The sequence below is a fragment of the Salvia splendens genome, chromosome 4 (assembly GCF_004379255.2).
Source record: "Salvia splendens isolate huo1 chromosome 4, SspV2, whole genome shotgun sequence".
In the NCBI taxonomy this organism is placed as follows: domain Eukaryota; kingdom Viridiplantae; phylum Streptophyta; class Magnoliopsida; order Lamiales; family Lamiaceae; genus Salvia; species Salvia splendens.
This window is the reverse complement of record NC_056035.1, coordinates 4,028,794-4,084,662: the sequence shown is the minus strand read 5'-3', so window position 1 is coordinate 4,084,662 and position 55,869 is coordinate 4,028,794. Positions and strand designations below refer to the sequence as shown.

The following is a 55,869-nucleotide window of genomic DNA, read 5'->3' as shown; positions in this document are numbered from 1 at the left end:
AATTAGTTAAGTTGAATCTTTTATGGGGTAATAAATAAGTCTCTAACTATTGAAGTCACATTATGTGGTGATGAATACGATTAGCTAAGTTGAATCTTTTATGGAGTAATAAGAATAAAAAACAGCAGCTAGCATCTAATTCAGAAATGCAAATGCATACTAATAGAGAAAGAAAACAACAAAGCAAACAAAAAAAACTTAGACAAATAGGAGCATGCATTACTTCAATGAAAAAAAAAACAGATTCAAGCAACAAAGTCATCAGTTGAAGACTCCATTGGGAATTTGGGATGGTGAAATTCAGACATCAAAGGCGTTAAATTTTTATTTTATTTTTCTCAAACTCACAATTCAATTCAAATCAAATCCTTGGAAAATGGATTTATTCCGAATATCCGAAAACGATCAAACAAAGAAAAGTTTAACATTATTTAATCCAATCAATATCTTCAAGGTACGGACGAACGAAGATTGATCAAAATTTCAAAGTGACCAAAAACAACGCATCCACACATGTCAGATTTAATTTGAAACAGTTCGCATATGAAAAGACGAGTATGGTCATATGATCTCGTTGTTGCAACGTAAACGTCTTACCTGAACGAGGGGCAATTCAGGAAATACGAATAGAGATAGAGAGTGACAGCCCACATGTTCACGCCTTCCCACCTGCGAGAAGAGCTACTAACATCGACAGGCTATCCGTATGACTAATGCACAATTATCGTACGATTTTTCCCTATTTTTCTCTAATTCCATTTCAATGTGGACCATTTTCATTTTTTATTTTAATTTTCTTTTTCTAATTTGTACTCTACTAGCTCACATGGCATCATATGACCCTTGTATAATCATCATAATTTTATAAATTGTTACAAAATTTTCCACTTTGATGATATTAGGGAAGCTTCTAAATTATTCTATCATCCACATGTAACACCGAACCTAATTTATGCGAGACCATTGATCAAACGTCACTATCAATTCACCAAAAATATTTCCCATTATCTTTTATTGGCTTTGTTATGGTATTTGAGATTGACATTATCTAATTTCAGGGCCTTTTAATCGTATAATTGTTGATTTATTTATCAATAAAAATTTTCAAATGAACCGATTAATTAGTATCATGTTGTATTAAAACGTAAGTATGTTATGTTTTTAATTCGATAAAATTTGAGGATTTTTTTTATTTTAGAGTTTTTTAAAATTTTACATGCTTTAAAGTGTATGTTTGGTATGACAGATAATTCATCTATGGATACAATTTATGAACAAAAATGACATTTTTTATTCATAATCATCCCTGGATGAGTTATTTACCCTACCAAACATTTGATCTATCAATTTCGAATCTATTTCACGGTTGAATCTATTTCAGACATTTTTTGTAATTTTATTAATTCTATATTAAAAAGTAGACTAATATTTATCAATTTTATCTTCAATCTATAGTAATTTTATTAGTTCTATCTTAAATTCGAAGGTTATCAGTTTTATGTTTTCTTGTATCAATTCTATCTCAATTTTTTCAACTCACAAATTTTATTCCCATTTTTATCCAACTGGCATCAATTTAATTAATTATTTTCAAGTAATTATTTATAAAAGAATAAATTAAAATTTAATATTCTCATATACTCCATAATTTAAATTTAAAGAAATAATACTATGTCCTGTCATAATTCCAAATTTCGGTAATAAAAATCATTTCAAGTTGAAAAGATTTGACAGAATTAGTAAATAAAAATAAGTATAGTACATACTACCAATATAAAACTCACTCTATACTCGTTTGCTAATGGGATACTCGGTCTCGTCGATAATCACAACCAATAATCTTGTTTTTTTATCTATCTAAAAGTTTTGAAATTTTCAGTTTTGGTAAGTTTACTTCTTTAATTAGTCACTCATTTTTCATTAGTAATCATTTAACTATTTATATATTTTTTATTTAATTAGTTTTATATTAAAATTTGTATCGTCCATTTCTTAAAATTAGTAATAGTGGATATAGTGGATATATCTATAAAGCATTATAATTTTAAAACAATATTTCAATGTAAAAGGTGGTCGCATTGTGCAATATCTAAAGTGCATTTATAGCAATGCCAAATTAATATCATTATTCTAAATTAGTTGAATTTTTGACTATATATTATTGTGGAGGTTGCTCCATGATGGGGGCAAAGAAAAACTCAAATTATTGAATGCTAATAAATCTTTAAATTGGCTTATTACAGCTGGCAAACCAAGTGGGCCCATTAGAAGATAGGACTACTATCCGTACATAAATCCAATAGTCATAATATTGTTAATCTTTCAATTCATCCACAGTATAGAGAAGAAATGTTTAGTTAGAAATTTTCTACTAAATCAATCACTCACCAAAAACATGAAACATAAATTTATGGATTTAAATTAAATTTTAGAGACAATAGTGGAAAGTAATTCGATGTCAGATAGTAATATCGACGTGGATGGAAGAGTTTTGGTGATCCATGCCTCAATACAGTGGCCCATGCACTCCCCCATCCTATAGTGGGAGATTGTTACTTCAATTTCTCACTTTTTTTACATGAATAATTTTCAATCTTATCTGATGCTGATACTTCATCTAAATCTGCTCATTTATTTGTTGTCTGCTTTTATTGCACCCAATACTGCTCCAGATAAACATGCCCCCACATCCACACTCTCTCTCTTGCTACTCTTTTCCCAGTTCTTCATGGGAAAAATATTTTAATTTTTTTATTTAGCCCATTTCTAATAAATTTTGTATATGGGTCATGCATTATTGTTATATGTATAAAAGCGCATGCAGTGTGTAAAAGTCATTACAAATATGTAAATGCCCGCAGTGATCTATGTATGCAACAAAAGTGATTCCATTTTACATTTATAATAGTAACATATAATCAAATGTTCTAATAAACTAGTTTGAACTACAATAATATATAGCTCTATTAACATATTGACACATAAAATGATAAAAATGGTGATGAGAATGGGAGGATAAGAGTTTGGGCAATAAAAAAAATGTCAATTTGTTATGTATATAGGCATAGAATGGGATGGCCATGTTGATAGTCAGCTGGCTCAGGGGGGATGAACTTACTCATACACGGTCCACACTCATGTGAATCCCATCAACCTCTCTGCCCCACAACACCCACATACTTTACTATACATTTTTCTATTATTATTATTTATTCATTAAATAAACTTTTGTTTTTCTTTTATATAATAGTAAACCTGTATGGCTGTACTTCATTGCATTACGTTACAAATACATAAACAAGTTACAATTTCGTTTTTCTAGATTAAAATAACAGTTCTAAACATGTTATAAATAGGGTACCCACCTACCCATCATGAATCTTCCTATTCCTTACTATCTTAAGGGTTGACCCACATTACCCACATCTAAAATTTCTTCGCCCTTTTTTCTATTTTAAAAAAAATTAATCTTAAATTATACTCCACTTTTATCATACGGTAATTTTTAATCCAAATTTACAAATACCAAAAATTTTGACTAATACATAAAGCTGATTTGACAACACTGCATTGTTTGTGATACATACTCAAACTTTAAGATAATATTTGATGTGTTAATACCAAATCAACATAATTTAATACTAAGAGCATCCACATCGGCGAGCACGGAGCCGCTGTCCACCGCTGGTACGGCGCTGCTTGATGCATCGAGCACGTCCGTGCCAACGAGCAGGCGACGTGGCGCATTCTGATTGGCCAATAGCATATCCATTGGAAAAGCATTTTTTAAAAAATCGAAAATAATACCAAAAAAAAAAATTCACAATCCCCAAAAAAATGGTCGTTTTTTGCCAGCTTTTCTGTATTTTTTTGAATTTTTTTTATTTTTTCCCCAAAATCATCTATAAATACACACATTCATCATCCATTTTTCACATCAAATCATCTCTCATTCATATTTTTCATACAACTTATCTACACCTTCATCTCTCACTCAAAACCTCAAATGGATTTCACCCATCTCATTGCGGAAGCGGAGCGCGAAGAACAAGAATACTACGAACAACATCGTGCCGCTTATTAAGCATATGTCGCAGCGAATCCCCCCGCCCCTCCTCCTCAACCAACTAGATCAACTCGCCGCTACATCCATCGTGACCGGGAGGGAGCCCACGAAAGGCTCGTTGCCGACTATTTTTCCGAACAGCCGCTGTTTCTGGAAGATTACTTTAGGCACCGTTTTCGCATGTCAAAGCGCTTGTTCATGCATATTGTCAACACATTGTCCGCCCGTGTTGAATACTTCCAAACAAGTTCAGATGCAGCCGGTCAGCAAAGTCTCTCGGCGTTGCAGAAGTGTACGTGTGCCATCCGACAACTCGCTACTGGGCAAACGGCTGACCTCTTCGACGAGTATTTGCATGTCGGTGAGTCCACTGGAATCCTTTGTCTTAAAATTTTTTGCGAGGGCGTTCGTTCAGCTATCGGTGATGAATTCCTTCGGGCACCCACCACCGATGATTGCCAACTGTTGCTTCATCTTCACAAAACAGTCCATGGCTTTCCCGGTATGCTTGGCAGCATTGACTGCATGCATTGGAGTTGGAAGAATTGGCCAACTGTTTGGAGGGGGCAACACTTAAGCGGTCACAAAGGCGGCGGCCCAACACTTATCCTTGAAGTGGTCGCCGACTATCGCCTATGAATTTCGGTGTTGCCGGATCCAACTACGACTTGAACGTGCTCTATTCTTCATCCCTCTTCAATGATGTGTTGAATGGTGTAGCACCGGCGATCGACTTCACCGTCAACGGAAATGTATACCACATGGGTTACTATCTCGCCGATGGTATCTACCCAAGGTGGTTGACTTTCGTGAAGACGCTCAGCAACCCGCAAGACCCGAGACGGGTTCTTTTTGCGCAGTGTCAAGAGTCCAAGCAGAAAGACGTCGAAAGAGCCTTTGGGGTCCTTCAAGCCCGATTCAACATTGTGAAGGCCCCTTCTCGGCTGTGGTACGTGAAAAATATCGCTGACATCATGTAAACGTGTATTATCTTACACAACATGATTATAGCCGACGAAGGACCGAGGTCGGCTAACTTTTACGACGAGGATGGAACCGGAAGCTCAAGCGCGAGGTCTCCCCCACGCTGAGGTGTGCATACGATGGTGGGTGAGAGGATCGAAACAAGTCACACAATGCATGATACCCTAACCCACGTTGAGCTACAAGAAGACCTAATCAAACACATGTGGGCGAAATTCGGCCACGAGTAGTGAGTTTTTTAATTTTATGAATTTAATTATGTAATTTTAATTTTTAGGAGTTTAATTATGTAATTTTTAATTTTTAGGATTTTAATTATGTACTCCCTCCGTCCAGTAATAAGAGTCCCGTTTTTCCATTTTGGGACGTCCGGGAATAGGAGTCCCGGTTCTACTTACCATATTTGGACAATCTAATTACCCTACTTATTCACTTCAATTTCAAAAATGCGATTAAAAAACCCCAAATTGATTCCCTAATTTCCACCCCAACCCCCATTCTCTACCCTCATTTGCGAGAATTCCCATTCTCTCTCTTTCTCACTCTCCCATTCTCTCTCGGGAAGCCTAATCCCTCGCCGCCTCCATCGCCTCCACCGCGCCGCGGCCATCGCCTCCTTATCTTCTGTTGCCTGCACCACGCTGTCTCTACCACGCCACCTCCACCGTCTCCTTATCACCCACCGCCTCCACCGCGCCGCCTCCACCATCCCATATCAAACCCGAATCGGTCGTCTCCTTCTCTCTCTGAAAGGGAATACAGTCCAAAACATTGTCCATTATCTCTCTCTCTCAGCGAACCCTAATCCTCTTTCTCTTCTTGAAATTAATTGTTGTGTTAAGTGTAAATTGTGTAATTAGAGTTTTTCGACTAGTTGTGTGTCTGATTTGGACTATGGTCCAAAACATTGTTGTATTGGAGTATTAAGTTCATAAAATTTCGATTCACATCGGGTTTGAATTAAAGTTTGGATTTTGCAGTGTGTATTGACTTGAGCTGGTTCTGTTCTTGGTGTTTAAATCTTCATATTGTGATTGTGACTGCAATTAGCGTGGTTTGTTTACTTTAAATCTTTGATGGTTGGATATATAATTTGAAATAAAAAATAGTGATAAAAAAACTAAAATCAGAAAATTATAAATTAAACATTTTAAGTGGACTCAAAATTCCACTATTATACACCATTTATTACACACTCCAATGCTTTCTTAAAACCCGTGCCTTTTAGAAATGGGACTGCTATTGCTGGACGGAGGGAGTAATTTTTAATATATTTTTTAATATTATTTCGGGTATTTTTAATGCATTTTAATTTTATAGAAATGTTTTTATTTAAATTGAATAATGGAATGGTGGGACCCTTGTGCTCGTCCTTATGAAAGTGCACGGATGTGGGTGTTGTGCTCTTGCCTAAGAGCAGGTAGAAAAAGTGGGGCCGGGCCCATATCCGTGCTCGTTGGCAAGAGCATGAATGTGGATGCTCTAAGCACTTTTAAAAAATGAAATGTAGTGGTGTTTTTTGAAACATATGCAAGTATACAAAAAATATTGATTTCCACAAACGTAAAACCTTGGGCTACTCCTCTATATATACTAGATAGTCGCTCATCTCAATAACTCATTTCATTTCTTATCATAAACCATATTTCGCCCCTCTCTCTCTCTAGAATTGTTCCACTTAACCGGAAAAATGGACGTAAGCAGCATAGATGAAAGCACAACTAGTGAATCCATTTCGATGACCCCGCCAGCGACGGAGACGAATCCTCCGGCGGAGAAGCTCTGCCGCGTGGGAAGCGGCGCGAGCGTGATCATCGACGCGGCTGAGAACGGCGTGGAGGCGGAGTCGCGGAAGCTCCCGTCGTCGAGGTTCAAGGGCGTGGTGCCGCAGCCAAACGGGCGGTGGGGCGCCCAAATCTACGAGAAGCACCAGCGCGTGTGGCTCGGCACCTTCAACGAGGAGGAGGAAGCCGCCCGAGCCTACGACACCGCCGCCCAGCGCTTCCGCGGCCGCGACGCCGTCACCAACTTCAAGCCCTTATCCGAGCGCCACCACGACGACGGCGGCATCGAGGCCACCTTCCTCAACTCCCACTCCAAAGCCGAGATCGTCGACATGCTGCGCAAGCACACCTACGCCGACGAGCTCGACCAGAGCCGCCGCCACTTCGGCGACAGGAGGGGCCGCAGCGGCCCCTCCTGCTCGCGCGCGGATAAAGCTCCCGAGCAGCTCTTCGAGAAGGCCGTGACGCCCAGCGATGTAGGGAAGCTGAACCGCCTCGTTATCCCCAAACAGCACGCGGAGAAGCATTTCCCATTGCAGAGCGGGAACAGCTCCAAGGGAGTATTGCTCAACTTCGAAGATTCTGGCGGTAGTGTTTGGAGATTTCGGTATTCTTATTGGAACAGCAGCCAGAGCTACGTGCTCACCAAGGGCTGGAGCCGTTTCGTCAAGGAGAAGAATTTGCAGGCCGGCGACATTGTCACTTTCAGTCGATCCACCGGCCCGGATAAGCAGCTTTACATAGATTTTAAGGCCAGGAATAGCGACGCCCCGGCCCAGGATAAGCCCACGGTAGTGAGGCTGTTTGGTGTGAACATATCGGGCGGCGGCGATGAGAGCTGCGGTGGGAAGAGGATGATGGAGATGGAGATATTCGGATTGAAAAATGCTAACAAGAAACAAAGGATTATTGATGCTTTGTGACATCTGATTTCAAGATTTACTATTTTTTAGTAGTTAATTTCTAGGTATTTTGTTGTTTGATTTTTGTAATCACTATTGTAGATTGATAATTATGTTGGTGCAAGTGGCAGGGAAAAAATGTTTGTAAATGTACAGTAGTCAGACACGAGAAAAAAGGACTGGTAGATGAAGAGAACTTAGGTGGATATGAAATTTTAAATTTTAGTAGAGTATAATATTAGTATGAAAGAGATCTGTTCTTTTCACATGCATTTTTTTAATTGTTGTTTTAATTTAATTTAAAATGTTTTATTTTTCTTAAAATTATCATATCTTTTTCGCTGCCATGCTTTAATTTTGGAATATCTTTTTTGCCTTTGTTGAAATATCAATTGGGTGTGGCGTGCTGTACTAATTCTTCTTATCCCATATGCATGCATGATAATGAAATGGCATCACAATTTCAAATTTTAAATGGACTTTTTCATGATGGGGAACTCAGAGATTATTTCTTAAAATATGAGTTTATTTTTTAAAATTGTATTATATCCGCAAATCAATGGGAAATTTAATCATCTACATAGTAACATATTTGAAGGATAAAGAAAACATATATACATATATAGATTATAAATGATCTGTTTGTAGATATTATGCGTAGATATAAAAAAAATAGATGCACACCTGTCTATTTTTATATGCATATGCTAACAGCACATTCAATTAATCAAGTCGTACAAATGGAATCAATCATTCATGCCAAAAATACAGAGAATAAATACAATTAAAAAACATGCTTGTTCAATTAAAGTACTAATTTTTTATTGTAGATATATTGCGGCAAGTCACGTGTTTCAGGTTGAGGGTTGGGCTTTCTTGTATTTGAAACCCAATAAAACTATTTGCTAAATCCAATAAATTTGGGCCTAATCTATTAAGTATCTTATTTAATGTTCAACCAATATCTCTCCTACGTGTCCCTTTGTTTCTTTGTAAAATGAAAGATAAATCTGTATTTTTTAATCAGTCAGTCTTAACATGACCATTTCCAAAAAAAATCAATGTTAGCAATAGACCTATTGGCTTTAGAAGAATCTTCGAACAATATTTTCTTTTCTTTTCATACTTGTTCAAGTACTGTGGCCTTAAGGATGTTTTCTCTCTCGTTTAAAAATGTTTTAAGCTTATTACTTTATTACAACGAAGCTCGATCAACATGCTAGAAATGCGCTTCAATTAAGAAAATTAGCTAAACGGAAACTGTTAGCCTAAATTCAAACCACATAATTATTTGTTTAATATTTTAGCGTTTTTTACCACATGACTCTATCAAAATTTGCTGCATTAATATTCATGTACTACTATTAAATTTCATTACAAATAATAGAAATAATGGAGTATAAAAGTTGAATTGTACGCGTTCAAACTTATATTCATTTGAGGTATAATTAATGGTTTATTTCTTTCAGTTGTACCCAATGTTAACATCAAAATGGAGCACAAAGTCATTCATCAGAATCAGAAACTCTATTTTAAATCCAATTTAATCAGTACCAATTACACAGAAATAAATCAAGCTATGAGAGATTGATTTCAGTCGGCCAACATCTAGACTGATCCAAAATCATGTACACCTGTACAATTGTATATATTGTTCGATTTAAAAAGGAAATGATAGAAGTTAGTAGATTTTTTTCAGCCATAAAATCTCATATAAAAATGGGATGGCTCAGAAAATTCTGAGAGTTGTCTGGTTGTTCATTCAAGAACCCTCTGAAGACTGACAAACTATAAACTTTGTAATTAGGTAAAAGACTATAAATTATTCACCCATATAAATTCTATGTATATATACATATCTTATCCCGCAATAATATATTTCTTGTCTTCATTATTTATCTCTAATTTGCAGATTCCCATCACATCTGATGGGACTTTGATTTTTTAATTTGACTTTAAATTTTTAATTTGTTTGGTTTTGTTTTGTCCAAATTTAGGTGGGATAGAAAGAATTCACAGGTAGTCTAAAATCTAGACCTCATCTGCAATCACATTTTTTTCAAGATGAATTTTTGAATTGTAATTCAACATGGATGTGTCGTATGTGGGGGTATAGAACTTAAAGAAAATTCTAAAATCTAGGTCTAATCTACTTAAAATTATAATCGGTGTATTGACTTGGAATATTCTTGATCGAAAAGTGTCGTGAATTTCCCATCTCAATAGTTTTCTTTTGAAGTTAAACTCCAAAATGAAGACTTTAAAAAAAATGGGTGGAAGAACTATGGTATTTTTGAACTCTCATCAATCCATAATAAAGTTGCCTTTATGATCAAACGGAAATGTTGTAAACGTCCTTCTTATCTCCATAATTATTGATTGAATCGTGTTGAGAATTATATTACAATGTACTATTATAAACTTAAAAAAACAAAAAAAAAACTTAACAATTTTATCCTTTAATAGAGTACTTAAAAATCATTCTCCATAATCATTCGTCCACTTCAAACTGCATAAAATTTCCGACCGATAAAACCACACTAGAAAAATATGTTATGTATCCATCACATTCAGTACATTTAATAGTAATCGACTTCACATATATTAATAATTAATACATCAACAGAAATGCGTGCATTAATATGCGAATAATCATCACAGCATCTGTAAAATCTGTGTTGCAATTAAATTATTCTCATCAATATACGGTTGCATTTACTTCCATTTTGCAAAGAGTTTGAAAAATGGCGACAAATTCTTGACCAAATTCACCTTAACTTGCCTCGATTTCTTGTTCATCATCTTTAGTTTCTGTGCAGAGTTTTGTTTGTCTATGTTTTCTTTCATAAAACAATATTGCCAGTTTTACTATCACAAAAAAAGTTGTCTTGTACACATAATTAGGTACTCCCTCCGTCCCAAGTTACTTGAGTCGTATTCCTTTTTGGGTTGTCCCGAGTTACTTGAGTCATTTCTCTTTTTGGCTAAAAACAAAACATCTAATCACACCTACTTTATTCTTTTTTTACTTTACTCTCTCTTATTTCTCTTACTTTATTCCCTCATCTACTTTATTTAACTCACTAAACACAACTTTCTTAAATCCCGTGCCGAAAAGAAACGCCTCAAGTAACATGGGACGGAGGGAGTACTAACGATAATACTAAAATTTTAGAATGTGAGAAACATTATTAAAAAAAGTAAGAGTATAAAACTTAGATGTAAATACGTAAAAATTTGATGGTAGGGGAATCTAGGTAGGTATAGAAATATGTAGAGGTGCAGTGAAACTATGAGATCGTTGATTCGTGGGGAGCAATTGACGCTATGCATACGTCATTCATCTGATTAATTACTTAACAAACAGCAATTTCTGATTTGTCAGACTTTATTTTAGAGTAATTGACTGTCATTTTCCATATTTGTTTTTTTAGTAAATTCTAACTATGGTTTACCAACTGACTTAATTGTTGCCATAATAGAAAAGTAAAAAACGGCTCTTTAATTTAAAGGAGGCAAGATGGGGATGGGTAGCCACAGCCTTGGTTTGGCTTGCTCGAGCCACTTTAATAAATCTCAACATATATCTCAATAAAGAAGGTAGATATCAAAAGATTATCAAAACTTTACCATTTTTATTGAAGGGAAAATCTAATAAATTTTGTTTACAAAGATACAAAATGAGACAAGCATGGTCATATATTTCATTTGCTTGTTCAAATTTAGAGAGAACTTTGTCTATTCGCATTGTTAAAGTACTCCACTACTAATAGTAGTTTTATGCATCTATTTGTTTACAACCTATAGATATCGTGGTCTACAACTTTAACAACTTGTTATCTTTCTTTCGTGCTTGGGCCACTTTTTCTTATTCCTTCTCATACTTTAACAATTGAGCATTAAAATCTATTTGTCCACTGTCATGACTATTTTTTTTACATGGATAATATATATTTCTTTCAAAATAGTAGTAGTAAATAATTAGAAAAACCTTCCACCCAAAAAACGAAGCAAAATGACTAATTTTCCTAAACATGAAAAGGTTCAAATATTGATTTGCATAATTCCAAGTTAAACCCTATGATACCAAATCCCACTAAATTCCTCTATTGCTTGTAAAAATAAGCCACCAACATAAGTTACCCAAATGAAGAAATCTGATAACGCCACAGATTTGGAGATATCTCCCCACCCATATTGGTATCATAAATCAAGAAAATATTGGAAGCAAGACCATGGGTTGATGTGAGCGATAAATCAAGGAAGAAGGCAATGAAAAAGAGAGTGTTCCAAAAAAAGAGATGGATGCATGCATGCCCAAATCAATCAATTTGGTGCACAGATAATAGACAATTTACAAAGAGACATGAGCAAGAGAAAAATGATGACAAAAAAGCAAGCCAAAAAGAGGGGTTTGATAGGATGTTGACACTGTAGAATGTGTAAGCCATGCACAATGTGTATGTATAATGTTATTGTTGTTATTAAGGTTAAAGATGGTAAGAACAGTGTTTCTGCAACATGTTATGTACTAGTATCTGTTTGTTGTTGGTCTGAAAAGGCAAAAGGTAATCCTTTGGGTGAAACCCCAAAAACAGAAACTTCCAGTGGTCCATTGTTACCCACTGACATTTAGCCCCATCAAAGTGTTAGTAGTTTCTCTCCTCTCTCCCCCTCCCTCCCCTGTCTTCTAGTGTGTGTTTTCCAGTGAAGGAAATCTATGGAGCATGTGTTTCAAGGTGATCAACAGTAGATCCTCAGACCTCTACTCATTTTTCTTTTTTTCTTTGGAACACAATTATGTACTCCTATTAAGTTTCATGTAACTGCCACTACCAACATTATTAAGTGTAGAAGCATGGCTTTCACTCTACTATTTGTCTTTTCTTTCTCTCTCTCCATTCTTTCCACTAAATGCCAAAGCGTCACTAATCAATAATCTGATCAGGATGAATAGGAAAAGAAAAAGAAGAAATTGGCACTGCCAGCAGCAAAGATTCACATGTTCGATCGAGTACAATTCACATATCTAATTAAAAAAACCTAGTAAGTAATAAAATTCAACTAAACCCTAGGTTAATTAATTAAGGTCGTCCTCGTCCTCATCCTCGTCGTCGTCGGGCTGGTCGAAGGCGTAGAGGCTCTCGTTGTGTGGGGCGTGGCCGTGGCCGAAGGCGCGGACGTGGTCCTTGAGGGAGCGCTTGTGCTTGAAGTCGGAGCCGCAGATGCAGAACCAGAGCTTCCCGCAGTTCTTCTCATGCGTGCGCCAGTCGCCGCGCACGGCGAAGGGCTTCCCGCACTTGCGACACCCGAAGGGCTTGCTGCCGTGCTTCCGCTTGTAGTGCGTCTGCAGCGTGCGGAAGTCCTTGAGCGGCTTCGACCGCGGGTGCGAGATGTTGTTCTTGCACCCCTCCGCGCAGCAGTAGCACGGCACCCGCAGGATCGATGACGCCGCCTTCGTCCCCCGCAGCGACTCCGGCCCCTTCCGGTACTCCGATCCGTGCCCCCACATATGCATCTGCCACAAATTCAATTACAGTTGGGAAATTGAAGATGATTTGATACGAATTTTAATTAATAAATTAAGGAATTGAAGATGATTTGCTACGGAATTTTGATGATATATAGAAATTGGTACCTGCATGTTGTTGTATCTGTTGAAGGTTTTGCTGCAGACGGAGCAGGAGAATTGGGTGGGGCCGACGAGGATTTGGGCCGGTGTGGGGATCCAGTACTGCCCTTCCGCAGCTGCCATGTCGCTAGGGTTTACGGATGAGGAAGGAATTGGGGGCGGGCCGATGTGGAGGGCCACGGTGACGCCGCCGCTCTCTGCAGGATTACTAGGGTTTTGGATGTGCTGGTGCTGCTTGTACGCCGCGAAGCTGGAGTGGTACTTTTGGGGGTTCGGCTGGCCGGGGGGACCGAGGGAGAGGAGGGTGGAGCAGTCGTCGTCCAAATTGTACAAGCAAGACATGTGTGGGAAGAAATGTGTTTGCATGGTTTATAATTTATTGTGTGGAGTTTTGGGGATAGGAGAAAAGGTTAGGGTTTTGAAGGAGTAAGGAGACAGGGGTACAAACATATGTTCTATGGAGTTTTAATTGGTGAGTTATGCATATATATTGTAGAGTGTTGTGTTGTGTTGTGTTGTGTTGTGTATATATATTGGGATAGAGAGGGGTTAGAGACAGTGTGTGTGGTGTGTGTTTTGGACTGATTAGAAGAGGGGAGACAAGGGATAGGCAAAGGGGAGAAAAATGCATAGAATGGTGCACCAAACACTAATACTAGATGGCTTGCCTCATAAATCACAATGCTCATTTTCCCAAACTTGGCTTTTCACAGCCCTTGTCATTTCAAATTCTGATCTCTCTCTCTCTGTCTCCCTTTCTCTCCAACCCCATTTATACACTATAGTCTATACATACACATACTCTCTCTCTCTCTAGATAAGAAGAAAAAGGTGGATTGGATGAGAAATGTGAACACTGTAGAACATAATGCCTTAAAATCTCTAATTTTCCACTTTTGTTCATGAAAAAGGGGTAGTGATGGAGATGTGGTGATAGCCAGAGGTTAATTATTGCAAACCATGAAGTCATCTCCATCACATGAAAGTTGAAACCCGGTCATTTTCTTTTTAATTAGAGCTGCACTATTACCACTAATGTACATTTTTCATGTCACATTTTACACTATATATGTGCACTTATAAATATGTTGAATTCCCATATATGTGTGCATATGCATAAATTTTAATCTTTATGAATCAAAACCAAAATACGAACTCAATCAACAAAGTGATATATTTCATTTGATTCTTCATAATTTTATCACTCAAAATACATTAGCCAATGCCTGTGTTGGAGTAGTAATATTTATAGTTGGACATACTTTGTGAGTAATTGTGGATAAATTGGCCCGTAGTTTGTTTATATCTATGGGCATTACTTTTAATGCATATACATGAAAAGGAATCATGATATATAGAAGACGCAACACCTTATTTTAGCTACACCTAAATATAAGTAAAAGTTTCTATGGTGTTAAAAATATTTGAATACCCTTACATGCACAATTTACACAAAATCTAACAAATTATACATAATCGTGTAACATTGTAATTATATTAGTAGTACAAAAATTGATAATTTCACATAATTCGTGTAAATATTGTAATTGTAGTAAGATTCGTTTATTCATTAATGAAGGCAAAAAAGACAATAGGGGCTATAATATTACCATTTAATGTAATATTTTTCCTTTTTGCTACTTGAGATAAGCTAGTTTAACTCATTAACTATATATATATATATAGGGTCCTGTTAGGTTGAGATTATTTAGCTAAATTGAGAAATGAGATGCAATATCAGCCACTAATCCACAAGATTAACTAAATGTCAACAGCTATCACATTATGTCAACACGGGGGTATAAGTGTCATTTCGTGTTTTAATGTGTCGGATTGTTGACATGGCTTGTATGTCTAGTTGACATGACTTATAATTGTTGTTGACATGGTTTCTATGTGCAGTTGACATGGTTGTACGTGTAATTGACATAGCTTGTAACACAGTTGACATGGCTTGTATGTGTAGTTGACACGATATGTACCGTAGTTGACATGACATGTATGTGCCATTGACACGATATGCACCATAGTTGTCATAGTGTCACCGGATTATATATCAAATGTCAACAACTTATAGTAAAATGTATCAGTTTGTATATCAAATGTCAAAAGCTTGTCAAAAGCTTGTATATATTGTCAACAACTCAAAAACAATTATTGTAATTAAAAAATAACAACTATTTGACTTAATCTTCTCTAAGCATCATAGTATACAACTATGCAATAGCTTAATTGATAATTCCATAACAGAAACGGAGACGGAGTCGGAGGAGATTGACTCGCCGGAGGTGGAGCGGCTGAGGGAGGATCTGTTGGACGGAATCGACGAGGATTCCGATCTCTGCACTTCCATCCACGACCTCGACTCGTTCATGAAGAGTTTCGAGGAGGAAATCACTACATCTCCCACTTCCAGTCACGGATCCGGAGCGGCTGAGGAAAGAATCGTCGAATCGGCGTCGGATTGCGGCGAATCCGGAGAGGTTGAGGAAGGAATCGTCAAATTGGTGTCGGATTCCGGCGAATCGCGGCCGGATCTAGGCTATCTGCTCGAGGCGTCGGACGACGAGCTAGGGATTCCACCTCCGGCGGCGTCTCCGGCGAGGAAGGAGCTGGTGACGGGGTGAGGAGGAGCGCTGCCGTGATTTGAGGCGGAGCATCAGCGAGAAGGGTTGGAAAAGAGTGGGGGAGGAGATGAGCAGAAGGTGGAGGCGTAAGGGAAGAAGAATGGGAGGGGAGAAGTTAGTTTTCATTTGTTTTCAACTAAATTTACCATTATACCCTCTCATAATAAATTAATCTAAAAATATTTTTTTGTGGCAAAATCTGGACCACTCATTTAATAAAAATGAGTGGCTGCATCTCATTTCTCAATTAGCCTAAAAAATCTCAATTGATCATGAACCTATATATATATATATAGGAAAATGATCAATACAAAACCTATATATATATATATATATATATATATATATATATAGGTTTGTATATATATGGAGGTGTGATTGTACGTTTATTATATGAACTTTCGGCTAAGGGAATATATATTTATTGTAATTTTCTATCAATTTCGAGTTGCAATGACAAAGAAAGAGACAAATAAGCTTATCCACATGTCAATATACAGATTACTGTGGATACATATGTCTAGCTCTACTATTATAATATGTAAATATGTAGTTATCTTCTTTTTCCGTTGGTAGATAACTAAGATAAATCTTCCTTTTTTTTACTTTACTGGCCGGTTACCTCCATCTCCATGTCCATAGCAGTTTTACTAATGTCAATCACTCATTACAATTTCCTTTTTTTTTGACATTAAGTCATTTAATTAAATTTTTCTAGTGCAATTAATTTTACTACAATACAGTGATTTTATATATATGGTTTATAATGAAATAAAAGTTAAATACATATAGCAAGCAAAATTCGACATAAATTATGGAGTAACAAGTAGCCACTGGTTTTAATTTTCTATTGCTCGTGGGTGAACTAGTGTTATAACTACATGTAAAGAGTAAAACCTACACAAATTATAAACACTAAAACATAATTGCAGCAAAAAGTTCGAGATAATTAAGGAATTCAAAGCTTCCATTTCAGCAAAAAGGGAATGGTCAGTAGTCACAATATCCCGCTGATTGTGACATAACATTCTTTGCTGATAATTAGTTCTCTGAATTTATGAATTTCTGTTTTAGATATTTAAAATTATATTATGAATTATACTCCTAAGCAAATCATGATGCATGTCGAAACATAATTTTTATTGGATTAATTATGATATAGTCAAAAAATTTACTAAAGGGTTTGGATATCTAAAAGGTAAAAAAGTACTGTATATGTTTACTTTCAAAAAATATACATATTCCATACAAACGGTATTGCATATTTAGATACAAAAGTCAGAAAATTAAAATAAAAGTGTACGGAAGAATGACCGTTTATCATAATTAATAGGATTGAATTATATTGGTGTTGGCTTTGTTGCATATGCAGCATATCTTATAATTAAAGCTTAGCTGTTGGATTTTTCAGGCAATTTTCCCCAAATTTATAATGCATCTAATTCGAATTAAGCTTAGCCTTGATATTTTATTATTTCCCAATACATCAAAATTACTATAAATTTGCTAAAAACGTAAATTTACTAAACTCAAATAACAAATTGCTTCTTTTTTTGGGTGCAAATAATATCAAAGAGGATAACAAGAAAAGTTGGATGGTATTTCCCAGTTCCAATTAATTTGAAGCATCTTGGGATTATCTCAAATTTTTCGTATGAGCTAGGTCCAAAATTGATAATATTAAATTAATGTGTAATCATGATTTTAACAAGTATTAGTATCATTGCCTAGGTTTGGATCAGACCCGAATTGAACCAGGTCAGGGTTAGACCCCTAAAATACTCAAGCTTGAGTCACTTCCCAGAATGTGACATGTTTGGGTGAGGCTGATAGGGTCCTCGAGCATCTAAATCACGTCAAAGATCCCATCCAAATCTCCCTCAATATCTTTTAATAGTATTTGATTTTGCATATCTTTTGTATCTTTTTTATTTATTTATCTTACTTGGTTAGCAAGATATGTTTAGGTTTTAGAATTCTATAAATTATAGAATTCTACAATATTTTGATTCATTGAGAAATAAAGTATAAACTTATTCTCATTCCCGGTTCTGGCGGAAATCGCCCCCTAGCACCTCAACTAGGGTTTATCTTGTTCTTCGTTTCACTACAAATCGTTGGTGCTCTAGTCCGATAGGTCAAGGATCTATCAATTGGTGCTTCCATTGTTTACTCTTCTCCCACCACAAACCATCTCATCCGAAGCTCTCTCATAATCTCCCAAAAAAAATTGAAGTCACGTCACGTTTTTGTCTCAAAATCTCTCTCATAATAAAAAAAAAACCCCATTCACGGCACTGTGTCACTTTCAATATGAACACCCAATTCGCCAACCAGGACGAGAAGTTTTTGATGCACAGGCTTGAGCAGGAGTCCTTCGCGCGACGGCATGATGAGTTGAATAGTAGGCTCGAAGATATCTTGGCCAAACTTGCGGCTGCCGGCTTTAGGGCGACGAAAGAGCCTCTCGACCCTGCACCAGCGGCAACCATGAAACACGGATGGCAACTACCGCCATCGCTCACGCAGGCACCGCGCGGCGTATCACCCGCACCTTTGCAGCGCCTGACAGTCGATCCTCCTCGTTTCGACGGAGAGAATGTGGTCGAGTGGATTAAGAATATGCAGATTTATTACAACCACCGTTACACGCCTCTATCTGATCGTCTATACCTTACACAATACTTGTTCGATCACCCGGCGTCGGAATGGAGGGCATACTGGATGGATAATAATACCGGAAAAGGCTGGGATGATTTTCTATTGGCAGTCAAGCAGCGTTTCGATCCCGACCTATATGAGGATTCTGCTAGGCACGATACGTCGTGCCAGAGCCGCGACAATCAACCGTTGACCCATGCCACATCATCACCGATGCACCGGCACGCCACCTCCCAATCGACAATCTCAACGTCACTACTGTCCGAGATCAGCCAGCCATATCGTGAATTTCCAGCTGTTCGAGCCTCGGCTACACAAGCTGTTGAAGTCGCGAACTCGAAGCAGGTGATCATCCAGTCGATGGCCGAAGACATTGGGGCGTGCCCAATTCTTTCGCTCATCAATGTTCCCAGCAACGGTGTCGTTCTTAATGATGACGTTACTCTTGATTTTTCGAGAAACGTTGTCATTCCTCACCCGAAATCAGTGATGCAACTGTTCGTCCCTCCAGATAATCACATGGCGTCACGCCCACTGCCCGAGGATCAACCTATTCCCTCCTCCAAGTTCGGTGATGTTATTGAAGCTAAAGTGGGAGCAACCTCTACACCATCCTATGGTGATTATTATATGGAGTCACATCTGCAGAAGCTAGCTTTGCTTTGTGTTGCTGATCGGGATTTGTTCAGATTTAAACAGACATTCCCCTCCGATGGTCCCTCGATCCCGCCGCACAATGTTGTGACATGTTTGGACAGAAGCTGTAGTATTCTCTTTGATTTTATGGGTTCCTATCATGGGGGTAGCAAATGGAGTTGTGCTACTCTTCGATTTGGTGGAGACAAAGGAGTTCGCATATTTGACCCTGGAGCTTTTGATGGGGTCGAATTCATCCAATTTAGGCACGAATATCAGCCACCACCGTCCAAACGTTCAAGAGTACTTCAATACCAAATGTTTTCTGCTATGTTCTGGATGTTGTTGTACTCTATGGGTGATGGACGTTTCCTCAAGTTTGGCTTGAGTACACAGGATTTCCATGGTTTTGCTTACCTTGGAGTTGTTGCATCCTATGGGCGTACTGGGAATGATGGTGATTTAGTTGCAAACATATCATTTGTTGAGATAAGAGTGTTTGACTTGGCTAAATTTGGTGAGAAATTTGCAGCTGTTGAGATGCTCAAGGCATGGAATAATAGGGCATATGTTGTGGTAGTTGTCTACGAGAATGGTGCTCAAGATTTTGACCATGGTGGTATCGACAATTATGAAGATAACGATGGATTTTTCAAGAAGTTGGAGTGGGCAGCTTTCACAAACTCCGGCATTGCTATGGCTAACCAAATCAGGCCACCCATGTTCATATTTCACGACCCACCTTGAGGGCAAGGTGATTTTCAACGGCGGGAGAGTTGATAGGGTCCTCGAGCATCTAAATCACGTCAAAGATCCCATCCAAATCTCCCTCAATATCTTTTAATAGTATTTGATTTTGCATATCTTTTGTATCTTTTTTATTTATTTATCTTACTTGGTTAGCAAGATATGTTTAGGTTTAGAATTCTATAAATTATAGAATTCTACAATATTTTGATTCATTGAGAAATAAAGTATAAACTTATTCTCATTCCCGGTTCTGGCGGAAATCGCCCCCTAGCACCTCAACTAGGGTTTATCTTGTTCTTCGTTTCACTACAAATCGTTGGTGCTCTAGTCCGATAGGTCAAGGATCTATCAGAGGCCCAAAATGACCTTAAATTGACCGAATTGCATGAAAAGTTCTTGATTTGCTCTCGGCTTGAGGGGAATTTCGTTGAATGCAAACTCATACCATACCACATCAAAGAACAAGAGAAGTTGAAATAATATATAGTATGTAAGTGTTATGTAATCTCAGTTAGTTTAAAGCATCTGGAAAATTACCTGAAAATTTTATAATGAATGTATCTTAAAAAGGACAATATTTAACGGGTGATCAACAATCCTAACTATGAAAAGGTACTCATTTGATCGTTTTATTGTATATATTTATAATCATACTAGTGAATTGTTGTAGTACTACTTTATTTGTCTCATTCAATATTATTCATTGGGATGTAATACTTAAATTTTTTAAATTTCTAAAAATAGAAAAATTATTATTTCTTACTTACCACACTACACTACATTCGGTACTAAAATATTTGATAGATGAAGTATTAATTTGTAGTACTTCGTATCATATCTATACCTGCCCCGTTTATCATTATTTCCAGTAAAAAACTGAGTTACCATATTGCTTCATTAACGTCCACATGGCATCCAATTTGAACTTACTTTATAAAATATTTTTATAAAAAAAGCTCACTTTTGCAAAAAGTGGTTACATTCCAAAAATAACTTCTACTAAAGGCTAGTTGAATCGCCTGAAAAACCCCAAACTGGAGAAAAGAAAATAATATATATACCCTCATTTGAATATTTCTTCATAAAGGACGGTTTGAATACAAGTTCTTTTTATGTATAGAAATACTATAAAATAAATAATAATTGTCAAGTATGAAGGGAGTGTTTGGCTAAACTTATTTAGGAACCTTGTAAAATGTTAAAAAGGTATAGAGAGTGAATTATTATAAGTAATATAGAAAAAAAAATCCTACTTACAGAGAGAAAATAGGGGAGAGGTGTAACTGAAAGGGCATATATTGAAAATAAAATGTCATATTAGAGTTATTTTTGTGTAAAGATTGTTGCTCATAAGAGTATAAAAAATTAATTAACTTAGAAAGCTCATAAGCTGTTATAGAATTTTACAGTTGATAACATTTTAGGAATTTACTTTGTGAAGCATTTTTCATAAGTTTCTAAACAACTTAAAAGTTTCAGATTCGGGCTGTGTGTACAATTAGTTTTTAAATATCATTCCTAAAAATAAGAAGGTTGAGAAAAAATGGTTGGAAATTACAATTGTTGGGAATGTGGACTGTGTGCGTCCAATGAAACCTCGTTTACCCCAAAATTATTGTCTGAACATCTCAGAAATAGAGACCACGATCTTTACTGATTGTGTTTCACATCATAAATTGAGTTTTATAGTATTTCATTATCAACAAATAAGTACTTAATTAATATTTGAATCCTCTTTTATAAATAAATAAATATTTTAAAGGCACTGTCAGTTCTCGAGCATTTCCCTACACAAACCTAAGCCAAGCCCTTCACAAATGGGCTTGCCACTGGATGATAATAATACTCCATATATTTAGGCCCAATCAATTGGCATAACCTATAGAGAAATTATGCTGCAGTCGACCGTAGAAGATCAGGTCTGCGAAGCTGCTTCAAATACACCGCCACCAAAAAGAATATTCTAGTCTTCCACCGAATTGTAGATGTCATGTGGAACATCATCATTCGTCCGTGTGACTAACGCCAAACCAAGAGCGTGGTGCGTGCCTGCCTTTTCAACACCTCCAAAGGTCAATTTAGCTTTTCGAAGATGTCCATTAAATGCCATATCTCACGCGACCTACCACGCGCGTGTTCAACCCTAACCCAAGATTCTTCCAAACCAATTACCATTAATCTGTTGTTGTTAATCTATCGTTCCCGCTAATATAGGTTCATTTTCATAAAATCTAAATTTTTATAAATTGAAACAATGTAATTGTAAAATATAGAGTTTCATTACGTAACTCATTTACTAAATATAATAAAATAATAGATAAAATATGTACCAACAGGCGAAAAGAAGAAGGTAACGTATAACGCATGTTTTGAGATAAGATAAAGAGAATAGTATTTTCATGTTAATCATCAATTATAAATGTTTCATGCACGCATGTTCATACAACGTTTGACGATAAATTCATGTAAATCTAGCTATCAATATTCTCATCTCAAATTTTTTTGTGTTTTACATACATATTTTACCATATAGATTATATTTCACTCTAATCCGTCCAACATTTGGATAAGGTTGGGATCGAAAAAGAATTGCTGTACGTCTTATCTATACATGCTTTTTTACAAAGAAAGAAATCATGTTATTTTGTCAATTAATGTAGATCATACTATATTCTAGTATAGTTTGTAATTTCTATATATCCCGTATATGTATATGAGTAATATGCCTTGGCTTGTAACAAAGGAATGTTATTTTGTCAATTAATAAGAATATTCTAGTATTGTTTCTAATTTGTATAAATGTCGTATATACAGTTGGGTGGCGCTCTACCAAACCAGAAAAAATGAAGTCTTGTTCATGAAAAAGAGATGTTGATCTTATCTACAAATCTACAAATCTACAATGTCATTGCCAACCCACACATAAATAAGCAGAATCACCCTCGAATATTCAAACCTCCCCCACCTCTCTCTCCACTTTCTCTCTCTAAGATTCGTCCATATGCGACGCCGCGACCTCGACTCTTCCCCTCTCACCCTTAATTATACTAGTATTTGATGGAATTGGAATCTCTTTCTTGCTTTAAACAAATCTTATCACTTTCGCTTTGCTTTGCTTTGCTTATATATACGCCTAATCACTTATCCCTATATAGTATATCTTAGTATCTGCTAATGTAAAAAAATGGTGATTAACGGCCATAATCACAGTGATTTGTCGGAGAATATGCAGAGGTGCTGTGATTATATCAAGGCGTTGGAGGAAGAGCGTGCCAAGATTCAAGTTTTCCAACGCGAACTCCCTCTCTGTCTCGAGCTCGTCACACAAGGTATGACCAATCTTCTCATGTTCAATTTTGGAGTAGAATTTTGACAATGGGAAAAATTTGCAGCGATTGAAACATGCAGACAGCAGCAGCTGTCGGAAACGACGACCGATCACAATTTACATGGCCAATCGGATTGTTCGGAGCATACATCTAGTCACGTTTTTAAGGAATTTATTCCGATGAAGATGGGGGTTTCTCCCGATAGCGATGGAGAAGAAGAGGATTCGAAGAAATCCAAGATTAATGAGAAATCGGATTGGCTTAGATCCGTACAGCTGTGGAATCAAACTCCAGATCCACCATCCAAAGAGGTCAGTTTTTTTCTTAGAATTTGTTACGTGGGATTTTGCGAATTTGGATAGAGATTTGATCTTTGATTGATTTTTTAGGATTTGGATGTGAAATTTAGTGGGTCGGAGATGATGAGAGATGGCGACGCCGCATTCCATCCCTTCAAGAAAGAGAGGGGTTCGGCGGCCCCGGCATCCACCAGCTCCACGGTGGAGAACGGCGGCGGAGGAGATAAGAAGGAGGCGCAGAGAAAGGCGAGGAGGTGTTGGTCGCCGGAACTGCATAGGAGATTCTTGCAAGCTCTTCAACAACTAGGAGGCTCACATGGTATGTTTGATAGTATATCAAGATTTCTGCAAAATGCTAGTACTACTAACGTTCTATTTTAGTAATTGAGTCGTTTGTTTTGATCATAATTTTTTGATAAAAAATTGTGTTTTGTGATTAATTGGAGGAGATAAAAAGAAGAAAATAGTCTAGAAAATAATGTAAAAATTAAATGAGACTCAAAGGAAAGTGAGCAGTTCAAAATTCTATAGCATGAGTCAAGTAGAATAGGATGAATAGTTCTTTTTTTTAGTTTATTGCAATTATTGATTTAATTCGTGCTGGATGATTAGTTTTAAATTTTAATTTGCATTTTGGATTTTACAGTCGCCACGCCGAAACAAATTAGGGAATTGATGAAGGTTGATGGGCTCACAAACGATGAAGTTAAGAGTCATTTACAGGTTGGTGTTCATATTTTAATTACGAGGGAATATCATTTTTGGTCCACGAATTTTGTTAAAGTATCATTTTAGGTCCGTGAACTTTAAAAATATCATTTTAGGTCCGTGAACTATGAGTTAGTATCATTTGAGGTACTTTTTACTATTTCCAAGTTTTTTTAGACGAAAATACGCTCAATACCTTAAAGTGTATATATTTTTAATAAATTTATCCTATATTCATATTTTTTTATAAATATCTTTACAATATATTTTTGACAAATTTTCTAAATATAATTTGCCCTTAAATATTATCACTTAATTTTGTGACAGGCAAGTAAAATTGCATTTTCAATTTTTTATATTAATTTTTTTTAAATTGAATAAAGAACTTTCTTTAATAATAAAAAAATTAAATAAAGATCTTTTTATAAATATCTTTACAATATATTTTTGACAAATTTTCTAAATATAATTTGACCTTCAATATTATCATTTAATTTTTTGACATGCAAGAAAAGATCTTTATTCAATTTTTTATTATTAAAGAAAAGTTCTTTATTCAATTTTTAATTTTCTGAATTTCTTTCGCTTTTTTCAAATATAATTGGAATATAACATCTCTTAATGTGATGCCTTTTTACACACACGCCCACCGATTTTTTTCCTCTTTCTTTCCTACTTAAAACCTCAATTCACAACTATTTCAACATTTATCACAAAAAGAATACTCCATTGATTTGTCATAATTGCACTGCCATTGTTTTTTTTTCAGCATCAAACTTATATTCTATATAGAGAATATAAACTTTTCTTCGAAATTTAATGACCGCCCCACAGTAACTAATTAATACTAATATACAATAAATCACTTCATATTAATAGTAGTATTCCATAGGCTTCATAATGATAACTCAAATTTTATCCTACGTTTTGTAGACCATATAACGCAAGATTTTCATGACCTGTGACAATTGACAAGATATTAATTTCAGTTTAATATTTTTGATGATCATTCTATTTTATCTATTAATTTTAGCTACTATGAATAGAAAATATCTTTTAATTAATTAATAATTAATTATGGTCTACAGAAATATCGGTTGCACACGAGAAGGCCAAACTCCTCAGCTCATAGCAACAATGCACAAACACCTCAATTTGTGGTGGTTGGAGGATTATGGATGCCGTCGGAATACACTTCCACTTCGTCCGTGAAGGCGCCAGGTGGCGCCACCTTCGCTTCACCGCCACCACCCTTCCAAGAACCACTACCGTCGCCTAATAAAAGGCAACAAGTTAAGGCATCATCGCAGTCTAACGATGACTGCAGCTATAGTAAAGGAGGCGGCGCTCAGTCGTGCTCTGCGGCCACCTCCTCCTCCGGTCACACCACCACCGCGGTCTCACCGGCTTGCTAGCTTTCTCACTCGTAGTCGCTACTCGTGTGTCGGTTTTATTATAGAGTGAAATTGAGTTCGGATATTTTGTACATTTTTTTTGTGAAATTATAAATGTTTTGTAATGTTATGGTTAGAGCATTGCATTTTGACGGTGACAGTTATTTTGGACATTGAAGCCCATTTGTTGAAAATAATAGTGAATAAAAATCTTTTTTTCAAACATGAAAAGGTTGGGAAATTCACATATATTTGACCTACCAAACCATTCAAGTAATCAAATTAGAAAAATGATGAAATATGTTAGGTAAAATTCATGGTCAGTAGCCGTTAAGTGGTAATTCTAACCTGTGGAATAATCTATTCCTATGGGCTATGGAAGAATTTTCTTGGAAGCTAGTATAAATATATATATACGTTGTGGTGAAGGAAAAGGAAAATGGACAATTATGTATTTCCAAGATAAGGAATTAATATTCATTTCCAACTAAATTTCCATTCTTCATCTATGATTTAATTTAATAATCATTTTATGGGTCGTTACGAAAATTTTCAATTGCATGGGGCGGCTATGTTAAGATCGGAATATCAGATGGAAAATGATTTTAAAAATAAAAAGTATGTCGTGTGTTATGCAATATGTTGATTCTTCTATTTGAAAAGAAACAATTTAACATAAAAGATGGAATTTGTTTTATTGCCAACAAAAACTAATGGCGCTTAGGAGACTGTCAATGGCCCCAATCTAAGAATATTCTTGTGCACTATAAGCATATGCATTATTATTGTACATTAATTGAGGATTAGTGGCATTATTAAGTTAATAACTACTCCTCAATTGGAAATAATTAGCAATTAGAAATCGATGTGATTGTTTGGGTATATTCTTTATTTTACATTATCTTCTATACAGGAGATAGGAGCAGGATTTTCGGATCCCACGAGAATCTTGCCTCGTTTAAGATACGTACTAATGTTAACAACTAATTAGTACTACTATATTATATTAAATTCACATCTCGTTTGCCCCACTTAATAGGTGGTAAAATAAACAGTAGTCGATTTTGTCCCATTGTAAAGTACTCCACAAAGTAATTATCATGTATTAGTATTCACTTCTAAAAAGATAAATGATTAATTTTATCACATTATATATGTGTTTACTCGAAAATATCTCACCGTTATTTGAGTAATTACTAATATATAGTATACAAAATATCATGCAATTTCTGTCAAACAAAATCCATTTCCCCCTAACTTTAAAGTACTATCAGATCCAAAGATTTCTAAGTCAGATTCACACACCTTATCCAATATAATCTCAACATATTAAATTCTTACTTGTTTGATTAGAATAAGCAAAATGCAAATTATAATGTGGTGGGGTTGGGGGGGGGGGGGGGGGGGGTTTACCTTAAAACGACCCTTGGGGTATAAATTTGGCCAAATGTCTCTTGCATTCCGTAAAGGTACATATAAAATTCCTAAAAGGCATTAATAGATATCAAGATCCAATTTAAGGATGTCTACACAAAGCCATTTTTGGGAATTTCTTGTTGAAGTTTGGTTTGACCTAACTTCATGTATTAGTGGCTTATCTCTTCTAAGTCAACATTTTTTATACGCACTTTTCTTCCTCATTGCGCCAACCATATCCCTAAGATTCTTCTCACACACACACACACACACACACACACACACACACTTTTATTTAATTATATATTCATCCACGCTAATTGGATCCAGCTTCATGGTTGTTGATTCGTAAAATTTTATTAGGATTAATGAATTTGTCCTAAAGAATATCCTAGAATAATTATATGCTAAATGTGGGTGTTAATCTTGTTTTCTTCTTCGTTTAAGATAATGCACTTTATGCAATATGCATACACCTAAAGTTGGCTGTCATCAATGCTTATGTTATGACTGAGTCTATTAATATGGTGCATATTATATAATGAAATCTTATGTTTTGTACATCTTATGTGAAGATATTAATTGCTTAGTTGCAATTGGAAACAAAATCAGAGAAGAATGAAGTGAATCGAGTCATCCCAACTGAGAAGACTCAGCAGCCGTCCGATCAGATGAATTACTGAGGGATTAATCCTAGCCGTAGGAGTGTAAATTTGTTAGTAACCGTTAGCTTTGTAACGGTAGTTTAACAGGCAATGAGTGTAGCTTTTTCTTTTTAATCAATAGTATTTTCTCTCCAAGTTTTCTCTTCAAGATTCAATCACAAACACAACGCCAAGATCAACAATCTTCAACGCCTCGATCGACCAAAGCTAACAAGTGGCGCCGTCTGTGGGAATCGAGTGGCGTGAAGAAGGATTGCTCCAGAAAAGGATTCGATTAAGTTTTGAAATCGATGTCGATGGCCTCGCGATTTGAAGCTGAAAATTTTACCGGAAAGAATGATTTCGGTTTGTGGAGAATGAAGATCAAGGCGATGCTGATCCAGCAGGGGTTGGCGGATGCACTAGTTAAAGACGACCCGAAGCTAGTTCTCGATGAAAAGGCAAAGGTGAAGCGAGCGGAGGTTCTTGCTAAAGCGCACAGCGTGGTGGTGCTATCTATCGGAGATAAGGTCTTGCGAGAGGTTTCAAAAGAGACTACAGCGATCGGCATTCTTGAGAAGTGCGAGGAGTTGTATATGACTAAATCGTTGGCTAATCGTTTGTTCATGAAGCAACGATTGGAGGAGTATATTGGAGCAGTTGGACGACTTTGGGAAGGCGATCGATGATCTTGAGAACATCGATGTCACCATTGGAGAAGAGGATAAGGCGATACTCCTATTGAATGCCCTGCCAAAAGCATATGATCAAATGCGGGATGCGATTCTGTTTGGAAGGGAGGGGACTGTGACTTTGGTGCAGGTTCAGTCGGCCCTCAGATCAAAGGAATTGCAGAGAAATGGGAACAATGAAGGTGAGGCCGTTCCCGAGAGTTTGAATATAAGAAAATTCAAGGGCAAGAAGGGATTCAAGAAAGAGAAGGAGGCTATGAAGCCCGGTAGGAGCAACCAAAAGGAAACGCGTTCTTGTCATTGGTGCAAGAAACCGGGGCATCTTAAGCGCGATTGTTTCGCCTGGAAGAGAAAACAAGCTCAAGAAGGTGATAATCCCAAGCTAAGCTCTGATTGTGTTGAGGAACAGGAGGTCACTCATGCGCTCAATGTGATGAGTTGGCCTTGTGCTGAATCTTGGATCCTTGACTCAGGATGTAGCATTCACATGTGCCCAAATGTGGAATTCTTTGAAGAGATTTCAGAGGCACAAGGTACTGTGGTGCTAGGAAACAACCAAGTGTGTCAAGTCAGAGGAATTGGGAGTGTGCGGTTCAGACTTGATGATGGATCCACTATGATCTTAAGTGATGTAAGGTACATACCTGATGTGAAGCGAAACTTGATATCACTGGGGTCGCTTGAAAAAAAGGGGTGTTCATTTGGCTCTGTTGCTGGTGATATGGAGATTAGGAGGAAATGGGGTTTGGTGTTTAAAGGGAAAAGAAATGGTAGCCTGTATTATTTGTGTGGATCAGTGTTAAAGACTGATGCTCAAGTAATTGCTATTAAGGCAGATTCTATGGAAATTTGGCATTTGAGACTTGGACACCCGGCTAATGGAAGCATCAAGAAGTTGTTCAGGAGGGATGTGATCCAGGGATCTGCTGAAGGAACTGACAAGCCTTGTGAGGAGTGTGTTCTTGGCAAGGCCAAGAAGCTTCCATTTCAGAAAGGTAAGCACACCTCCACTGCTCCACTTGATTACATACATAGTGACTTGTGGGGGCCGTCTCCAGTATTATCTGTTGGGGGAGGGAAATACTACATGACTATAATAGATGACTACTCCAGGAAGATGTGGGTGTACATATTAAGGGAGAAGTCAGAGGCCTTCTCTAAATTCAAAGAATGGTGTTTGATTGTAGAGAAAGAAAGGGGTTGTGTAGTTAAATGCTTGAGAACTGACAACGGCCTAGAATTTCTGTCTAAAGAGTTTGAAAGTTTCTGTCAGTCCAAGGGAATTAAGAGACATAGGACAGTCCCATTGAATCCTCAGCAGAACGGGGTTGCAGAAAGAGCTAATAGAACTATTATGGAGAGAGTGAGGTGCATGTTGTTCACCTCAGGCTTGGACAAAAAATTCTGGGCAGAAGCAGTGTCTACTGCTGTCAAATTGTTGAATAAATGTCCTTCCTCTGCCATAGATAGTGACACTCCTGATTTAAGATGGTATGGAAGTTATGGAGATTATTCACATCTCAAGATTTTTGGTTGCAAGGTCTATGCTTATCTGAAACAGACCAAGTTAGATGCAAGGGCTCTGAGATGTGTGTTGTTGGGTTACCAATCTGGGGTGAAAGGTTATAGACTCTGGTGTTTGGAACCTGGTATGCGAAAGGTTATTGTGAGCAGAGATGTTGTGTTCGCTGAGAATGAGCTACCTTTCAAGAAGGCTGAAAAACCATCTGAAAAGACTGTTTACTCATCATCAGGTGCTGGAGTTGAGGAGGTGAATGGTTCATCAGAGTCTGAGGGATCTGATGAGGAATCTCCAGTGACTGTGAGTGAAGAATCTGATCTAGCTGGATATCAACTAGCAAGAGATAGGGTCAGAAGGCAGAATGTGAAAGCTCCCAGCAGGTATGCAGATTCAGAGATGATATACTTTGCTCTCTGTGTGGCAGAAGAATTGGATTTTTCAGAACCAAGTTCTTATAAGGAGGCAATGAATTGCAAAGAAAGAGACAGGTGGTTGAAGGCTATGATTGAGGAGATTGACTCTCTCATCAAAAATGGAACCTGGATTCTAGTGGACAAGGTGGAGGGCAGAAAATTGGTGAGTTGTAAATGGCTCTTCAAGAAAAAAATTGAGTCTGCTGACAATGAACAAATAAGGTTCAAGGCTAGGTTGGTAGCAAGAGGATTCACACAAGAATATGGTGTTGATTACACTGAGGTGTTTTCACCAGTTGTTAAACACACATCCATCCGGATCCTGTTGGCTGTGGTAGCAAGAATGAATTGGGAACTTGAACAATTGGATGTGAGGACAGCATTCTTGCATGGGGACTTGGAGGAAACTATCTACATGTCTCAACCTGAGGGATTTGTTAAGCCAGGGACAGAGAATAAGGTGTGTTTGCTCAAGAAGAGCATATATGGCCTCAAACAAGCAAGTAGGCAATGGCACAAGAAATTTGATGATCATGTGCTCAAGAATGGATTTGTAAGATCCAAATATGATGAGTGTGTGTATATAAAGAAGAAGAAGGGGGTTGCTGTTGCTTATTTGCTGCTATATGTCGACGATATGTTAGTGGCTGGGGCTTCACAAATGGAGGTGCAGAGGGTTAAAGATGATCTGGGCTCTGCATTTGACATGAAGGACCTAGGTGGAGCTAAGCGCATTCTGGGTATGAATATAGTAAGAAACCGTGAGAAAGGGGAGTTGTGGTTGAATCAAGCCGACTATATTTCCAGAATCATCAAGAGGTTCAGAATGGAGGACACTAAAATCACAAGAACTCCATTAGCTCAACATTTCAGACTGTCAGTAGATCAATCACCAAAGACGGATGAGGAGAGATTGGAAGTGCAGGATATACCATATGCTAACATTGTGGGGAGTGTTATGTATGCAATGATTGGGACTCGGCCAGATGTGGCTCAAGCAATCAGCTGCACAAGTAGGTTCATGAGCAATCATGGAAAGGAACATTGGTTGGCACTTCGATGGATACTCAGATATCTTAAGGGAGCTAAAGATATTGGGATTTTATTCAAGGCTGATACCAAAGAAGAAGCTGAGGTATTGAAGGGGTTCTGTGATAGTGACTTTGCAGGCAATGTTGACACAAGGAAGTCTCAGTCGGGGTATGTATTTACCATGTATGGTGCGGCTGTAAGTTGGAAGTCGACATTGCAAGATGTGGTAGCTTTATCCACAACTGAAGCTGAGTATATTGCTCTTACATCGGCGGTGAAAGAAAGCTTTTGGTTGAGAGGGATTGCTGCAGACTTCGGGGTGGAGCAGCAAGTCATTCCTATAGGGTGTGACAACAATGGTGCGTTATGTTTGGCGAAGCACCAAGTATTCCACGAACGTAGCAAACACATAGATGTTCGACTACATTTTGTGAGAGAAGAGGTGGAGAAAGGTAGGGTCAGATTGTTCAAAATAGACACGAAGGAGAACCCTGCAGACATGCTGACAAAACCGTTGGCAAGAGAGAAATTTGAACTTTGCTTGGAGTTGATTGGTTTACAGAGGCAGCCACAATTCCAACTAAACAATGAAGGTGGAGATTTGTGAAGATATTAATTGCTTAGTTGCAATTGGAAACAAAATCAGAGAAGAATGAAGTGAATCGAGTCATCCCAACTGAGAAGACTCAGCAGCCGTCCGATCAGATGAATTACTGAGGGATTAATCCTAGCCGTAGGAGTGTAAATTTGTTAGTAACCGTTAGCTTTGTAACGGTAGTTTAACAGGCAATGAGTGTAGCTTTTTCTTTTTAATCAATAGTATTTTCTCTCCAAGTTTTCTCTTCAAGATTCAATCACAAACACAACGCCAAGATCAACAATCTTCAACGCCTCGATCGACCAAAGCTAACATCTTAGTTACCTCAATCATTGAAGTAATCGTTATACTCATTACTTAATGAATTATGCCAAGCATATATCCATGGTGTGATTCTTATTCACGTTAATACACATTTAGTGTGTGTATGTGTGTTTCAATTTACCAAGTTTGGCCTTTTGCACCTCCTACAGCCAAATTGATGGTGAACTGTTCACTGTAGCAAACTATCTATATATGTGTATCAGTGTATGTGCTAACTCATTTTGGTATGTCACGCATATATACTCGTAAATGCTAGTCCGTATTTGTTATTTGGAAGTCACACGTTTTAATTTAAAATTGGAAAAGTTAGAGAATAAAATTAATCGATAGTATGATTGATAAAGAATAATATTACTCATCTAATTAGAGATGGAAAAAAATAAATAAAAAGTGAATAATTGTTATGGAAGATTCAAAATGAAAAAAAAAGTAACACTATTGATTGCGAACAAATACAATATTATTAATAGATACATCTTTTTTAGTACATGAATTATCCTAAATGGGCAAATTTAGTCCGTAACATTTCACAATATCTTTTGAGATCCATTAACTATAAGTTAATATAAATTCAACTACATTTTGACTATTTTCAATATTTTTTGGACGAAAATGCCCTTAAAGCCATGAATGGCAATTCAATCTATTACCCTCTTATTTTCATTAAAGTATGTACTAATTTGTTTTTCTTTCTTTATTCATCCACTTTCTTCTTTTTCATTTCCCTTTACCCTAAAGACATATATTAATTTATGCACAATGCTCCTCCACCACACCACAATATATTCAACACCCCTCTCTTTCTAACGAACATCCTTCCTCGTTCATGGCCCTTTCACTTGTCTTTGGAATTTCTTGTGGAAAGATTGAATTTTTAGGGAATCTTGGTTCAAGATTTTGGGTCATTGAAATGAGATTTATGATTTCTGAAGCGGCGATTTGTTTGGACTGAAATTTTGAATGGTACAAAATTACATATTTTAATGAAGAATAGAGAGAATTATATATTTGGGGGTCTTTATATTTGAGGTATTAGGGTATTTTAGGGTAAAGGGAAAGAATAAATTAGAAAGAAGAAAGGAGATGAAGAAAATAGAGAAATAAATTATATTAGTATATTTTAATAAAAAAAAGAGAGAGTAGATATATTGAAATGGCCTTCATTGCCTTGAGGTCTGAGGGTACTTTGGTTATAAAAATATTGAAAATAGCTAAAAAGTAGTTGAATTGATATTAGCTCATAGTTGACGAACCTCAAAAGATATTATGAAATATTATGGACCAAATTTGCTCATTTAGGATAGTTGATGTACCGAAAAGAGGTTCCCTCCTATTAATATTTATGTGTCTTTACATTTACAAGGCTCCCTTTAAAAGAAAATTTTAAAATCAATACAACTAACTATACAAGGCCCCGTCATAGATATATGGAATGAGAGTAACAAATTAAAATTGTTTATTGGAATAAGAAATATTATTACCGTTATTATTCAAAATATTTTTAAAGTTTTTATATTCTATTTTGAGTATACTGCTGGACATATTGTATGCAAAATAAAAAATTTAGTCCCATGTACTACAATTATTTGGAGGTTATTTCCTTTTAGATTTGTCATTTTTCCTTTTTTCTTGTTTGAATTACACCCACACTCACTTAGGAAGTTTGTCCCCCACTTTTTGACTTGAAGTTTTAGAAATAATTTGCATCTACTTCACCTAATTATCCCTATATTTGTATCACCTAATTATCCCTATAGTTTACAGTCTGTTTAATTAGTATAGAGTGATATGATCATAAAAATAAAAGTATGATATTCTGAGAAAAATTGTGCATCACTTACACTCTGTTTTGTAATGCTAGGCCCCAATTACTTTCTATCAAGAACAATTGGTAACAGTTTCTAACTATTTTAGGGCTGGTGCAATTTGAACTTAGAAGTGTTGTTGGTGGATGCTGATCAAATTTCCAGTGGTACTCCAGGTTTAGGCTCTAGTACCTTGGCATCTGGTAGCTCTTTCATAAGAAGTTCCTGCATTTATATACAAGAAGGAAAATAAGATTGCCCCTAGAAAAGAATAAAGATTTCTTTTGACAAAGATATTGACAATCTATAAAGTTCCATTAGTTAGTGTGAACTACAACTTTTGATTCTGAACTAACATGATGCACTAGCAATAGTGTCTATAGCTCAATGACATTTATGTTTGTGCATTCATAATCATACCACTTGTTTCAAAAGAAATAAGGATTTTTTGGTTGAAAAGGAAGAGAAGATACCTTGAATGATTGCATAGTCCCTTCAGCCTTGATGATACTAGTAAGAGCCCCTTTGCTGTCAAGTTCCCCGTTCCTCATTGGGACGATAAACCTACGATATATAGAGAAAGAGATATCAATATCCACATTATGACATGCTGTGCATATCAGCACAAAGATGTATACTTTGCCTGCAGCAACTTTGCAAGGCGAACTGCGTCTTCCTGGCCAGAAACCAGCAAGAAATATGGCAGAAGCTGCTTTATAACAGGTGTGATGACTATGTCAGCTCTCTCCTTCCCGACTGACTCCTCGTTGAAGACGCAGTGTGGTTCATAATACAGTGTCACCTTGCCGCTGGGAGAGGTCACAAGGTAGCTGCACGACGTGTTGTTTGTGAATAAACGTGTGCAAAGATAGTAGGGGTACTACTTTAAGAGAGATTCTAGAGCTAAAAATGCACCCATTCTCAGGCCGCTGCCAAGGAGGGCCTAAAACCGGGCCTGCAGTAGCACGGACTTTCACTGATGAGCCGTCCTTCCCTTGGATCTCCGAGCCCTCACCGGGCTCTAGATAAGTTACCTATATTTTTACATCCAAAAAAATCAGCATGTTACAGCATATTGTGGACATAGTTGGAACCATTTATACAGTAGTATAATATTGTGATATGCTAGAGCAGCTAGATAACATTCTTTTCCCAGAATTGCAACTTCAAGTACACCAAATACACACAATCTCTTCCCTAAAACAACATTTTAATCCGCATTTCAACTAAAGTCAGGCAATAGATATTGAACAAAACTGAACTCACATTGGTGAACAGAGGATCCAAGAGTTCTTTAGCATTAGGAGTTGAGACAACTCTGAGATTTGGCAGCTTCTGAGATAGGGGCTTAAGAGTTTTCATATGGCAGTGATCATCAAGGCTTTGTGTGATTAGTAAACAATCTATTTCAGGAAGATCGTCGAGCTGCACTAATTAGCAACACCATCATTTATCAACTCACAAGCACAAGAAGCATTAACAAACATAATTCCCAAATTTTAATACCTTGAAGTTCTTGATGAATTTCTTGGCAGCATCATATAACCAAGGGATTCCAAAATCCAAGTTCCCCACCAAGATTGGATCAACCAATATTTTTATTCCTCCCACCTCCCATATCCAACTATTCCCCTAATCCAAACCACAAACCTCCATCAGCCAACCAGAGAGATAGAGAGAGCCAATATCAAGAAACTAGAATCTCACCTCCAAATAAGTGAGTTTGAAAACATCAGTCTCTGAATCGTTAGATTCCATCGCTTTTTCTTCTGAAACTACAGCGCAAACCTTCTTATTTAACCTGTAATATAACCACATGGGCACAAATTCCACTCAATTTCGAACTTAGAATAAACACACACACACACACAAACCTTGGGTTTGAGATCTTGAGTGAATCAGAGTTGATTGGAAATGGAGTTTCTTGATGGGAGGCGAAGTGGGCTGTTGCAGATGGGTGCAAGGGCTTTCTAGTACATGGTTTGCAGGTGAAATAGTGCAGAGAATTGCACTGAGCAGCCATTTTCGCACTTGGATTCAAAATGGGATCTTTTCTTTCTGATCAATATTCAATTGAGTCTTCCTATGTTTGTTATTAACAAAGTGAGAGTGAGTTCTTGATTTAAGGTTGTTTATCAAAGTAAGGATGTGATAGTCCAACGCAGTTAACGGCGTAAAATGTAAATTGATTGGTGGCCCAGATGTTCCCAAGTGGCAGATAATTCAACCCCAAAATCAAACAAAAGTACGGGATTTTTTGTTTTCCAACCAGAGAATTCCAAATCTCTAGGGAAGACAAGACAAGATAGATTTGTGGAAACTCATAACTACCTTGAAAGTTGAAACGGTTTTTGTTACAAAACACTCCCCACATTTCCCCCAGAAATGAGATATGCACTGATTTTGGGACTTATTTACAATTTGAAAACTAGTGCTCTTTCCCATTTCTGGGATTGATAAGGAATGAGACTTAAAATCTTTACACCTTTTGAAGAGGGAAATCATTTTTGTGTTCATACTTCCTTAGCATAGCATCCAAGATCATCCACAGCCTGTCTGAAAATTGATCTCCAAGACTATTCCTTTGGCATGCTTTTCTCATGTCTGACAAGGCTTGACAAACAACTCTGATTGCAATGCTTATTGTATCCTGTTCATGAGGCACTCTGCGGTGTATTGGAGGGATTTTCACTCGTGCAGCGCCTTTCAGCTCGACAATGTACTCCTTTGTAGACAACAAAGATGAGATCACCTTAGTTAATTAGCTAGCCATTATCATTAAGGTCCAGAGAGAGAAGTATCAATAGTTTCTTTACAATGTGAAATTGAAGCCAGTTAGATGTGGTGCGACGAATTAAAGATCCTTGGATTCTCTGGTTGTGGCTTGTAGCACTCCTTCAGCTTCAACCAGAAACTCTTTATAGCTCATTGATGGATTCCTCGATTGCTCTACGCTTTGTGCTTGAGCCCTTTCAGAAGGTGTGCCAAAAGCACATTCTAGCATTTTCAAGCTCGAGGAAATCTGTCATCTGACAACTCTACATAGCATTAGCATAACAACTTAACAAGATTGGTTTTTCTCTTTTCATTTTATGAAAATCAAATCATATATAGGTCACAAAACAAAAGCGTGTAAAATGGGAAACAACTTACACGGTTTGACTTCAACTTCGTAAGATCAGAAAAGTTATCAATATCATCTTTGACAAATCGCGATCTCAAGATTCCTCAAAAAAAACCAAAAAGATATTCTTAGATATATCTCACACAAGGAACAATGTTGATTTTCTCTTTCTCACTCTTACCTCTCTCCCAAGTTTCAATGCCTTTACTACATGTTGACAAAATTTTCTGATAAAAAAATCTAAAATTTTCCTAAATCTACCGTCTATATCATGTTCCAGATTCCAAGCCCTTTTGAAGTAGTCTCATCTCTGTGATTTCATAATTTGTGTTAACATTCTCCTGTCTCGAGTTGGCCGCTTTTTATTCTCGCGTTTTTAGTCTTTCTAATAAATGATAAATTTAAGAATTATGATCTTTTTAAAATTTGAGATTAATTTTGTTAATTTTCAGAATAAGAGTTTCTTAATTTTTTTCTCCCTTTGTCATTATTTCTCTTGCAAAATATATGAATGAACCAAACCACCCCACGTAAGATTTGGAAGCCTTATTCTAAAACTTCCACATTCGCTGCCTCCACCCTCATTTCCCCACAACTAATGGATATTTTCAAAATAAGAGATTTTTTTATTTTTTTCCCTTTCTTATTTTTCTATTACGAAATATATGAATGAGCCAAACTATCCCACAAAAGATTTGAACCCTAATTCTGAAACTCCCACCTTCGCCGCCTCCACTCTCCTTTCACCACCTCTCATCACACAATTTTAAGAGTAAGAGATTTTTTATTTTTTTCTTTTTTTTTCTCTCTTTCTTATTATTTTTCTTACAAAATATATGAATAGACCAAACTACCACACATAAGATTTGAAACCCTAATTCTAAAGCTTCAACCTTTGCCGCCCACCCTCCTTTCCCCACCTCTCTTTGCATAATTTTCAGAATAAGAGTTTTTTTTTTCTGTTTCTTATTATTTCTCTTACAAAATATATGAATGGACCAAACTACCCTCCATAAAGTTTGAAACCCTAATTCTGAAACTTCCGCCTTCGCCGCCTCCACCCTCATTTCCCCACCCCTCGTCACCTCCTCCCGCCTCTTCCCCTTACTCCACGTCCGCTTGTTGGCTCTTCCTCGTTGCTCCATTTGTATTATGATTATATCTTTTCGGGTAGGAAACCTTCAATTTGTCATGTTTTAATTAATGCAGGTTCAACATTTGAAAAATTAAATTCATACTATAATGAACAAAATGTGTGGATATAATTTCAGAATCAAGAATTGGAGTTTCAAATTTTATGCAGGTTAGTTTGGCCCATTCATATATTTTGTGAGAGAAATAATAACGAATAGAGGAGGAAAACAAAGAGAAAAGACAAAAAAAATTCTTACTCCCTTAATCCAAAAAATTAACAAATGGAGACCCTTAGAAATTTCTCCTGATAAACCGGATTATCTAACATAGTTTATTAGATATATATCATATAATTGTTGTGATCACGAGATTTTTATTTTTAGGTATATAAATCTAAGGGATTACCCAAACCGAATCGAACCCGAAAAATCGAAAATCGAAAACCGACATTATATATATATATATATATATATATTCTATTAATTTAATATAATACATTATATGATATATATATATATATTCCATTAAGTATAATATAAAATATTAATATTACTATTATATTAATTAATAGAATACATATATATATAATATTATATTAAAATATAATTTGGTTTTTTGATTTTTTTATGGATCGAAGAATCGAACCGAATTAAAAAATGGTAAATTTTGTATTTTTAAAATCGAACCGAACCAAATCAAAAAAATAAAAAAACTGAAAGAATTTTATAATTTCGATTTGGTTCGGTTCAGATATTTGATTTTCAATTTTTTTAATCACCCCTACATAAATCGAGAATTTAACAACATTAAATATTACAGTAATATTTAATAATATTAATTGATTTCGTTAAGGATATATTAGTCATTTTACGTATGTATTCACATAAAGTAAGTGGATCACTTCTATTAATTTAATGTAAAAATAATAATTAGTTGTTGCATGATTGATAAGTCATGCATAATAAAATTATTTTCACTAATTAATTCCTCAGGGATTTAAGAAATATACTCGAAAAGGGTTCTTAAAACGGAAAGGGTGGAAAAAGTGCATTTTTCGAAAATCGCAAAATTGCTTTAAATAAACCCTTATTAAAAACTTGAGAAATCAATTGAAGGGCGCCCAAATCAATCAATTCGCTTCTCAGACGAGGGAAGAGGAAACCAAGTATTCAATCTGCTGGAAAAGGCCGGCGATTGATTGGGGAATTCCGTCGAACACATGGTGGTCAAGCAGTTGATCATAGCCGTCGAAGGCACGGCCGCCATTGGGCCCTTCTGGATGACTATCGTCTCCGATTACTTGGACAAAATTATTCGGTAAATTCACGAACTCGAACTGCACTACGTGTTTACTATCTCTGTGTGCGCGCGTGCATCGAGTGATTATGATTTTTGTGTCTTCGAATTGCTGGCTAGCTTGATGAAAAGATTAGATTTTTAATAGAGCTATGTGATCGACTACCAGTAGTCTATATGATGGGTGAAATTTGTGTTATGCTTGGGCAACTTGGACCAAAGAAAAAAAAATCACAACCTTTTCAATTTTAATTGAGGAGAGAATTATAACTTCAGTCCGGTGTGTGCGAGTGTTTTCCCTCGTTTCTGCGATTCTAATCTAAACTTTTCTTGAACGGACTGTTAAGATTGTATTTGCACTGTTATTTTTGTGAAAGTTTTGATCTTTTGCCGTATGAATTAGACTGAGCTTTTGCAGTTTTCCCCTTAAATCCTTTATGTTCTGTTGGCTCATCTTCTAAACCTTTGCAGATGTTTCTGTGCGAACGATTCGGTGGGCCAGGTATGCATACATTACACATTTCATATTTTACTGAAGTAAATAAAAAATTGTATTAGGACAGGATTCGGTGTTTGCAGGTATTTTTTCATGTATGTTCTTATATATATGTAGAACTCTTTGACTTTTCCATCAGCTTTATTGTTGAATCTTATTGTTTTCAGAAGCCATCAACCCCACAAGTGGAGCTATCACTGGTTGTGTTCAATGCGCATGGCCCATACAGTGGTGTGTAATTTGTGTTCGAATACCTTCTCCATTTTTTGTTAGACATATTTGAAAAGAAATTCTACTCCAATTCGATGTCTTAGTAAGATTAGCTTCCGGTATGTATAGCTCATCTTCTCTTACCATCATTGGTTGTCATTCAGCTTGCCTCGTACAGCGGAGTGGTTGGACTAGAGACATGGACTTGTTGTTTCACTGGCTCTCAGCCATACCGTTTGCAGGTGGTGGTTTCAATGATGCTGCAATTGCTGAAGGGCTAGCTGAAGCTTTAATGGTATCTGGATGTGTAATTTAGAAGCATATTTTCTTCCAATTTTTTACTGGGTATCTGCTGATTTTGGTGTTGGCAGCACAAAGTATGCAAGTTATGATTGGTCGTGTTTTTTGGTACAAAAGGCCATGTTTGGCCTCATTTTTACCCCGGAATTTCCTCTAAAGTCAAAACTGCAAATCGATCCTAATATGTTCCATTACGCTTGTTGATAATTGAGGGTTATATGCCATTACCATTACAATAAGCCAAAATCTGGCTAGTATGTTGTTAGTGTTACTAATTTTTATGCATAATAGTCTGAGAAGAATGTTTCTAATGTTGCCAAGTGTACTATACGGGAAATACCCAAGGATTGCAATCAACCATTTAGTTTGTATCTCTTAGCATTTGTACAATATCTTCAAGAAAATGGTTACTATAATAATTAAGGTTATTTGGCTTTTGGAAGAAAAATTGAAGAATGAGTTCCAGATTACTTGAAAATTTTCACTTTTTTCCATATATGGTAACTACTTTTGCTTCATTGTGTGGTATTTTACTATTTTTTGTTGCATTCACCAGATGTTCTCAGCCTCAACTGGAAACCAAAATCAAAATACAGAGTCACAAAGACATTGTATTCTAGTTGCTGCTAGCAACCCTTACCCATTGCCAACACCTGTATATCGGCCACAATCCCAGCATAAAGAGCAGAGTGACAATGAAACACCAACAGATAATCGTCTATCTGATGCAGAAGCAATAGCAAAATCATTTGCTCAGGTACTACCAAGAAATTCCTTCTACCTCAAGTATAAATACCATTCCTTATTGCTAGGCATCTCATCAGCATTTGTCTCCTGCAGTGCGCCATCTCTCTGTCTGTTATTTGTCCAAAGAAGTTACCCAAACTTGGAGATATCTACAATGCGGTACATTTTCCTGTGTCCGTAAAGCTCATATTTTTCATCGTACTGCATTATTTGTAAACTTGTCTAGGCTCAAGTATATCATGCTCTCTGGTCTTACTCTAAATTCATTAGAGTTGCTTTTGCTTTGCTTTTGTAATGATTTAATGGTTGTGCAGTTTACTTGTTCCACCAGTCCTCGAGTTGAACTTTGTGGAATCTTTCAGCTTTTATTTGATCTTTCAAATTGCGGTTGACTATGCTGACTTCATTATCAATGTGTTAATCAGGGGAAGAGCAATCCACGAGCCACAGATCCACATCCAGATAGTGTTAAAAATCCTCACTTCCTTGTCCTCATCTCAGATAATTTTGTGGAGGCCCGTGCTGCTTTAAGTAGGTCCGGAATGTTAAATTTGCCATCAAATCAAAACCCTGTGAAGATGGATGTGACGCCTGCTGGTCCTGCTCCTCCGATTTCCGGACAACCTCTGGCATCTGCTCCATTAGGTGGCCTTGCATGCTGGACTTAGTTTTCGTATCATATCCATGCTTTGATTTTTAAGATAACATGACACAAGACCTTTGAGAAGTAAATATCATTTCAAAAGAATTCTATCCCTTGCTAGGTGGATAAATAATATTCACACTCTATGATCTATCTATTTATTTGATCTTGATCAACATTCTATGATGCCTAGATTAAGGTTGTTTACTATACACTTTTTATTTATGTTAGATGAGTTCTACTGTGATGCTTAGTAATTATAAAATCTTTGGTGCTTATGCTGTACGCTTTTGCCTCAGCAAACGGATCTGTCATGAGTCGCCAACCAATATCTGCTGTTAAAAATATGCCTCCTGCAACTGTAAAAGTGGTAAGATCTTTGGTGCTTATGCTGTACGCTTTTCCTGGAGTTACTGTTGAGGTGCTTATTGCTTCGCATCTACCATCTATTTCATAATCTTGCCTCCTAATCTGTTAGGAACCCACCACTGTGCCTTCTGCAACCGGGCCTGCATTTCCACAAATTTCATCTGTCGCTAGGCCTGCTTCTCAAGCTGTTGCAAGCTTACCAACTTCTTCACCAATATCAACGTCACAGGAAATGATTCTGAACAATGAAAATGCTCAAGATATGAAACCTATTGTGAACAATATGGTGCCCACCTCGCGTCCAGTTGGTGGTGCAGCAGCAAATGTGAGAATTTTGAATGATGTGGCACAAGCACGTCAAGTCCTAGCTAGTGGAGCCTCTATTGGACTTTCTTCTATGGGCGGTACACCTATGCTGTCAAATATGATGTCCAGTGGAATGACCACTTCAGTGCCTCCTGCTCAAACCGTAATGTCGTCAGGTTCATCAGTTGTTGCAACAGTTACTGGATCATTGCCAATACCAGCAACTGCCCAGGTTGCTCCAAACTCAGGTTCTGCACCATTTACTTCAACAGCTGCCACCGTGCCTGGAAATTCTAGCATTGGCATGTCTCAACCTTTGAGTAATATCCAAGTAAGCGGTAGTATGGGTCAAACACTCCCTAGCATGAGCAGAGGAAATCTCCCCACCACACAAATGGTACAGACAGGAACGGGTATGAATCAGAACATGATGAGTGGTGGCGTTACATCTGGTATACCTTCTGCAAATGGCAGCATGATGCCTACTCCAGGAATGTCCCAGCCGATGCAACCAGGAATGCAGTCTGTTGGTGTGAACGGTGCTGCAGTAAATATGCCCATGAATCAGCAGACCTCAAGTGCAATGCCTTCAGCACAATCAAAATATATTAAAGTCTGGGAGGTAACTGATTCTGTTCTTACTTTTGTTGGTATGTAGGCTTCAGTAACTAAACACGCAAATTTACCAGTTTTTTTATCCGCATGTTACTCTTAACTCCTTACTGAAATTATCTGGATTTTTTGCTTGAAATCTATGTATAATTTAGCTTGCGGAAAATAAAGAATAAACGGCATGCAACATATAAAATTGAGCCTCCTGCTACAATAGTGTGATCATATTCAGCCTCTAAATTTTTTCTTCATGGTTTACAGGGAAACTTATCAGGACAGCGTCAAGGCCAGCCTGTTTTCATTACTAGACTGGAGGTAAGCTCTTTACAAGTCAAAATTTATACTAGTACTTTATAATTATACTGAAATGTTGAGTCTATAAAACCTTCCATTGTTATGTCATGTCTATTGCATATGGTTCTATTAATCTTGTATGTATTTTCTTCTCCATGCATATCATATTACTTCTTCATGTTCTTATATTCAGTTTTTTGGTGTCAGGGATACAGGAATGCCTCAGCTTCTGAGACGTAAGACTAATTTCTTCAATGCTCTACTTTCATTGTTATGCTGCCGTTCTGATTAACTTATGAGAATGATCTCTCACTTAATCAATGGCGATATGTGATTGTCGTCAACTGATCCACATCCTGTGAACTGTATAAACTTATCGGCATTTATTCTCCTTGCAGGCTTGCTTCAAATTGGCCTCCGACAATGCAGATAGTTCGCCTGATATCCCAGGACCATATGAATAACAAGTAAGGTCCCCTTAGAAAGCACTCCTTTTGTTCACATGTCTGATGCATGTTATATTTGTAGTTGCATACTTAAGTGGGAATTTATTGGTATTTATGCTAGGCAATACGTCGGAAAGGCCGATTTTCTTGTTTTTCGTGCAATGGATCAGCATGGATTTCTTGGTCAGCTTCAAGAAAAGAAACTTGTAAGTCATCAATGTCACTAACCATGAACTTCGTTTAAACTACAGTTACTCATCATTGTCATTGGTCAAACTTTATTTGATCAAACTACAAATTCCTGTTTTGTTTTGTTTTGAATGCAATTCTCATTTCTCAGTTGCATGGAATTCTTAGTGTGCAGTAATACAGTTACCATCCCAGACACTGTTGCTCTCGGTTTCCGACAAGGCATACCGCCTGATTGGAATGCTTTTCCCTGGGGTAAGAAACATTGCTCCGTTTCCAGTTGATTAGCAGTTTATCCTCATATTTCCTCTCTCGACCTGACCATCACCCTGCCCCGTCTCTACAGGATATGGTTGTCTTTAAACCTCAAATACCCAATCCTCAGCAACAACAGCAGCACCAGCATTTACAACAGCAGCAACCGCTCCAACAGATGCAACAGCAGCAGCAGCCGCAGCAACCGCTCCAACAGATGCAGCAGCAGCAGCAGCAGCAGCCACTCCAACAGATGCAGCAGCAGCAGCCACTCCAACAGATGCAGCAGCAGCAGCAGCAGCAGCAACCACTTCAGCAGATGCAGCAGCAACCAGTCCAGCAAATGCAGCAGCAGCAACCAGTCCAGCAAATGCAGCAGCAGCAACCGGTCCAGCAAATGCAGCAGCAGCAACCACTCCAACAAATGCAGCAGCAGCAACCACTCCAACAAATGCAGCAGCAACCAATCCAACAAATGCAGCAGCAACAGCAACCAGTTCAGCAAATGCAGCAGCAATCGCTCCAGCAGATGCAGCAGCAGCAACCACAATTGCAGCAACAGCAGCCCCTCGGGCAGATGCAGCAGCAACGACCGCTCATGGCACATCAGCAACAGCAGCAGCCAATGTCCCAGCTGCAACAGCAGCAGATCCCTCAAATGCAACAACAGCCACAGCAACAGATGGTTGGTACTGGTATGAATCAAACGTATATGCAAGGTCCCGGGCGATCCCAGTTACTATCCCAAGGACAGGTTTCGTCACAAGGAGCTCCGAACATGCCTGGAGGAAACTTCATGAGTTGACAACGTTTTCGTACTTGCTATTAACTAATGTCAGACTCGTCTCTTGGTAGCTCTTCATTTAGCTTCATCTGTTTATACATAAATTACGTATTTGACATGGTTTCATTTTTTACTGACTTGCTGCAGCTGATGCTTTCAACTGGTAGGCAATCTAGCGTTGGTGTTTTCTTCTGTTTTGCATTTGTCTTCTTGATCTTTATAAAATTATATGGGTTTGTGGTCGAGTAAACATTATAGAATTGCTTTTGTAGTCTGTGGTTGGAATGATATCAAACTAACAGAAAGTTCAGGTTTCAAAATGTTTGTTAAAATTAAACCGAACTGAAATGTGTTCTGTTCGATATGGTTTGGTGTTTGATTGAATTACAAATATTGTCCACCCTCTAAAAATACAGAGTATATATTTTTTCGTCACCATAAACAACACAGCAACTATCTACAAGAAATTTGATCAGCTTACTACATATATCCACACTGCTGAAGTTAATCATATAAATTGGAGGTACACAGATACATCATACATGCATCTAATTTCTCGTCTATTTTCCTTAGGAATGTGAGATCTTCAGCTTCAACAGCTGCAAGAGAGTTTTGCACAGAAAGCCTAAGTTGGGAGTAGAGTTATTTTTTGAGAAAAAGAAAGTAGAAATGAACCTTATACGATGTTGCAGTGTCACGACTCAACCGTGGAAAGGAAGGATTGAATACCAAAAATTATGAAAAGAATACCTCCCGAGAGTGCAACCTGTATAATAAATTAATACAAACTAGGTCTGTCTTTGTCCTCGAAGAAATGGCAAAGGCAAAGGAATACACAGATGGGGAAGCTTACTATTTTCTCCGATATCTGATTTGCTAGGCTCTTCCCTCCGAGGACAGCAGCCGTGGTACACAAAGCTTGTCCACTGAGACAAGGGAAAGCAGAAACATGATTGGATATATTGCTAAGTTTTACTTTGTCATGAATGCAATAACTTGCATCTGTAACAAAGGAAATGTAGAAAGCAGGTACAAATCATTAGCATTTACTTGAAAATAAATTAGCTTACAGGATTCCACCAAGAACTACACCAAGAGGATTCTCTTCAGCAGCCAAGCCTATTGTAGCAAGCTGCAAAATTTTCCTACTTGTTGCTAAATGAGAAAGGAGCACTATAATGCTGACTGACCAAAAAAAAATACATAAATGTATAAATATGTGCTTGCCTGACTCTTATCCCCCCATTCCCCAAAGAAAGTAATGGAAAAGGCCTGCATGGGAGGAAATTAAATAATTTGGCGAATAAATACGTGCTAGTTAGTTGCTCGATGAGAGATGGGGAGGGCACCTTCAGTAAAATAGGGGAGAAGAACTGAGTAAAGAAAGGCCGATGCTTCTTTTTCAGGCCATCATCATCATCATCAGCCTGGACTAGCAAGAAAACAATGTTAGAAGTTAACTGAACAAATAGATTTGTAGTGCCGGAATCCAAAATTTGCAAGTCGAATTGTATGATGTGAAACTGCAGCAATGCACCCTTTCATCAATCATACAAGATTTCACTTGTTTTAACAGATTTATGGATCATGCAAAAGGCTAATATTGAACATCACCTTGACACTCTCTTTTGCTTCTCTACTGTAACATGTAATATCAGCATTCTAGCACAAACACAAAAGGTGAAACAGAAATTTTTCAAAACAATTCAAGACAAAGTCCCAAAACACTGAAAGACAAACCAGCTCCTTTTCAACTGTAGCCAATTCTTCATTCTCCCTATTTTTGGAAAGTGAGAGAGTATCAAACAGATTTACACTTACCAAAGAATTAGCCAAAAGAAGTGTTTTATGTCAAACATAAGGAATTTAAAGGGATCATAAAAAGGAAAACAGATTCACAACCCATCCTTAAATGCATCCCGCAGCGACCACAGGCCAAAACCGAGAAACAGTATTGTTGTAATGTGATGAGTCCACTTGCGCGAAAGCTGCATATAATGATCTCACATGACTGTATGTAGAATGGTTGCTGAATACTTCAAACAAAATGAAGAAATGGTTTATCCTTGCTACCGATTATATGCATTTGTGATTACTAATGGTCTGCTTATAACTTTATAGTATACAGTCAGTCAGACTCAGCATCCCCTGAGAGGAGGGTGATCCGAACTTACCAGATTAGGAGCAGCCCAGCCTACAACTGCTGACAGTATTGTCATGACCTATAAATGACATATATTTGCTGAAGTCAGCTAAAGGGCATGAAAATCTGCGATCGAAGAAGAGAATAGAGATCTTACTATCAAAGCTCCAAGGCAACCTGACAGCACATGCCTTCTCGGATAACGCATTGCCAATATCTGAAATAGGTATATCCATAATGTAAGTGAATCCCTTTTTTAATACTACATTACGACTACAATTCAAATAATAACAGCATTCAACAAGCAGCAGAAACGCGAGGGATTGAAGCTGGCGTTCATCCTCAGTAATCTTACTTGAAGATGGAATCGAATTATATTCAAAAGTTCACACAAACTAGCTTCATAAAAAAATACTATGAGATAACATAGTTCCACTTCCACTAGCCATTAATCAACTAGGGAAAAAGAAAAAAGTTACTGATACAATTTTTTTTCAACCAGAATTATTTCCAAATTTTTAGTATGTCATCTAACTATACTTGAGTAGAATTTGCAAAGTTGGATAAAAGTTGATAACGAAGGGATTACAAGAAAAAGAAGGTCAAATATTTAATATTTACTCATATATATGTATATATAACTCACAGCAGCTGCAAAAAAGGTCTTGTCACCAATTTCTGATAGCACTGTGATTGCCAACGACTTGGTAAAGCCCTGTTAGATGAAATAGCACACACAAATCAGCCATAATCAAACGGAAACTCCATGAACAACAACCGATTCAGCGAGGAGTATTACTTGAGCAACAGAAAGACTCATTTTTTAGAAGGTGAAACTGAAATGCAACTCAGATATTCGGAGAGATCAATGAGCTGTTTGATTAGTGATTACTGCTGGTTTTGTTGCATAGTTATGCTAATATTAGATTACACAGTGACAGTGAGAGATTGCATAGTGATTAGTGGATGAGGTATAATGTGGTGATAATGCTCGAATATATGCCATTAGAGATGTTTTATTTCCCCACATCATCAATATTATTATTATTACGAAGGAATATATAACAGTGCTGTCAATTTTAAAATTGTTTGATTCATGTATTTTGTTACTGAAGTTATGCATAGAAGAACTAAGATTATATAGACATATATACATATGTGTGCGTGAAGAAGAAGAAGAAGAAGAATCAAGATATAAAATCAAAAGTTCAAAACTATTAAGGCTAAAGATCTGTGCATGCAAAATTAAAAATAATTCTGTTGTAGATACAAAAACGGTCATAAGATAAGATATCTACCTATTCATTTTTTTCTCTATTCTTTTGTCTTTGATTTATTAATTTTTCATTACAAGCAATACATGTATGGGGGAATTAAATACGTCACAACGACTATTGATTATATATTTATTGAACTTAATTATATATTCCATTTAGTTTCATTTGATCGAAATTTCGAAAGTTTCTTTTTCCGAATATTATAAAAATTTATCTAATCATAATAATTGTGAAAGTCAAATCGTATATAGGAACAGCACGCTTTTAAAGTCTCGTAAGCAAGGCATGTATCATAAATTTTGTCCCACCTAAACATTTTAATGCTCCCATCAATTCCCTTGTATAATTTTAGAATATTAAATTTGGATAATCATGATTGTACATACCACGAAAATAAATGTAGCACCCCTTGATTTGAGAGTATAATATTGGTTGTGTACTTGTGTGGGTATTTTTTACACTTAATGTCTCAAATTCAAATAATTTTATACAAACCTCAAAACATCGATATGCGAATTTCTCAATCATAAAAAATGTAAATCTTCAACAACGAGATCTACAAGTTTCCAAAGAAATGTTGTAGGTCAATTGTTTGACTAATCAACGATGATAACATGCATCAATTTCCTTGCACCAATGATAAGTGCAAACCAAAAAAGTAGATACAATCATGGTTAGTTCACCTATTTAAACTCATTTAGTCCACCATTTTGGCATCCCACGGCAAATCAAAGACATTGAAAAAGTGATAGTATGATGGAAAAAGTAAAATATGACCCCATCCATATATGTACGGTGTGGACAAATTATTGTGTACTAGCTTTATATGGACTTATAGTCATTAGTCGATGCTCTCAATTTTATTGAACAACACTTGCACACGTTACAATGGATAAAACAAGTTTGTTTATGATTCGTAGAATCCATTAAACGTAAACTAATTTCTATCAATACTATTGCATTAGTAAATACTACTCATCCGTATCCTAGTTTATGAAGTAGAGAAAATTTTGCACATTTTATATCGACATAAATTAGGTTAGTCGAATTATTTAAAGAAAAAAGGCTATTAAAAAAAAGCAGAAAAGAAAAAGATAAAGCAGGCATCTCGTGATAATAAAAAAATGAAAATTTATAAAATCCCAATCTTTTGACCCACATGTAGGCCCCACCTCTCCCCTCCTTCACCAATCCGCCTTAATGTGCTCATTAATCACAATACCGCTCCCACAATCACTGCTCAAATGCCTCTCTCTCACAATCTCATCAAATTATTAAAAACGAATTAAGATTTGGTTATTTACAATAATTCATAGTGTGTGAGAGTCTCTTTTCATGACATGACACTAATTAGAAATCAAACCTCATGCAAAAGTAGTGAAATCTGTTCTTCCCAAAATCTAATTACACCATATAATATCTAAACAAAACAAAACATATTTTATATCCTCACATTCAAAGCTTCTCGCAGCTTTGTCTCCCCCAACAAATCCCGCGTGACTGTCTTTATCACTGTCTGTATAAATACTACAACTGATTCACATTCCTCCATTATCATCTTCCTCCTCCACCTTCTCTAACAATGGAGAAACTCGCCGTCTTCTTCGCATTCTTCACCGTCCTCGCGAGCTCCAGAACACTCCCGCCCAACTCCGACCCCAATTTCCTCGATGTCTCCGCCGCGATTTCGAAGACCCAGGGCTTCTTCTCACGGAATTCCAGAAGCGTACTACCCTCAATGCACGAGGTACACCACCGCCGTCCTAGGGTTTCTCCCCATTTCCCGCTTAGCTTCGACCTCCACCCGCGTCTGTCGGTCCGTGGAACCACGGAGGAGAGCTATAAAGCGCTCACGGTGGCACGACTCGGTCGTGACTCGGCCCGAGTCAAGGCGATTCAGACTCGGCTAGATCTGGCCAGTTTAGGGATTGTGAAGGCAGATCTGACGCCTCTGGAGGCGGAGTTGGAGACGGAGAAGCTGGAGGGGCCGGTGATCTCCGGCACTAGCCAGGGGAGCGGCGAGTACTTCAGCCGAGTTGGAGTGGGTAAACCGGCGACTCAGGCGTACATGGTGCTGGACACGGGGAGTGACGTCAACTGGGTGCAATGCGCACCTTGCGCAGACTGTTACCAACAGGCCGACCCGATTTTCGACCCGGTTCTGTCCTCCTCCTTCACGCCTCTCACGTGCGATACTCAGCAATGCAGGTCGCTCGACGTCTCCGAGTGCCGCAACGACACCTGCCTCTACGAGGTCTCCTACGGCGACGGCTCCTACACCGTCGGCGATTTCGTCACGGAAACCGTCACATTCGGTGGATCTCAAACCGTCGACAACATCGCAATCGGCTGCGGCCACAACAACGAAGGTCTATTCGTCGGAGCCGCCGGTCTAATCGGCCTCGGCGGCGGAAAACTCTCGTTTCCCTCTCAAATCAACGCAACCTCCTTCTCCTACTGCCTCGTCGATCGCGATTCCGACTCCGCCTCCACTCTCGATTTCAATTCTCCGGCGCCTGCCGGCGCCGTCACGGCGCCGCTGGTCCGGAACCCTAAGCTGGACACGTTCTACTACGTGGATCTATCCGGAATCAGCGTCTCCGGCGAGATGCTGCCGATCTCGCCGTCGACGTTCAAGCTGAACGAGGAGAGCGGCAACGGCGGCGTAATAGTGGACTCCGGGACGGCGGTGACGAGGCTGCAGACGGAGGCGTATGACGCGATGCGTGACGCATTTAAGAAGGGGACGGGGCAGCTGCCGGCGGCGGAGGGAGTGGCGCTGTTCGACACGTGCTACGATCTGAGCTCGAAAAAGAGCGTGGAGGTGCCGACGGTGTCGTTTCACTTCTCGAATGGTAAAGAGCTCGCGTTGCCGGCGAAGAACTACATGATTCCGGTAGACTCGTCGGGGACATTCTGCTTCGCCTTCGCGCCGACGTCGTCTGCGCTCGGGATTATTGGGAATGTTCAGCAACAGGGGACACGTGTCAGCTATGATCTCGCTAATTCTCTGATTGGATTTTCTCCCAATAAATGCTAGATTTTGATTTTAATTATTACCATATCCCTAATCAGTTTTTTTTTGCTCGCTTGTTTTCAGCTTGTTCATTTTCTACTATGAATGAATCTAGATATGTGAGTGTGGGCCTAGCCTTAATAACTGTAAGCCCATGGGCTTGGCCCACATGGTGGTTGTGTGTAATTATTGCAGTTTAGAAGGGTGTGTTCTTGTATAGGAGTAAAAGTTCAGCGTAACAGCTTCGGTGTGAGGGTTATTAAAGAAAGCTGTGGAACGATTACTAGCTCTAGTAGTTACCAATAGTCTTCAACTACATTGTGTTTTCAACATATTTTCTAATGAATTTTAAATTGTAGTAGTAGTTACTTTATGTGCATATAAGTATATGAATATTTGATTTTAATTCGTCAAACATGGTATGTAAAAGGCTTTTGTTAACGAGTAAAAATTCAATAATCCGAACCTATTGCCATGTGATTGGGTTGGATACACTACGTGAAAATATGTTTAGACCTCTGACTTTTTATTGTTTATTTATCGCTAGATGTGGAATTTTTTACACTTTCCATCCAAGAATGTGATTTAATTGTCATTTTTACCAATCTGCTTAAAGTATAGTGTTTCGATATAATAACATAATCATGTATTTGCATAACATAAGGAGCTTACATAAGGTAGTTAGCATATCATTCCTCAATCTTATATTATATAGTGGTATTTGTTGTTGCAATTAAAAACTGTTTAAATCTGTCCCTATATTGGATTTTAATGTTCGGCCTTGGTTAGTTGCATAACTAATGGGCTATAACTGATGGTAAAGTAACTATTGGATTTCAATATATGGGCCCAAAACAAAATTAGTAACTCTCCATTTATTTATTTTTATCACTCATACTCCTGTGTATTAATTTAACTTAAAGCACAATAAAACAATTAGTTTACCAACATCTGCTTTTCCATTTACTACATTTTTTACGCAAGAGCTCGATACAGCCTTTTCTATCTACTAGAGAAAACAAGATCCCAAATGTGTAAGATTGTTCCTATTGCCTATCAATCATATCCTTCTCCTAAATTTATAACCATCTATAGTATTATATTTAAATTTTTACATTTATTTAATAACAACATTATTTTTTATCTTAATTTTTATACTGTTTTAATCTCAGTTTTTATCTTAACAACGCCATTAAATATTAAGCCGCAAAGTACAATTGGCCAGTATTATTAAGCTATTAAGAGCATCCACAACCGTGCTCTTGCCAGCGGCACGGTTGTGGGCCCGACCCCACTTTTTTCTACCTGCTCTCTGGCAAGAGCACAACACCCACAGCTGTGCTCTTCCGCAAAGACGAGCACAATTAATTTAAAATTCAATTACACAAAAACATTTCCATAATACTAAAATTCATTAAAAAACCACAATAAATATTACAAATTACAAATAAAATAAAAAAGACATAATTAAAATCCTAAAAATTAAAAATTACATAATTAAAATCCTAAAAATTAAAAATTACATAATTAAAATACTAAAAATTAAAAATTACATAATTAAAATCCTAAAAATTAAAAATTACACAATTATTGGCTAATATTACCCGAGGAAGACTACGCATCCGGCGACACCAACCCCAATTGTTTTTGGAGACCCAATATCATGGTCTCGTGCGTTTGAAGTTGCGTGGGGTCATAAATGACCTATCGGCCATATTGAGTTGGGCCAAAAGGGCCCACAACGAGTTGTTCGGGGGTGGAGGTGGAACATAGGGTGCGGGTTCGGAAGCGGGGGTAGTTGGAGTCGCGGCGCGACGGCGTTCGGCCGCCGCCTTCTTCCTTCCTTGCGGTCGGCGTCGGGAACCGCTTGGTCCGGCGTCGGGGCTACCCAAGTTAGCTTCGGCGAGTTGGCTACCCACTTTTTCACCCGAATCTTGGGTGAGAGGAGGGGCCGAATAGTCCGTTTCCGGACTAGGAAACGATTGTGAACCGAACCATTCGGGGTTCCAACCGTGGGAGCCGCTTGGGTTATCGTCGTGACCGGACATAGTGGTGTTGTAGGGTGTGAGAGAATGAAGATGAAAATGGATATGAGAGATTGAAGATGAGAATGGAGATGAGCGAATGATGATGAGAATTGTGTAGTTTGATGTGAATTTTTGGGAGTGAAATTTGTGGTATTTATAGATGAAAGTGTGTATTTTTGGGGTAAAAAAAATAAAAAAAAAATTTAAAAAGTGGGAAAAAACGGTTATAAACGGATATAATTTTTTGTGAAGTGAATTTTTTTTATCGGTTTTTTTAATTAAAAACCGATTTTTTTTAAAAAAAAATTATTTAAACACAACGGTTATGCCGTTGACGAATGAGGGCGCGCCACGTCAGTTGCTCGCTGGCATGGCGCGAGCGCAGCGGCGGCGGGTGGCCTCCGTGCCAGCGGCGCAGACCGCCGTGGCGACGGACGCCACCGTTGTGGATGCTCTAAGGCCCATAAAACTCAACATGTACTACCCTAACATAAGCATGTCTGCCTTTTTCCATATCCATCACTGTTCACCATGTGTTCATCATTTTTGTGTGTGTTTTTTTCCTTTATTATTATTTTTGCTTTGTCCTTGTGGTTGATTGATATTGTAGTACTGTTCACGAGGGTGATCATGTTTATGTTCGTATTCGTGCTTGTGTTTGTGATCGCGGTTACTAATGAGTATATTGTGAAGGGCTTGACATGAAAAATACTAACAGGATTCTAATAAGAGTAAATGTCAAATATGGTCCTAAATATATGACGGTTTTACGATTTTTGTGCTAAACATTATGTTTTGAATTATTACATCCCACACATTTGAACTCGGGCCACAATCAGTCCATTTAGGACGGCTCTGTTAAAAGTAGACGGTCAACGTCTTTTAAACCAGTTTTGACCCAATTAAATTATAAGTGGGATTATTAGCTGCCTAATTATCTCATTACTTTTTATTAGCAAAATAGTGAAATTAAAATACACAATGCATAACAAAAATACTTCATCGTCATCTTCGTCATAGAAATTCATCATCTTCTTCAGAGAAAGAGAAAACTTCACAAAAGAGGAGCACAATATTTACAAACACAAATTCTTCTTCATCATCATCATCTTCAGTGGTCCAAAAAAACCTTGCTGAAGATCATCTGATTGGATCTCACTAGAAGCTCGGAACGACGTCATACGTCGCAGACTCCACCTCCAGCTCGACCGCTTCGCGAATCTCACCTTGATTCTCGGCCTCGTCTCCGCGTACCGGATCGTCTTCTCGAACCTCTTGTTCTTCCTCTTCGCATGTACCTCATCACCCTCGCTTCTCTGTCCGTCCCACCGCCGCTGCCACCGTCTCGCTCCCATCCGCCTCCGACACCACCCCCACCTCCACCGACGACAGCAACACCTGTCAATTACAACTCCAATTTGCATTAATTAATTTCCAGCATTTCAACTGAATTTGGGTTTAAATTAGGGTTTATGTTAAATCCCCAATTACTCCATTGAATTAGAGTTTGAAGGAGCATACACTTTGGCTGAACAGTACTGGAATGAAGAGGAGCATAAAGGATTTGAAAAAACCATTTGAAAAAGCTTACTTATCCTTTTTGGTGTGTTCATGTGCTTGATTATGAGCTTAGGACTTAGATCTGTGGTGGATTGATCCGTGTGGTGGTTGTAAGTGATAGAGATGCGTGGAGAATTATATTTCTGCTCCGTAAAAATAAGCGGTGCCGTCCGGCGGTGGACCGGCGGCGGCTGAGTAGCCTTTGGGCTGTGAATTTGGGGCGGGATGGCCTGTGACGGGCCTATTGCGATCTTCCATTGCGGGAGTCGTGGCGGCTTGGGGGAGAAAGGTTTTGGATTTTAAATTTTAAATTTTTAGAATAGTACTAATTTTTATGTTTTGAAATAATAAAAAAATCTATAAAAATGCTTAATCCGGTCAAATATCGGCTAAACAGCCATTGACTGTTACTTTTAACGGAGC

General features: G+C 37.5%; 7 protein-coding genes across 8 annotated transcripts; 4 read left to right on the top strand and 3 right to left on the bottom strand.

The window, feature by feature from the left end:
* Positions 1–6,660: 6,660 nt before the first annotated feature.
* LOC121801376 (AP2/ERF and B3 domain-containing transcription repressor RAV2-like) lies at positions 6,661–7,987 on the top strand. Its single transcript, XM_042200856.1, has one exon. It carries the CDS (start codon positions 6,741–6,743, stop codon positions 7,755–7,757), a length of 1,017 nt encoding a protein of 338 aa, XP_042056790.1. The 5' UTR covers positions 6,661–6,740; the 3' UTR covers positions 7,758–7,987.
* A 4,789-nt stretch (positions 7,988–12,776) lies between these two features.
* On the bottom strand, positions 12,777–13,837 carry LOC121800324 (zinc finger protein WIP6-like). The gene is made up of 2 exons (XM_042199900.1): positions 13,375–13,837; positions 12,777–13,254 (listed from the first exon to the last, which is right to left on the bottom strand). The coding sequence occupies exons 1-2, from the start codon at positions 13,732–13,734 to the stop codon at positions 12,817–12,819; spliced, it is 798 nt and encodes a 265-aa protein (XP_042055834.1). The 5' UTR covers positions 13,735–13,837; the 3' UTR covers positions 12,777–12,816.
* Positions 13,838–22,958: 9,121 nt separating this feature from the next.
* On the top strand, positions 22,959–25,943 carry LOC121797863 (transcription factor HHO3-like). The gene is made up of 5 exons (XM_042196620.1): positions 22,959–23,371; positions 23,435–23,682; positions 23,761–23,989; positions 24,317–24,393; positions 25,467–25,943. Exons 1-5 carry the CDS (start codon positions 23,227–23,229, stop codon positions 25,791–25,793), a joined length of 1,026 nt encoding a protein of 341 aa, XP_042052554.1. The 5' UTR covers positions 22,959–23,226; the 3' UTR covers positions 25,794–25,943.
* An 8,259-nt stretch (positions 25,944–34,202) lies between these two features.
* Positions 34,203–36,357, bottom strand: LOC121797665. Of its 2 annotated transcripts, none has more exons than XR_006049936.1 (8): positions 36,093–36,357; positions 35,926–36,019; positions 35,725–35,850; positions 35,485–35,643; positions 35,134–35,252; positions 34,862–35,048; positions 34,692–34,782; positions 34,203–34,443 (listed from the first exon to the last, which is right to left on the bottom strand). XR_006049936.1 is itself a non-coding variant. In XM_042196308.1 (8 exons), the coding sequence occupies exons 1-8, from the start codon at positions 36,239–36,241 to the stop codon at positions 34,372–34,374; spliced, it is 1,002 nt and encodes a 333-aa protein (XP_042052242.1). In that variant the 5' UTR covers positions 36,242–36,356; the 3' UTR covers positions 34,203–34,371. The 2 variants fall into 2 exon arrangements, 1 of the variants encoding a protein (XP_042052242.1); XM_042196308.1 differs by having other exon boundaries at positions 34,857–35,048; positions 36,093–36,356.
* Positions 36,358–39,505: 3,148 nt separating this feature from the next.
* Positions 39,506–45,615, top strand: LOC121797969 (mediator of RNA polymerase II transcription subunit 25-like). Its single transcript, XM_042196761.1, has 15 exons — positions 39,506–39,793; positions 40,244–40,274; positions 40,436–40,499; positions 40,643–40,773; positions 41,335–41,535; positions 41,619–41,684; positions 41,951–42,170; positions 42,468–42,538; positions 42,647–43,465; positions 43,717–43,770; positions 43,957–43,985; positions 44,148–44,216; positions 44,317–44,401; positions 44,553–44,639; positions 44,731–45,615. Exons 1-15 carry the CDS (start codon positions 39,696–39,698, stop codon positions 45,442–45,444), a joined length of 2,739 nt encoding a protein of 912 aa, XP_042052695.1. The 5' UTR covers positions 39,506–39,695; the 3' UTR covers positions 45,445–45,615.
* Positions 45,616–45,877: 262 nt separating this feature from the next.
* Positions 45,878–48,513, bottom strand: LOC121797971 (GDT1-like protein 4). Its single transcript, XM_042196763.1, has 13 exons — positions 48,366–48,513; positions 48,213–48,281; positions 47,724–47,783; positions 47,598–47,645; positions 47,326–47,411; positions 47,164–47,200; positions 47,038–47,085; positions 46,773–46,850; positions 46,651–46,695; positions 46,494–46,555; positions 46,277–46,349; positions 46,099–46,189; positions 45,878–46,022 (listed from the first exon to the last, which is right to left on the bottom strand). Exons 1-12 carry the CDS (start codon positions 48,384–48,386, stop codon positions 46,118–46,120), a joined length of 699 nt encoding a protein of 232 aa, XP_042052697.1. The 5' UTR covers positions 48,387–48,513; the 3' UTR covers positions 45,878–46,022; positions 46,099–46,117.
* Positions 48,514–50,238: 1,725 nt separating this feature from the next.
* On the top strand, positions 50,239–52,227 carry LOC121797970 (protein ASPARTIC PROTEASE IN GUARD CELL 1-like). The gene has a single exon (XM_042196762.1). It carries the CDS (start codon positions 50,426–50,428, stop codon positions 51,881–51,883), a length of 1,458 nt encoding a protein of 485 aa, XP_042052696.1. The 5' UTR covers positions 50,239–50,425; the 3' UTR covers positions 51,884–52,227.
* The last annotated feature ends 3,642 nt before the right edge of the window (positions 52,228–55,869 follow it).

Bases quoted from the DNA above. Each gene is read 5' to 3' on its own strand.
- LOC121797969 (XM_042196761.1), top strand. From the start codon at position 39,696: ATGGTGGTCAAGCAGTTGATCATAGCCGTCGAAGGCACGGCCGCCATT. The intron at 43,466-43,716 runs GTAACTGATTCT...CATGGTTTACAG, and splicing joins AATATATTAAAGTCTGGGAG to GGAAACTTATCAGGACAGCG. The intron at 44,402-44,552 runs GTAAGTCATCAA...TGGAATTCTTAG, and splicing joins AGCTTCAAGAAAAGAAACTT to TGTGCAGTAATACAGTTACC.
- LOC121801376 (XM_042200856.1), top strand. From the start codon at position 6,741: ATGGACGTAAGCAGCATAGATGAAAGCACAACTAGTGAATCCATTTCG.
- LOC121797971 (XM_042196763.1), bottom strand. From the start codon at position 48,386: ATGAGTCTTTCTGTTGCTCAA. The intron at 46,556-46,650 runs GCAAGCACATAT...AAAATTTTGCAG, and splicing joins AATGGGGGGATAAGAGTCAG to CTTGCTACAATAGGCTTGGC. The intron at 46,190-46,276 runs GTAAGCTTCCCC...TTTATTATACAG, and splicing joins ATCAGATATCGGAGAAAATA to GTTGCACTCTCGGGAGGTAT.
- LOC121800324 (XM_042199900.1), bottom strand. From the start codon at position 13,734: ATGCAAACACATTTCTTCCCACACATGTCTTGCTTGTACAATTTGGAC. The intron at 13,255-13,374 runs GTACCAATTTCT...AATTTGTGGCAG, and splicing joins ACAGATACAACAACATGCAG to ATGCATATGTGGGGGCACGG.
- LOC121797863 (XM_042196620.1), top strand. From the start codon at position 23,227: ATGGTGATTAACGGCCATAATCACAGTGATTTGTCGGAGAATATGCAG. The intron at 23,372-23,434 runs GTATGACCAATC...AAAAATTTGCAG, and splicing joins TCTCGAGCTCGTCACACAAG to CGATTGAAACATGCAGACAG. The intron at 23,683-23,760 runs GTCAGTTTTTTT...TTGATTTTTTAG, and splicing joins CAGATCCACCATCCAAAGAG to GATTTGGATGTGAAATTTAG.
- LOC121797970 (XM_042196762.1), top strand. From the start codon at position 50,426: ATGGAGAAACTCGCCGTCTTCTTCGCATTCTTCACCGTCCTCGCGAGC.
- LOC121797665 (XM_042196308.1), bottom strand. From the start codon at position 36,241: ATGGCTGCTCAGTGCAATTCTCTGCACTATTTCACCTGCAAACCATGT. The intron at 36,020-36,092 runs GTTTGTGTGTGT...GTTATATTACAG, and splicing joins CTCAAGATCTCAAACCCAAG to GTTAAATAAGAAGGTTTGCG. The intron at 34,783-34,856 runs GTATACATCTTT...TATATATCGTAG, and splicing joins GCAAAGTTGCTGCAGGCAAA to GTTTATCGTCCCAATGAGGA.